Below are 64,836 nucleotides of genomic sequence, written 5' to 3'. Positions count from 1 at the left end.
CCTGAGTAGTAGGCTATCTATTAGCAAGTAGGTTAAATCAATGAAAAACTTATTATTTAATTTAAAGATTTCCATGTTTTCTGGCATATCCAGGCATAATTATTACCTTAAATTGCCATTTGGAATCATTCTAAGGATTGACTTCTTCCAGGTAACATTGAGGCTCCATTAAATTGCCACATGGTAGCATTTTAAGCATTAACTCCTTTTAGGCTCTGTAAACAGGCCTAGGTGAAGTATTACAGATAAGTTGAGGATTTATGGGCTGCCAAATCATTATTCTGAGACTGTCTTTAATCCTATTGAAGAAGTAGGCTAGGGTAGACTATTCAGAGTCTATTCCAAAGGATGGTAATTTTATCCAGTAAAATTCTAGTTGATTGACTTCTTGCTATCACTGAAATGGGTTAGGTTAGGAAAATGACACTTTCAGGGATGGGTCTACAGGCTAAAGTATGTCTTGGGAAGGTATTTCAAAGTACACATCTCTACTCATTCTTGCTCTAGAGGGCCTTGATGATTGATGACTTTGATCTTTGATGACCTTCAAAAATATTTATAGCTGAAGTTACATGTTTCCCATTGATTCTGCCAATCTATCCCTCAACCTTTAACTCCCTGTTAATTGAAGCAACTGTAAACAAAGCAAGAATGGGGGAAAAGGTAACAGGTGACAGAATACATTGGAACTACATAATTTTGGCTATATATTTGCACATTTGGCAGGTTGGAGGTAAATTATAGTATAGAGATGCATGCTTTTCCCTTGTGTATGTAGGCTAAGTAGAAGGTCACTTGTACCTGATGCTGTCCGTGTTGTTTTTAGTTGGGTGGGAAACATCCAAAGAAAGTTTCCTTTGAAAAGGAAAGGTGAGAATGCCCAAAAGTGAGATTGAATTTGTCAAAGCTTGGAGGTTTGCCCCTTCAGTCTGTTTAAAGGAAAATGGATTCATAATTGAAGCTTTGTTCATTTCAATCTTAAGGGTGACCTATATTTGTGACAATTCATTAAATGGTTGTAAAGGGGTACTTTTGTTTATTCATTTGTCTTCTTTGTTTTCTAACAGTTTTTTAATCTTTAAATTGATATCCATTTCTTACAAATTTTTATTGATACCAGAGGTTCATTTGCAAGTTTTCACCTACTTTGTAATCCCTGGTCTCACAATTACATTTAAATTTATTGAAGCTAGGAAACATAGAGCTACTATCTATTTAAAGAAAATCAATGGATATAAGTAGGTTTTATTGTATTTAAGCCCTAGGGCCATGGCAATTAAAGACAAATTAAAGAAGATTAACTTTAAAATACTGGACATTAAATAAGCATGATAGTCACAAAGAAAAACAAATAACAAAATTATACTTCTGTGTTCAGTTGCCAACCTGAGCAACAGTCATAAATTTTTTAAATCTTGCAGAACATTCACCCCAATTACATTCACAAGCTATCTCTCATGACCCACACTCTTGTCCATACATCCACATTTCAGGGAAATAGAAGGACCATCATACTGGTATTCTTCATTTTTGCTTATATTTAATGGGTTTGAAAGAAAGTTTCTATGGCTAAGTCAGTAGGCCAGTAAAGGACCTGGTGGTCCTTTAGCCAGGTAGTGCAATAGGAAGCTAGGGACCAGCCAGCCTATGCTCTTGTATGCCCTTCCTTCTTACTGTCCGTAGATTTCCATCTGTACTCATTTAAAGTTAGGCCAATTCTAGCTGAGGTTAGTCATATCACCAACCCCTATCCAAAACAAAATAAACTGACAATGCCAGGAATTAAACCTGTACCCCTTGGACAAAGCATTCCAGCCCAGAGTGCCTACCACTTAGCAAGGAACACAAATTTGACCAGAGAACAATAATTATTTTTAAAAAAGTAGAATATTGAAAAAAAACTTGCTATAGTTCTCCCACTACTATCCTGTAAATGCTATAGGCCCATTTTATTTAGACAAATCAATTTAAGACAGGTATCAACAAAACTCCATCAGGGATTGTATATGCTTAAGATACAATCAAGCTATTTGAATGCTTAGTTATGTGATATTCTAGTCTTCAAATAATAAAAAAAGAGAAAAAGTATATGATCTATTTATTTTTCACCAGCTCATTTGAGCAAAATCATTTGTAACAGCCAAATGCCCATGGTTGGCTTAGAACCTCTCTAAATGCTCTGAAACAGAAGGAATAAAAAAATTATACTAATCAGCATAAAACTGTCCCTTAAATTTAAACACGTGCATTTAATTCGAAAATGACGCTACTGCTAGTCAGCTTACTGTGCCGTTCCCACTGGCTCTACCGCAGTTAGAAATGGGTAGTTACCGCGCAGTTACTGCAGTTACTGAAAAACCGTCAGCTGGAACACACCCTTACTGTAGTAACCGAATGGTTACTATATCCGTTACTAGCGGGAAAATGGTTACTGCCCAACCCACTGGGAACGAGAATAGTTACTGCCGGCAGTAACCGCAGTAAGTGATTTTCTTACCGTGCTCAAAAGAATGGTTAGCGCAGTAAGTACATAATTCATCTTCTTCAACAAAAATCTCAATCAACAAAAAATAAATATGGACAAGAATGAAGTAATGGAATATCAAGTTATTTGCTTGGAAGAAGGTGGGACAGTGATTTTGCAAAAGAAAGAGGGATCTGAGCCAGGTTAGTAAATCACCATATTTTGGGATCAACATTAAAGGTCACCCTGAGTAGTAGGCTATCTATTGGCAAGTAGGTTAAGTCAATGAAAAACTTATTATTTAATTTAAAGATTTCCATGTTTTCTGGCATATCCAGGCATAATTATTACCTTAAATTGCCATTTGGAATCATTCTAAGGATTGACTTCTTCCAGGTAACATTGAGGCTCCATTAAATTGCCACATGGTAGCATTTTAAGCATTAACTCCTTTTAGGCTCTGTAAACAGGCCTAGGTGAAGTATTACAGATAAGTTGAGGATTTATGGGCTGCCAAATCATTATTCTGAGACTGTCTTTAATCCTATTGAAGAAGTAGGCTAGGGTAGACTATTCAGAGTCTATTCCAAAGGATGGTAATTTTATCCAGTAAAATTCTAGTTGATTGACTTCTTGCTATCACTGAAAGGGGTTAGGTTAGGGAAATGAAACTTTCAGGGATGAGTCTACAGGCTAAAGTATGTCCTGGGAAGGTATTTCAAAGTACACATCTCTACTCATTCTTGCTCTAGAGGGCCCTGATCTTTGATGACCTTCAAAAATATATATAGCTGAAGTTACATGTTTCCCATTGATTCTGCCAATCTATCCCTCAACCTTTAACTCCCTGTTAATTGAAGCAACTGTAACAAAGCAAGAATGGGGGTAAAGGTAACAGGTGACAGAATACATTGGAACTACATAATTTTTGCTATATATTTGCTCATTAGGCAGGTTGGAGGAGTATAGAGATGCATGCTTTTCCCTTTGGTATTTAGGCTAAGTAGAAGGTCACTTGTACCTGATGCTGTCCGTGTTGTTTTTAGTTGGATGGGAAACATCCAAAGATAGTTTTCTTTGAAAAGGAAAGGTGAGAATGCCCAAAAGTGAGATTGAATTTGTCAAAGCTTGGAGGTTTGCCCCTTCAGTCTGTTTAAAGGAAAATGGATTCATAATTGAAGCTTTGTTCATTTCAATCTTAAGGGTGACCTATATTTGTGACAATTCATTAAATGGTTGTAAAGGGGTACTTTTGTTTATTCATTTGTCTTCTTTGTTTTCTAACAGTTTTTTAATCTTTAAATTGATATCCATTTCTTACAAATTTTTATTGATACCAGAGGTTCATTTGCAAGTTTTCACCTACTTTGTAATCCCTGGTCTCACAATTACATTTAAATATACTGAAGCTAGGAAACATAGAGCTACTATCTATTTAAAGAAAATCAATGGATATAAGTAGGTTTTATTGTATTTAAGCCCTAGGGCCATGGCAATTAAAGACAAATTAAAGAAGATTAACTTTAAAATACTGGACATTAAATAAGCATGATAGTCACAAAGAAAAACAAATAACAAAATTATACTTCTGTGTTCAGTTGCCAACCTGAGCAACAGTCATAAATTTTTTAAATCTTGCAGAACATTCACCCCAATTACATTCACAAGCTATCTCTCATGACCCACACTCTTGTCCATACATCCACATTTCAGAGAAATAGAAGGACCATCATACTGGTATTCTTCATTTTTACTTTGGGTTTGAAAGAAAGTTTCTATGGCTAAGTCAGTAGGCCAGTAAAGGACCAGGTGGTCCTTTAGCCAGGTAGTGCAATAGGAAGCTAGGGACCAGCCAGCCTATGCTCTTGCATGCCCTACCTTCTTACTGTCCCTAGATTTCAATCTGTACTCATTTAAAGTTAGGCCACTTGTAGCTGAGGTTAGTCATATCACCAACCCCTATCCAAAACAAAATAAACCGACAATACCAGGAATTAAACCTGTACCCCTTGGACAAAGCATTCCAGCCCAGAGTGCCTACCACTTAGCAGGGAACACAAATTTGACCAGAGAACAATAATTATTTAAAAAAAGTAGAATATTGAAAAAAAAACTTGCTATAGTTGTCCCACTACTATCCTGTAAATGCTATAGGCCCATTTTATTTAGACAAATCAATTTAAGACAGGTATCAACAAAACTCCATCAGGGATTGTATATGCTGAAGATACAATCAAGCAATTTGAATGCTTAGTTTTGTGATATTCTAGTCTTGAAATAATAAAAAAAAGTATAAAATCTATTTATTTTTCACCAGCTCATTTGAGCAAAATCACTTGTGACAGCCAAATGCCCATGGTTGGCTTAGAACCTCTCTAAATGCTCTGAAACAGAAGGAATAAAAAAATTATACTAATCAGCATTAAACTGTCCCTTAAATTTAAACACATGCATTTAATTCGAAAATGACGCTACTGCTAGTCAGCTTACTGTGCCGTTCCCACTGGCTCTACTGCAGTTAGAAATGGGCAGTTACCGCGCAGTAACTGCAGTTACTAAAAAACCGTCAGCTGGAACACACCCTCAATTTCTGCAAAAGCAGAGTTGCAATGATAAAACATCATCAAGATAACAAACAGGAATAAACCATTCAGCAAAAAGTAGATCATAAACTTCAGATAATTATTCCACCAATCAGAATATAGACGTCGCCCTGCTGCCTGCAGGGCTCATGGACTAATTGTGTTGCGAGACTGACACTTTGGTTTTGTCGTGTTTTTTTTTTGCTCGCACCCCGATTTTAGCTTATTCCTAGAAAATGGTTAAGGTCTTACATCTGCGGTTTTTACAGAAAGTATGGACCTTAGGCCAGATTGATAAATATGACTTTGCATTTAGGAAAGCTTCGTAGAACTTTTGCCTGGGGCAAAAAGGATGGTTTTTGCTTGTGTTTCTACCCATTTCTGTTCGTAATTTCAGCTGACTTTATCATTTGGTTTTTCGTACTTGGGATTGCAGTAGAGAAATGTTATCACACGCACTTCTTAGAATTTAAAAGTTCTCTCATTGCTAAGGAAATTAGAGTGTATCCTTTGCTCCTTTCAAAGTTTGGACTTTTTACGGCAGTCAATAGCTCTTGATGAGCTGATCAAAGTATATGTCATCCATATTCGGTTAGGAGAAATTCCTTCATGAGATATACCATTTTGAAAATTTAAAGAGATTGACAACTTCATCAAGAAGGTACACACTGAACCCACAAATAGGCCAATACCAATTTTGAGACAAATGGGGGAGTTTAAGCACCAGTCGGCTGTTTAGCTCATAATCGTCTTCGTCAATGTGGGATTCGCAACTTTTGCTAGTTAGTGTACCTATTATTTGTTTCCGGTGTATTTGATGGTAAAACCAATTTAGTTTCAATGGTAAGACATTTAAAGGACTTATAAGTAATAATTGGCTGTTAGGCTACAATTGTCTTCAGCAATGAGGGGTTTGCAACTTTTGCTAGTTGCAATGATGAGTTTGCGACTTTTGCGATTTGGTGTACCTCTTATTTATTTTGAGATCCTTACAGACTAATAGCTCGAGCGTTTAATCGAAGCAAGAAAAACAAAACCAAAGTGTTGCTCTCAAGATACTTTACTCGGCGAAGCCGAATAGAGGTTAACGCAACACCTCACGTTGCCCATGCAACGTTTGCTTTGCTCTATATATAATGTTACTATAAACAAAATTGAACATTTGTTTTGTCCAAGCAACTGTCTAGTTTAAACTTAGTGACTGTGAACAATTTAGGATGTTCACATTAATGAATTTTTTTTATTATTATTTTTTCTTAGTGAATGTGACCTATCCTCAGTATCTTACCAAACGCTTGATCAAGTCCTGCAATAAAATCTTATTTGAACGGATCGATATCTCTGAATCTTGTTTGAAAAATGTGTTAAATATTGATAAACATTTGACTGATCATAATTGCAAAAGCTGACTGAATCTTCAAGGTAATGCCTTGTAGAAAAGAGAATTTAGGGAAACTTGTGAGCCTAAGTGAAAATATATTTGTTTATATGCTGTATACAACTTCTTTTTTGTTAGCCATCCAGGCCAGATTCTCAAAAAGACGCATGTTTTTAACCAGATTTATCTGTTTTTGTTGTTTCTTAACTTTTATTGCTTGAAGTATCCACGAAACTCAAATAAGAAAACTGGACCCTGGACACATCTTCAGCCCATTCAAAACTGAAAAAAGCAGTTTTCAAAAATATTTCTACAGTTTCCAAAGATGAAAAAAAGATTTTTATATTTTTCACAATAACAATATTTGTAGAACATACCATGAAAAACAATTATATTATTTTATGCAGCTCAAGACCATATATTTTAATGATTTTCAGCTGTTTCTCCCGCAATATATTCATTTTTATTGGTTTTCTCTATTACTAAAAGCTACATACTCGTGTCAGATCTTTCCAATTAGGAATTGAATTCAAAATATATTTTTTTTGCAATTTTTAATGATATAGATAGTTCGGAAGTTTCCACTCAACCAATAGATGTAATAGAAACATATTTTAAATGTCCTTTGCAATTATAGCCTATTTGAGATTTAAAACAAAAACAAAATTTAAATGTTTAAGAAGCCAAAGTGAGGCTGATTTTTAGCCAATGAATATTTGTTCCGATTTTTAAAGATATAGATAGTTTGGAGGCTTCCGCTCAACCAACTTAGGTAATGGAAACCTATTTGAACTGTCCTACGTACATATATCCGATTTTACATTAAAAACAAAATTAAAATGTTTAAAAAGCGATGTTAATAACTCTTCACACGTCTTAAAATAATAATCAATAGCTGACTAATCAAATTTAAATGATACAAATCACAGAAAGGGAAGCAAAAAGGAATGAATGACAGGTTTAAAAACAAGGGTAAAAAAGTTTAGGGAAAGAATTTAAAGTTGAAAAATAATTTAGTTGGATGAAATAAGGGTTCTCCACATTTTAGAAGGCTGAAACAACTTAATTGGATTAAATAAAGCCCTGTTAGGATTGAATCAAGAAAATGTATGTATATATTGCAGATCTGATTAAAGTTCGTACTCTAATGAGTAAGGGAACTCAGGAAAAAGGAAAACAGAGGAAGAAAGTAAGGAGAAGCATAAAACGGAAACTCTTAATAAACGATACCCTCTGGCATAGCCAAAATGGAATATATTTATTTTTATCCCCTATGCAAGGGTAAATTACCACAGTGGAATAAAAATAAAATATCCCTAGGTTCTCTAACTCCTTGAAACCATAACGGACGTTGGCTCCAATTAGTTCTGTAAAATTTTTATTTCTAAAACTGAAAACTGTACATTATAGGGAAGGACTTTCAAGCGACAATGAAACACTTACACTTATTCAAAAGCTTCAGACGTAAGACGTATGCTGATAATTATAAAAAAGAAATAATAACCTGAATACATCTCTTCATTACAATTACTTTCTTTTCTCCTACGTAGATTATATTAGAAATATTACGCTACCTAGCAAAACAAAATGGCAAACTATAAAACAGAAAAAATTATGTCAATTATCTTTGTATTTTTTTTTTTACTTTCGTCAAGCATAACACCTTCTGCTAAAAAACCCACTGAACGAGTTACATATTTAGTCGTTCTGCTCATAGCTTATGCCAAGTTATGTAACAATCAATTGAAAATAGTTACAAAGCAAAGAAGCAACCTTCTTAAGGAAAATTTAATATTGGGTCAAAATAAACTTGAAGTTTTAACTGAAACTCCTTTTAAACTAAAACCTCAGATTCGATCTCGATTCAACCCCGTGCAAAATCTATTCTTCTAACTTTTAGATCATGAAAATATGCTTTCACTTATATGACAGTTTTCATGGTGCCCTTTGTATGACCTGCTACTGATCCTACATATGTTCTAGTGCATTTTACAAAATTACGGCTATGGACATAATCTACTAAGTAGGGGAAGCTAAGAAAGTGAAACTTCCAAATCCGTCGTAGAAAATAGCAACCAACGCCACCTATCATAACCGTAAGGGATTTAGTTTCGTACACTACGCAGGAGTAAATTATCATGGCTGACTTTATACACCTCTATAGACTATCTAGCTCAATGATACCTTTACGAAAGTCGTCAACAATGATTTCTATGATATTCTTCATCTTAAAATACCCGAAACCGCACACTTTGTACAATATAGAAGGACTTCCATTTGAGAATGAAAGATCTACAGTACCTCAAAACCTTCAGTAATTGCTGACAGCTATAATAGAATAAACGAATCTAAATATAACATTGAACATTATAACATTGATATAATGACATTTATTTTCTCCCTTTTACTTTAAATTAAAAATATTAATTAGGATTACCAAGCAAAACAAAATGGCTATCTATAAAAAAATATATCAATTATACATATAATTCCTTTATTTTGGTCCAAAACAAAACCTTCCGCCATAAAGACACTCGACCCTGTTTCGAAGCTATTAAATTTATGACAGGCAGATCAATAGTGGAGCCTGATTAAAAAGGACATTTTTCTATGTATTACCATTTTTTCTATCAGGCCTTTTCGTATGGAAAAATTTGACATGCAAACTTCCAGCAGGCTTTATTTAACTGAAAATTGCAAATTTTACAACAGTTTTAAAAGGCAACAGAAATTTAAGGGTATCCAGCATTACGTACTTCTCAACAACGATTAAAATTGAAAAAGAAAAATGTTCGAGTGGAATTAAAAGGTTCAATAACTAAGACTTACTTACGACTTCCCTCACAGCCTTTGAGATAAGGATTGCATATGATTTAACTTCCTTCTATGTCCGCACATAGTTTCGATTATTCTAAGGGGAGGGATGTTGAGAATGAGGTATGATGTGTAAGTTCCCATATCCTCTCTACCCAAAAACAAATAAAATTATTGAGATAATTTGGGAATAGTTTCACTTTTGGTTTTATCTCTTTCTCGTATGTTTCCGTACGGGTATTCGGCTATACGGGTATTCTGATTCTACAGCTTCAAAATATTTATAACTGTCGTCAAAGTCGACATTTGATGCCAAATATTTCGTTTTAAATTTCAATATTAAAAATAATGCAGTATTTCATACTGTATAATTTCACTTAACAAATTAACTTAAATTATTCATTACAAAGGCTACACAAAGGATAAAATAGATGTATAAACAATAAATAAATTGACAGAAAATAAAACAAAAAATGATAAATCAACTTGAAAACAGCAACTTCAAGAAAGATACAGACTAATTCAGCAAGACAAGAGGAAAACCAAACGCATTAAAAACTACTATCCATTTGAATATACACTATATGTCTAACAGCAAAAACTATTTTGTCTACAACAGATAGTTGCACACATTTCAACCTCAACCGCACCCCACACCTCAAACTCAAAGTTAGTTTTTTTTTTCTTCAGTGTGTGAAATACTTGATGTGCATTGAAGCACTTAAGAGAATTCCTTCTAACAAATACCAGGTTTGAGGGGTTTCTCGCATATATATAGTTTTTTAGGCTTGTTCAAATGGTGAGTTCGCAAAAAGCATTTCTTCCACAAATTACATTTAAACAGTTTTTACCTGTGTGCACTCACTGGTGCAAATCAAATTACTTGAATGAGAAAAGCATCTGTTACATAAATCATATTTAAACAGTTTTTCACCTGTGTGTGTTTTCTGTTGTTTAATCAAATTGCCGTTTAAAGAAAAGTATTTGTTACATACATTTCATATATACAGTTTTTCACCTAAATGTAGTTTTTTATGCTTGTCTAAACTGCTTGATCGAGAAAACCATTTCTTACACACATCACATTTAAACGGTTTGTCACCAGTATGCACTTTTCAGTGCAAATTCAAACTGCTTTACACAGAAAAACATTTCTTTCATGCATCACATTTAAACAGATTTTTACCAGTATGTACTCTCTGGTGTACTATCAAACTGTTTGATCGGGAAAAACATTTGTTACATACATCACACTTAAACAGTTTTTCACCTGTGTGAACTCTCTTGTGCTTTACCAGATTGCTTGATTGAGAAAAAAAATTTGTTACATATTTCACATTAAATGGTTTTTCACCTGTATGCGCTCTGGTGCACAATCAAATTGCTTGAATAAGAAATGCGTTTCTTGCATAGATCACACCTATATAGTTTTTCTCCCGTATTTATTCTTGGATGTCTTTCTAATTTTCTACGGTTTTTACTATACAAGCGGCTATTTGACTGTTTCCTTATTGTCTAGGCCCTTTGCTATTGGTCCCGAATTTGAGGAAGTGCTAGTGGACGGATTCTGTGAAACCGCTAACAATGGATTTCCCTGTAGGTCTAGTTCTGACAGGGTCGGTGAAAAGTGACCTTTTAGTATTAGATGTTGTTTTATATCGCCAATACATTCACACAAACAAATGGGGCATCTTCTTGTTTCTCCCATTTGGTGTTTAAAAAAATGTGGAATAAAATCTGTATAATCACAAACTATTTCATGGCAGACATTACACTCGATTAGTGAAAGTTTTTCACAGCCAGTGCCAAAATGTAGATCTACCATCAAAAATGATTTCTCGGTTTCGCCACAGGAGTCAAAACATCAGATCGCAGCAGTTAATTCTTCTATAGCCTTCTCTCTCAGCCTTTTCACGACAATGGTTAGTTTTGGGCCTAAGAGTTCTGGTTGAATTGTACCATCAGAATTTCTCGGAGTAGAGCTCATTATCTCTAAAGATTAGAGAAAAATAAATTAAAGCTAGCATAACAATTATAAATAAAAAGTGAGCTTTCAAAACTAATACATGATTAAGGTCTAGATTGTCTCCCCAATATTTTTGAGTTTTTAAGCTATCTGATATAATGCAGATCAAGTTCTATCCTAAATTGAATTAGAAGGAAGGGAAATGCTTCAAACTTCCTATCCCCATTCCAATTTCTTCAAATCCCGTGCCTATCATAGGAGACAAAATCTCGCAGTTGAACGACACACTATTTCATTGGCTCTGTGTATCAAGTCATTCAGATGCATTTGAAAATGATGTCTTAGCAAATCAAAAGTATATCCTTTAAATTACCATTGTTGAAACTTTATTCATGAAAGATACAACCACCCTCATTGAACAAGAAGAAAATATAGCTTTTTTTTACATGGGCAGCAGCGATACGTTGTCTTATTTTTCTTTGTCACAATTTATACACTGGAAAATCACAGAGAGCTGTTCAAGGGCTCATAAAAATAAATCTTATATCGTATCGTTTTGTTATTTGCCAAGACTATAAAAGGGCGTCATAAAGTGCCACATGGTGCACTAAAAGCTGGGTCAGACACATGTACACCATAGAGAACTAATTCTGTGCTCATTTATAAAATAAACTATATACTTAATTGCTCTTTATAAGTTTGACTTTACAAGACAATCATAAAGTGACACAAAGTACCCAGAAAGTCCACTTTGGGTTTTCTGTTCATTCTTAAAATAAATATTAATTGGAAAAGATGTTGTCCATTGAAAAAATTCGGAGGACAGATCTCCCCCCTTCCTGCAGAAATTATCCTCTAAAATGGACAAAGAGTATGCATTAGTACTGCTTATTTGTAGTCAGAAAATTTTTGATTTGTGAGAAAAACACACGTATAATGTTTGGATTCACTTTATTATACTTGTAGCAGATACTTCGTACAGCATGTGGATGCGGAGATAATTGTCACATACGTAGCGCTAACGTTGGGTGAAAAACGACTAATAAGAATAATAATCCTCAACACATCTATGTCAATTCTTTTGTTTGGAGCTGGTTAAAAGAAATATTTGGAAAAGCAAAAGCAAGTTAAAGTAAGTTAACGTGGTATTGCTAAGAGACAGTTCTACATTAATGGGTTAGTAAATGAATCCAAAATGCAACAAATAGGACGCAATCAGCGCTCACTAGGCGTTTCAATTACAAATAAAACAATTTGGAGTTATGTTGGAGTTCTGATTCAAATATGAACGCAAAAATTAAAACAATTAAAGCATTTCTGGAGCTGATCCCTCCTCTCTACTAACTTCTATGACTAAGCTACAACCGATTTGACCTATCTAGCTACAGTACAAATATTATTATAAAAAGCATTAAGTCTTAGTATCTTTTTTATTGATTTCTTTTCATTTTTTAATGAATAAACTACTGGTTTTCAGTGATTTCATGTCTTTCAGTGATCCCATCTATGTCCTATTTGTAGATATAAAGGGTGTATTCATATCCATTTTGAATGTTATAAAACAAGGAAATTTTATATTGAACTGATAGATTATAGGAAGTAAAGGACCTTTCTTATCAAGGGAGAAAATTTAACCTTCGCGAAGGTGGCGAAACAGGAAGTATAGTACATTTTCGTAATATTTCCCATAACTAGGCTCACCTATTTACTTGACAAAATTTTTACGACGGTATATTTGTATAAATAATAATGTAGAACATATTAAGAAGTGTAGCCCCTGTTTCTTTTTTTGCATGTAAAAAAATTAAGAACAATTATGGATTAATTAACAAAAAAAATTGTTGGTGCTCAAAGTAAAGAACGAAGTTGAAACTTAAAACGAGCAACAGTTTGTCTGTTACTTAATAATTTTTTTTTCCAAATTATTGAGGGGGGATCGATTCCCCCTCCCAAAAAAGCCACTGACAAACACCATTACTCTTGAATAAAAAAATGAGGATAGTAGATACGGATCATCTCCACTACTTGAAAGAAATGATTCTGTTTGTAGTAAATTTATTAGTTTCAACTTTGAATCGATGACTCATTTTAGTTTAAGATCGTTTTAGGATTCTTCCATTCAATTTTTACTACTAACAACTCACTAAAGTACCAAGCCACTTGAGGCAAATAAAGCTTAGAATGCCCCTCCTCAATCACAATGTAATCAAAACATTAATCTTAACAACTTCGCAGGAAGTCCAAAACTTTTTATGAGAGACTAGAAGGCAACTAGCCCCGCTCTCCCTCCATGCTCCTTTTCCCCAAAATGCATCAGATAAAATTTTGTGATAGGCAATTCGTTAAAGATAGTTCAAAAGTTTGATAACAAAACTCTGGTGTCAAAACAACCCCACAGGGCCCGGGGGCAGGCATTGTAAGTTATGCCTTGGGGCATATATAGTTCATATAAAAGGGATGCTCGTATATACATCAGAGAAGTTTAATTTGCTTGGAAGGGGAAAGTCCTTGTTCACTTTTTAAGAGCAAAAACAGATCGGAGGGCAACTACATATATTGTTCTTATGGAAGGGATGCTTGTATAAGCTTCAGGAGGGCTAACTTGATTGGAAATTGAACGTTCTAGTTGGATTTTTAAGAGTCAAAATGACCGGAGGGCAGTAAGCCTCCCCCGACACATTTTTCAACAAATGAATCAGATAAGAAATTTCAAGATAGCCATTTTGTCAAAAATGGTTCGGAGGTCAGATAACAAAATTCCAAAGTGGACACAGCCCTCCAGGGCCCGGGACAGACGTAAGTTATGGCCTGGATTCATATAGGGCTCATATTGAAGGAATGCTAGGATAAACTTCAAAAAAGGCTAATTTGATTGAAAGTTGAAAATTCTAGCTTAGTTTTTAAGAGTCAAAAGTGATAGAAGGACAGCTAGTCCCCATTTTCCCCAAATGCATCAGATGAAAACCTCGAGATACACATTTCGTTAAAAATAGTTAAAAGGTCATATAACAAAAATTACGATGGGGAAAAAGCCCCCCACAGCCCAGGGGCAGCAGTTGTAAGCTATATCCTGGGGGCATATATGGTTCTTATGGAAGAAATGTTCGTATAAACTTCAGAATGCTAATTTGATTAGAAATTGAAAGTTGTAATTCACTTTTTAACAGTCAAAAGTGATCGGAGGTCAGATAGCCTCCCCCCCACGCCTTATTTCCCCCAAATGTATCGGATAAAAACATTGAGATAGCCATTTTGTTAAGAATAGTTCATAGGTCAGATAAAAAGATTTCCTGTGTCGAAACAACCCCCTAAGGCTCGGAGGTAGGCGTCGTAAGTTATGCCCTGGAGGTATATATGACTCTTATAGAAGGGAAGCTCGTATCAACTTCAGAGAAGGTTCATCTTTTTTTTAAAGTGAAAGTTCTAGTTCACTTTTTAAGAGTCAAAAGAGATCAGAGGGCAACAAGGCCCCCTCCCCTTCTCGCTCATTTCCCCCAAATGCATCAGATACAAAATTTTGAGATAGCCATTTTGTTAAAAATAGTTAAAAAGCTAGATAACAAAAACTCTGGTGTCGAAATCACCCCACAGGGCCCGGGGGGGCAGGCGTTGTAAGTTATGCACTGGGGGCATATATGGTTCCTATGGAGGGGATGCTCGTACATACGTCAGAGAGGGCTAATTTGTTTGGAAAGTAAAAGTTCTTGTTCACCTTTTAAGAGGTATAAGAAATCGGAGGGCAACAAGCCTCCCCCTCTCCCCACGCGCCCTTTTCCCCCAAATGCATCAGGTAAAAATTTTGAGATAGCCATTTTGTTAGAAATAGTTAAAAAGTCCCGCAACAAAACTCTGGTTTCAACACAACCCTCCTGGGCCAGGAGACGGTTGTTATAAGTTATGCCCTGGGGGCTGCTTTCTGGTGAAGACGGCAGATTATTGAAAAGTTGAAAAACTTTGTTGTCAAAAAAGGATTTTTTTGACTTCCTAGCCGGAACTCAGACAGGCAACATAAGAGACGCACAAGGTACCACTTACGTGAAGCCACTGCTGGTCAAATAGTGGAATCCAGTGGTTGGCTAAGAACCTCTATCAAAGTGGGGTTAAAAATTGACCAAATGGAAAATAAAAAATTAGAGGCTGTGGAAAGAAAGAAACCACGCCATCAGTAGCAATCTTATCCCTTATGCTAAGGCCGTGAGAGCTCATATAGAGTCAGTTTCTCACCCACAAGTTCAATTTATGATGAATAGGCCATGTTCAAGTTTTGAATATTTTGCAAAAAAACTGCTTCTCTATTGGTTAATTGTAAGCTCCCTTATGTCAAAAAACGAAAATTTTTATCTTCCAATGTAACCACATAATTCTTGCATAAACTCAACATAAGCACTATTTATTTCGCTTAGGTGTCCGTCTGAGTGGCACCTTAGAAAAATAAGGATGGCAAGGCAATTACAACTGTAAGGCTATTTTTGAGCTGTTTGGTTCAACATTTTTCTTTCTGCTTGTTTTCAGATTTATTCTCTTAGTTCCTATTTCCAAATTTTAAAGCATATTTTTTAAATTTGAATTCTATGCTAGATTTATGCTTATAACCTATTTTCAGCTTCAGGTTGGACATATCCCCTGAAAGTAGACAATAGCCCCTGAAAGTTTCATCTGGATCTCTAGAGCCATTCTGAATGTTTAGCAAATGATTTTGAAAATTAGTGGCAGATAATGTCTTTTGATTTACAAAGATTCACTTTTCGTTTCTAAAACATACTCTTGGCAGAAGTTGTTACTCTTAAGGCTTCGAGGTCTATCCACGTCCATATTTATAAGACTTTTTGACGTTCCTTAACAAAATGGGTTGAATAAAGCCCAGACCAGACATCATTGGGGTATGAAAAAAGGGAAATTTAGAAAAGAAACAGGATGAGGCAAGCTACCCTGAAAAAATTTTAGCCACTAAAGTGGACACTAAAAGTTTGAAGTGTACTTGACATTACTTTGAACATTTAGTCAGCTATTACAACTATGATCAGTCAAATATCTATCAATATTTATCACCGTTTTCAAACAAGATTCAGAGATATCGAGCCGTTCAAATAAGATAGTGTCTTGGACACAGTCAAGTGTTTGATAGGATACTGAGGATATGTCGTATTCGAAAAAAAAAAAATACCGATGTGTTTTTAACCAGATTTACATTGTTTTTGTTGTCTCTTAACTTTTCTTGCTTGAAGTATTCACGAAACCCAAATAAGAAAACTGTACCCTGGACACATTTTCAACCCATTCATAACTGAAACAATAGTTTTCAAAAATATTTCTGCAGTTTCCGAAGATGAAAGAAAGATTTTTTTTCACAATAACAAAATTTGTAGAATATAACATAACAAAACAATTAAGATTGTTTTAAGCAGCTCGAGACCATATGTTTTACTTATTTTCAGCTGTTTCTCTTGCAATATGTTAATTTTTTATTTGGCTTTTACTACTACTAAAAGCTACACACCCGCGTCAGATCTTTCCCGTTAGGAATTGCTTTCAATATTTTTCCGATTTTTAAAGATATAAATATTTTGGAGGCTTCCGCTCAACCAACTTAGGTAATGGAAACCTATTTTAATTATCCTATGTACTTATAGCCAATTTGACATTAAAAACAAAAACAAAATTGAAATGTTTAAGAAGCTAAAGCGAGGCTGATTTTCATCCAATGGAAAAGAAACAATTGAATAGTCAAGACGGATACTTGAAAACATTATACCTCAAACAAAGAATAACTTTTAAAGCAAACTGTACCAGAACATAAAAATTACTCTTCACATGTCTTAAAGTAATAATCAATAGCTGACTAATCAAATTTAAATGATACAAATCACAGAAAGGGAAGCAAAAAAAGGAATGAATGAAAGGTTTAAACAACAGGGTGAAAAAAGAGTCTTAGGAAAGAATTTAAAGCAGAAAAACAACTTATTTGGATTAAATAAGTCTTTTCCACATCTTAGAAAGCAAAACCAGCTTAATTGGATTAAATTAAGCCCTGTTAGGATTGAATCCAGAAAATTAATATATATATATATATATATATATATATATATATATATATATATATATATATATATATATATATGCATATATATATATATATATATATATATATATATATATATATATATATTATGAAACTGATTAAGAACGTGTCCGAAAGCTTATTTCACGGAGAATGCAGCATCCGGATGCAGGGTGAATTCTGAATACTCAGTCCGAAAGCTATTTTCGTCATTTGTTCTTTAAACCTCAAGAACAGTCGTAATTTTGTTTGTGCCTAATCAACAGCAACTCAACAGTAGCAGGGAAGAAACAGAAACCGACCTGGAGATGGAAAACAGCTTCCATCTTGCTAGTGATATGAGAGTCAGCCCTTTAAAGTCAACAGTTTCAACAATTAGTTTCCTAAAAACTCCCCCTTCTTTCTCCTGTCCTATCCCCCCTGAAATGTCTATTAATGCTACGAAATTACTGAGTGTTACCATCTCAAGCGACTTAAAATGGGATCGCCACGTTAATGATTTATTAAAACGTAAAAATACTGCTTTCTTTCTCCTCAAAATCTTTAATAAATTTCAATGTCCTAAATCGCATTGTTTGAGGATTTTTCTCTCTTTTGTACTTCCTACCCTTGAATACACTTGTCCTGTTTGTCATCCTGGCATCTCCAATAAAGTGTCAAACAGAATAGAGGCAGTTCAAAAAAGATGCCTAAGAATTATCTTCAATGAGGGTAAAGTGCCTTATATTTCCCTTCTTCGGAGAGCAAATCTAGACACCCTTAAGGAAAGGAGAGCGCAAATTTTGTTTGCGTTTTGCCCACAATGCCTTGAATAACCCTCGTAATACTTCTCTTTTCTCTAGTGATCATTTACCCCCCGAACTCGCCCCCCACGTTTTACTTCAAGAAAAATCCTCACTGAAAGATATAGAAGAACGTTCATCCCTCACATAGTTAAAATTTTAAATCAAAAACCCCCCTGTTCTCACTCTACTTTTATCTTAGAGTTTTAGTGTTTATTTTTCAATTGCGAACTTTGTAATGCTTGCTAGATAGACTTTTGTTAATTTTTGTTTTCCTTTGTTTTACTTTACAAGTTTTTATTGATTGACTTTTATTGATTGCAATTCTAAAATTTTGTACTGATACTTAGTGCGAATTCGGCCCTTTTGGGCTTGTGATAGCCGCTTTTTTGAAATAAGATCTTATCTTATCTTATACATTATAACCTGTCTCATACAGCTAGATATAAAAGTTTAACCAGATAGATTAAGGATAATAAAAGCAGCTAAAATAATAAATAGGATAAATATAAAACCAACTATTATATAGGTAGAAAAAAACAACAGTTTTTACCTTGTATGTAGTTTTTTTATGCTCAATCAAACGATGAGAACGAGAAAATTATTTCTTTAACCAGTATGCACTCTTTGGTGCGACATCAAAGTGCTTGACTGACAAAACCCTTTGTAACATCTGTCGCATTTAAACGGTTTTTCACCTGTGTGTATTCTCTGGTGTGTAATCAAAGTGCCGGATTGAGAAAAAACTTTGTTACATACGTCACATTTAAACGGTTTTTCACCTGTGTGTGTTCTCTGGTGTGTAATCAAAGTGCTGGAATGAGAAAAAACTTTGTTACATACGTCACATTTAAATGGTTTTTCACCTGTATGCACTCTCTGGTGCATGATCAAACTCTTTAACTGAGAAAAACATTTGTTACACACATCGCATTTAAACGGTTTTTCACCTGTGTGTGTTCTCTGGTGTGTGATCAAACTGTAGTTTACAGAAAAGCATTTGTTACATACGTCACATTTAAACGGTTTTTCCCCTGTGTGTGTTCTCTGGTGTGTGATCAAATTGACACTTACAGAAAAGCATTTGTTACATACGTCACATTTAAATGGTTTTTCACCTGTATGCACTCTCTGGTGCATGATCAAACTGTTGTACTGAGAAAAACCTTTGTCTTTTGTGGAAAAGCATTTGTTACACACATCACATTTAAACAGTTTTTCACCTATGTGTGTTCTCTGGTGTGTGATCAAATTGTAGTTTACAGAAAAGTACTTGTTACACACATTACATTGAAACAGTTTTTCACCAGTATGGACTCTTTGGTGTCGATTCAAACTGCTTGAATGAAAAAAACCTTTTTTACACACATTACATTGAAACAGTTTTTCACCAGTATGGACTCTTTGGTGCCGATTCAAACTGCTTGAATGAGAAAAACCTTTGTTACATACGTCACATTTAAACAGTTTTTCAACTAGAAGCACTCTCTGGCGCCCAATCAAATTGCTTGAATGAGAAAAGCGCTTCTTGCCTACATCACACTTTTCTAGTTTTTTCCTCGTCTTTGCTCTTGGATGTCTTTCTAATTTTCTACGGTGTTTACTGAGCAAGAGACTATTAGAAAATATTTCCGGATTTTCTAGGCTTTTGGCTTCTAATTCATGTGAATTTGAGCAACCGTTAGGGGACGGATTTTTTGAAACCACTATCAATGTATTTCTCAGTAGGTCTTCTTCTGACGGGGTCAGTGAAAAGTGACCTTTTATAATTAGATGTTGTTTTATATCACCAATACATTCACACAAACAAATGGGGCATCGTCTTGTTTCTCCCATTTCGTGTTCCATAAAATGTGGAACAAACTCTCTGTATTCACGCAATACTGCAGGGCAGACACCGCACTCGATTGGTGAAAGTTTTTCACAGCCAGTGTCAAAATGAAGATCCAGCATAAAAGATGATTTCTCGGTTTTCCCACAGGAGTCACAACGCCAGATCCCAGCAGTTAATTCTTCTATTGCCTTCTCTCTCAGCCTTTTCAAGACAACGATTAGTTTTGGGCCTAAGAGTTCTGGTTGCATTACACCATCAGAATTGCTCAGAGTAGAACTCATTATCTCTAAAGGAAGAGAAAAATAAATTAAAGCTAGTATAATAATTATAAATAAAAAGTGAGTGTTTCAAAAGTAACACATGATTAGGGTTTATATAAAAAAAAAATTGTAGAATACTACTAAAAGGCTTTTTAAAAAAAAGAAAAGAGAAATGTAATGAGAATGAACCAATATTTGAATTAGACTGAGATTTATATTCCCCTCTAAAATGTATAATATTTCACTAAAATTACATTCGGTAATGAAATTATTAATTCATTAAATCTACAAAATTTCTTGTCATATATTTGACACTTGAAGATATCCGGAATCACTTCCAGTTTTAATGCACGCTGCAACTTGTTTCATCACCCTCTTGAACAGCTGTTTATAAAATTCCCTTCATAAATTTCGTCAAAAGAGTCTAGCCTTTTCTACCTGAAAATATGTTCTAAAATTAGAGATAAGGGTTTTACAATCTGGATAGGTAGTTGTGTAAAGTGAAGGAAATATTAGGATATGGGTCAATATCATTGGTGGAGCCCCTTGCATCTATCTTCACCTTTTCCCCCTCCAAAGGGGACTGCGTTTTATTGAACTTAGACTGTAAAGCCTAATCAATCAAGCCTCAATCAATCTCAGGAGGAGCTTCTTCCACCCTCCGTGCACATAAACTTAGCAGCATAGAAATAGAAATAGCAACCCAATGGCAGCATAGAAATAGCAGCCCACCTAAAAGCTGAATATACTCGGCACAAATAGAAAACCGAATTAAAGAAAGTTTTAAACTTGGAAGTATGTAATGTATATGCTAAATAACGTCGAACAAACACGATTTACTACGATATTTGTGTCAGAACATCAATTAATCATACACAATCGAAACATGTCAATTCCTCAATTGTAATTGAAGAATTACGAATTACACCATACAAATCATCAATGACTAGATCATTTGAACATGAACCATTTGGCAAAGCTGCTACATGTTGGCCGGCTCATAGGCAAAGAGATACCCTTCAGGCCCATATTCTTCTCCCCCTAACAAAAAATTCTGACACCTTCACAGTGTTTCCAAGAATTTCTGTATAATATCCTAATTTTAGAGATTTTTAGTGTGTACGGGGAGGGGGGGCAAAACTGGCTTTTGAATAAAAATTATCTTTTCCACCTTTTTTTTACTATCTGGGTTAGACACCTTCTACATATCTTTACATGGGTTTATAAATTTACATAGGTTAGCCTACTTACTTGCTTTATATAATTGTCTAATGTATTCAAATTAAATTATCCAATTAATAGCCTTTTCTTTTCCACCTGCACAAGCGTTGGGCATAATACTGAAGACGTAGACATGTATCTTTTGCTCGTCGTTAGAGCCAGAGAATTTATTTTCCAGCAGCTGGAAACAAGAGATTAGAAACCAAAACTAATAAGACTAATTCGAGAATATTGAAGCTAATTTATATGCCAGCCTAAAATCAACAGATGCGTTTTACATTCTTAAATGAATGGTAAGGATCAGTCTTAAGCGAATAGACGTGGAACATTGACAAAAGCTTTATTTTATCCGATGCACTGATATAATCTACACAATTCTAATCTACTCTGACGAGAGTCTTCTCCAAATTGACTGCTACAATCAAAGCTACTCTTCACTTTTACCTGATGGAAAAATATCTATACTGAATGGCATAAATTCACATCAAGTTGTAGTAAAGCTCTTTCTATTTGCATTTCTTGTCAACTAAAACCAAAGCGTTCGATTTGACAAGCTGGTTGTTAGTCAACTGAAAAATCATCTTTCGAACTCCTGGGAAAACTCATATTTCCATCCCAAGTAAACAGCGAAAGGAAAACCCAAGTATCCAGCAGAAAACCTCAGCCTGATTGATTTTTTTCGCTCCTCTTAAAATATTTTCAGAAAGACAGGCATTGTTAAAAAATGTTCCGTTCCTAAAAAAATTCCAACTCAGTGCCGATTTATTGGTGGCACTTCGCCATGGGAAGACGCAACCGAGTAGGCAGTGGCGTATTTAAGAGATTTATTTCTTAACGAGCTTAATCTCTTACATGCAGTAGTTCTCTTGATTTCTTGCAGCGTAGTTTGATAATTAATAGGAAGTGCTCACAACAAGGAAAATTTTCTCCTTTACAGGTGTTATTTTACTTTTATATGTATATTAATGCTATTCACTTTTAAGATTTATTTCACGCCATGATTCCTAATTTATCATTCCCTCGGTAATTCCATCCCTGGGTGTACGGAAAAGTGTCATTTTCCGTAAAAATCTTCTTCCTTCATATAGCAGCCTGTTAATGTTTGCATTAACGAAAGATTTGAACTGCTTGAATCTATGATACTATTAAATAAAAAAAGAGTTTTTCAACTGTAAGTAAGGGGCAACATTAAAACTTAAAACGAATAGAAATTATTACTTATGTGAGGGGGGTTCAACCCATCGTCAATACCTCGCTCTTTACAGAAAGTATTTTTAGTTCTTTCAAAAGAACTATTTATTCTAATAAAACGATCTCCGTGATTCAGGGGTCATTCTTAACGAATTAGAACAAAATTCGAACTTTAGCTTAAAAAGCGAGGTATTGACTAGGGGACGAACCCCCTCATATACGAAATAATTTCTGTTCGTTTAAGTTTTAATGTTGCTTCTTACTTTCAGTTGAAAAACTTGTTTATTTTTATTTCCAGTCGTTTTTTAAATAAAACTGGGAAAACCGACGCCTTCCTGGAAAATTCTCTTCCCCCATGAAAAAATCCCTCCTTGAAAAGATCCTCCCACGTAACCCCTCCCCCCACACCACCAGAGAAAATTCCCTCTGAAAAGTTTTGGTTACTATTGAGCCGGGTCGCTCCTTACTACAGTTCGTTACCACGAACTGTTTGACAAAACTTCTCGTGCAAAGCAGACGTTCCAAAAATGAAAAACTATTCAATTCAAATTAGACATTTTTATCCCGTTTTCTAGAGCTATAATGAGAGCACGGTTAACATGGCTAGAGCACATTCCAAAGATGAAGGATTACAAACTGCCAAAAATCGTTCTTGTTGGCCCACCATCTAGGACCAAAAGAAAAAGAAAATCGTCCCGGGTGGGTGGGAAGATACGGCAAGGAAAGATTTAAGTGAAATAGGAACTTTTCGGGGGGGGGATGGGAGTGTAAACAGAGAGGTTTTGAACAGATTGGGACGTAGTAGGAGGGTATGAAGCTCTGTTTGCCTCAGGGGGGCTTGGTGCTTCAATGAGTGGTTAGGAGCAGAATTATTAGTTAAAGGGCAAATGGCAACATTTAAGATTTTGAATTCAGCAAGAAAACTTTTTTTTTAAGTAGACACAGTTTTCAATAGCTCAGTTGAATTGTTTTAATATACCCGAAAATGCAAATGCAGTAAAAACCAGAAATACATGATAGAAAAATGCAAAAATGGCGATTTTTGCATGAGAGTGCAGCAAAGTAAACCTAGGATAATTGGTGTTTTTAATCATATTATACACTAAATTAGAGATATTTTCATAGAAAATGAAATTGATAAACTTAATCAAGTTATTGTATTGCACTGAATAGAAGTGTTACACAGAAACAGGCTTTGTTATGCATCTCATAATTTCACAATATTTTCACGGTCTTTAACTCACACAAAATGACCTAGTACACAGTATCCTTACTGTTTAGTAATTACCATCATAAGTAACATTTTCGATTTCTTCTTTATATTGTTGTAAAGATTTGTCCGACAAATTCAGAGCAAAAATTTTACAAATATTTCTAATAAGTAGTTAAAGGACTATAGAAAAAGAACCAGACTGCTACTTTTAATTGCATTATTTTTCTCTAACTCTCAGCCTGCGGCGATTTTAATTTTGTAAGCAGGTTAATGCTGCATCCTAATCAGTTTCAAAATGAACAATATATGCAATTTTTGCACTTGCAACAATATGGCACTATCCCTGTGAAATTTTATAGAAACTATTGTAATTATTTTTTTACTTCGATTGCAGTCAGATTCAAATATAGGAAAATATCAGTCCCTTAATATCATGTTACATTGAAATCAACAATGAGAAGAGCAGAAGAGACACGATCCCAGTCAAAAATTGCAATTATACTACAAAATTGGCAGTCAAAATATGTTGTTTGCATTAAGCTACAAAATGTCCTCATCGCTATCAGATTTTACTGTAAACCCTTGCACATTCCAAGTTTCATTTAGGCTAAAGAAGACAAATGTATCAGAATTTTTATTACTGGTGATTTCCAAAGTTAGCAACTTTGATGATTCAGCCTGATCTTTTCCATTTTGGCAAATTGCCATTAGGCAAATTGCCAAAATGAAATCTGTCTGCCATTTTAGAAGCTCATAAATTTGAGTCTTCATCTAAAATATCAAATGACTATATTGTAATTAAAAACATATCTTTCATTTTGTGAAACCAGCTTCTAAGCCTAAATATACTAAACACATTAAACAGTTTGTCACTAATATACACTCTTCGGAGCAGATTCAAACTGCTTGATACAGAAAAACCTTTCTTATATTCATCCCATTTAAACGGTCTTTTTTTTACCTGTATGCACTCTTTGGTGCTGTATCAAACTGTTTGATTGAAAAAAAGCATTTGTTACATACATTACATTTATATGGTTTTTCACATGTATATGCTCTCTGGTCAAAATCAAATTACTTGATCGAGAAAAGTATTTTTTATACACATCACACTTAAACAGTTTTTCACCAGTATGGACTCTTCGGTGATAATTCAAACGGCTTGATGCAGAAAAACCTTTCTTACATCCATCACATTTAAAAGGTTTTCACTTGTATGCACTCACTGGTGAAAAATCAAATTAATAATAATAATAATAATAATAATTTATTTTTAACCCACATCATAACAAGTTATGGCACTTGTGGAGTAACAAAAAGAAAAAAAAAATGAAATACACTACAAGTAAAATACACTAAAAATAGAAAAAACATTATGCTACAATGAGATTAACCGAACAGACGGACCAAAGGATGATGAGGCGATAAACGATAAAAAGCTGATTCCGACAACCTTCCATACATGAGGGCCAACTTTGCACTTATATCAGGGACATCAAACTTACGAATTATCTTCCTATTGCTATACCAAGGGGGGAGATAAAGTAAAAATTTACAATATCTGAAATAAAAAATCCGAATCTGATTAATATCTTTTTTCTTTAGAAGGGGATAAAGACCAGAAAGGTAAAGGACAGAATGATCACAAAATGTAGCATATAGTCTACCGAGTGCACGTCTATTATACTTCCCTCGATTAGCAACTATCTTAGAATAGCCCGTTTGAATTTTCTTTTGAACATCACGAACAGTGCACTGCCGTAGGCAAGAAATTGAATTCGTAACAGTAATACCCAACCACCGAAAGGTGGAAACAAAGGGTATTGAAAAACCGCGACAAGCTAAGGGAGCATTAGAGGAAGTCGGACCATTAAAAACTAGAAATTCACATTTCTCAACATTAAGAGAAAGACCAATATTAGAAAATAGACGTGAAACTTTTGAGACCATAAACGAGAGACCTTGCTTATTTTTACACAAAAGTAAAAGGTCATCTGCATAAGCAAGATAAGAAACATCTGAGAGTCCAATAAAATAATTTGATCTAATTTCATCTAAAATACCAGAAATGCACATTTTGAATATACTAGGTGATAAAACCCCTCCCTGCTTGACACCTCGACATAAACGGACAAACGGAGATCCAGATTTATTAATTCGGAGAAAAGAATTCTCATACCAAAAACGAAGAAGAAAAATGACTGAAAGATTTACACCATGATTAAAAAGGGAAAAAAAAGCTTGACTGTGAACTACATTGTCAAAAGCTTTAGAAAGGTCCAAAGTACACATATAAAGTGGCGACCCCTCAGCCATGCTATTCTTAAGGGCGGAAGAAAGAACACGGTGTGCATGTTGACAACCAATACCAGCTTGAAACCCGAATTGATTCGATCCGAAATTTATATTTTCATTTAAATGAGGAATTAAAATATATTCAAGGATTTTACTCAAGTTACACGTAGTTGTTATAGGGCGATAAGATGAACATTGAGAAGGGAGTTTTCCCCGCTTTAGAATTGAGGTGACATTTCCACAAAGAAAGCTATCCGGAACCAGAGAAGATGTTACACATTTGGAACAACAACTGCAAATGAAATAAAAGAACAACACACTTTGGATTTATATTATTTACACTAATACCATCAATATCAATGGATGAAGATTTCAGTTGCTTAATTGCATTTTCAACAGCAGTTATTGATACTGGAATAATATGGCCCTGATGAAGCGAAGGCGGTAGAATTTTAGAAAGTATACCGAGAATAATGTGACTGCACAAAAAAATTAATTTTGGAAAAAATTCCCGAATAGTAAACATACCAAGTTGAACTAGAAATCGAATCACTATTATAAAGATCACTTTTATCCAGCTTCTCAGAATTGATCAATTTAGACCAATCCTTTTTAGAGGCTGGAAATTCCATACCCTTATAACGAATAGATTTAAGGTACTTTTTATAATCATTCTTTGTTTTCTGCTTTATATCCGCAACAGACCCCGTTATAGGTCTACCACAATCAACCCAAATTCGAAGCCAAAGTTTTGCCTTATTTTTAAAATTCTTTAATTCAGGATCGGCAGCCCATATAGATTTCCGCGTTTTTATACGAATACGTTCCTGGGGAACCGCAATTTTTTCAGCTTCTTTCATACATCTAATTATATCATCATAATATCTATCAAGATCACGCTTACTACCCTTTACTTGCAATTGGAGTAGATGATAAGGCACACGAATACAATTAAGCAGTGTAGATAAAGACAATATATATAAAGCAATATCAGCTCTTTTCCAATTACTACATTTAAACCATTTAGAATTCCCAATAGGGGCAACATTGCAAAGGTTACGTTTCAGTTCAGTAGTAAATGAAAGCGATAGATGGTCAATGTCATCAGACTCAATATCAACATGAATAATCGAGCATTTTAGCAGTGATGAACTGATTATATGATCAATATTAGAAACACTACCAGATTGATGGATATAGGAGTATGATAAATCTTTCTTCAGAATCACGTAAGGGGGCATGCACTCCAATATTTCTCGGGATCGATAACTTTGTTCATCCAAATCCGTGTTAAAGTCACCAAGAACTACAAAATCAAGTTTATTTTCCTTGACACGATTCATTACGGACTTTAAAGACTTGCATGTAATAGCAAATTTATTTATTGACTCCACTGTATTATTTTTATATGGAAGATAAACATTAGCAAACACAGTACTATTTACTCTAACAGCAAGAATGTGCTTATCCGAATAAAAAAGGGATGGGTTCGAAAGATCAATACTTTTTTTTAAAATACAGGCCAGGCCTCCAGAAGGGCGGCCACGCGTGGTAACAGCATCAGAAGTAAAAACCGAATGAACAGAGCTTCGATGAAGGAAATTTCTGCTAGAGGCAGTTAACAAAGTTTCTTGCAGGCAGATAACGTCGAAGTTCTCGTACAGATCGTCAATATAAGCATCTTTATTTTTTGTGCCATTGATATTGTGCGATATGATTGAAATTTGTAAAGTCATTTAGAGGTTTGTTGACTAGCAAAACCACGGAGAACGGAGCATGACATGCTAAAGGACACGTGTTCACCATTGCAATTGGCACATTTTGGTGAGGCAGTGCATGGATTTTCTTTTGAACTAATATGAGGGCCGGCACAACGAGCACATTTGGGCGCAGGACTGGGACAAGAAGACTGGAAGTGATTGGGCGATCGGCACTTAAAACAACACTTTGGAATTTCCTTAAGCTCACTCAGTCTAAAGAATTCATAACCAATTCTTACACCGTCTTTGAAATAAGCTGCTTTAGCAAAAGAATCCACAAAATCAAGCTTAACTGTTTTCGAAGAGCCAAGCCTTTTGGCAGCAACAATACCGCTACAATTTGTGAAAGACTGAATCACATAATCCTCTGGAACACCTTTTATAATGGCCGAATATTTCTTAGAAATTTCTTTGGTTGACGTACCGGCGAGAATGACGGGAACAGATGCACGGAAGTCTTCGGCAGCAGATTTATCAATATTTACATACCACTTATCGTGAACCGGGCGAATACTGGATACAAGTTCATGGCCACTGATTTTATCAATAGCGTCTTTCCTTTTAATTGGATCCGATAGATGAGACGGCACTTGAGAGACGACAATAGTGGTTGACTGGCGATTAGAGCCTATAGGTTTTGGTAACTGAGGGTAATTGAGGCTATAATTGTCCAACTTTGCTGACACAATTTGAACAAGTTGATGAACTTTAGAAACTTTAGAGGCCAATTGTGAATAGGCCACAGCCGGCAACACTGGAACTTCAGTTGGAAGTTTAATAACATAAGTTGGCATAGAGATACTAGCTTCATCACACTTCTTCAAAAGATCGAGCATGTCTTTAATATTACTGGTTGCAGACTTTGCACCACTGCGGCGAGGGGGAATTTCATCAGGCGCAAGTTTCGACCATAAATCAGCCTTAGCTTCAACTATTTTTAGTGAAGCAAAAAAATCCACTCCATATTCAATAATTTCCTTCTCAGAAATCGAATTCTGCCAATTACTTTGGACAAAATTTAACACAGGCGAATATATAAGTTCAAAGTCATTCAGATCATCCGATTGTTCGCTAATACTTGGCATCTTTTCAAGGCACCTGTTTTCAACCACCACACAATTTAAACCGTTCAATTTATAAATATAGGTCACTGATATATGACATTACAAATTCCAAGCCAATTGTTGCGAAATAACAAGGTTACTGAAGTAATTATGAAACATAGGTCAGGATTAAAAGTCTCTATAATTCCAAGGCAATTGTTGCGAAATAACAAGGTCACTGAATTAATTATGAAGCTTAGGTCAGGATTAAAAAACTCTGTGATCCCAAACCAAATATTGTGAAATGTTAAATTAATTCACTTGACAAGAAACTCACTGATTTAGCAGTGTTCATAAAATATCCAATTTTAGCTGTTAACGCATTGAACTCTGAAACAAGACTGAAACAATTGCCTGATTGAGAAAAACATTTGTTATTTTTTTCACATTTAAAGGGTTTTTCATCTGTGTTTTCTGGTGATTATACAAATCGATAGATTGAGAAAAGCATTTGTTATATACGTCAGATTTAAACCGTTTTTCACCCGTATGCGCTCTAGTGCACAATCAAATTGATTGGATAAGAAAAGTGTTTCTTGCATACATCACACTTATAGAGTCCCCCCCCCCGCATTTATTCTAGCATGTCTTTCTAATTTTCTACGGTTTTTACTATGCAAGTGACTATTTGATTGTTTCGTGATTGTCTAGGCCCTTTGCTTCTTGTTCCAAATTTGAGCAAGTGCCAGTGGCTGAATTCTGTGAAACTGGCAGCAATGTATTTCCCTGTAGGTCTAGTTCAGACAGGGTCGGTGAAAAAAGTGACCTTTTAGTGTTAGATGTTGTTTTATATCGCCAATACATTCTCACAAACAAATAAGGCATCTTCTTGTTTCTCTAATTTGGTGTTCAAAAAATGTGGAACAATGTCTTTAAGACGCCTGAGGCATATACAGATTAGAACACCCCTCCTGAATCACTATGCGTTCAAAACCCTTCTCTTAACAACCTCAAGGGAAGTTCAAAATTCCGTTAAAGCTTTTCTTAAGGGAGAAGGGGGAGGGCATGTGCCCCCCACTCCCTTCTTCCCCCAAGGGCATCAGATACAAATTTTGAGATAGCCATTTTGTTAAAAATTGTTCAGAGGTCAGATAAAAAAAACTCCAATGTCGGCACAACCCCCAGGGCAAGGGGGCAGGCGTTGTAAGTTATTCCCTTGGGGCATAAAGGGCCCATATGGAAGGGATGCTCGTATAAACTTCAGAAAAGGCTCTTTTGGTAGGAAATTTGAAGTTTTAGTTCACTCGATAAGAACCAAAAGTGATCGGAATGCAGTTAGCCCCCCCCCCGCCCTTTTCCCCCCAAATGCATCAAATAAAAACCTTGAGATAGAGATTTTGTAAAAAATAATTCAAAGGTCAGATAACAAAGCTAAGATGTCATTAAAGCCCCCAAGGCCCGGGGAAAGGTGCTGTAAGTTATGCCCTAGGGTAATATGGTTTTTATGGAAGGGATACTCGTATGAACTTAAGTGGGTTCATTTGATTGGAAAATTGAAAGTTATAGTTCACTTTTTAAGAATCAAAAGTAATCTGAGGGCAGCTAGCCCCCCTCCCCCTCAAGCCCTATTTAACCCAAATGTTTCGGATAAAAATTTTGAGATAACCATTTTGCTAAAAAATAGTTCAAAGGTCAGATAACAAAATTTCCTGTGTCGATACAACCCCTAGGGCCCGGACGCAGGCGTTTTAAGTTATGCCCTGGGGGTATATATAGTTCTTATGGAAGGGAGCTCGTATAAACTTCAGATAGGGCTCATTTGTTTTGAAAGTGAAAGTTCCCTTTTTAAGAGTCAAAAGAAATCGGAGGGCAACTAGCCCCCCCCCCTCCAAGCCCCCTCTCCCTAAAATACATCAGATAAAAATTGTGAGATAGCTAATTTGTTAAAAACAGTTAAAAAGTTAGGTTACAAAACTCTGGTGTCGAATCAACCCAGGAGGGCCCGGAGGCAGGCGTTGTAGGTTATGCCCTAGAGCATCCAGAGAGGTCTGGAAAGGAAAATTTTTCTTCACTTTTTAAGAGTAAAAGGGTATTGGAGGGCAACTAGCTCCCCCCCGCAAACGCCTTTTTTCCCAAATGCATCAGATGACAAAATTGAAATAGCCATTTTGTTAAAAATAGTTAAAAGGTCATTTAATAAAAACTCTGGTTTCAGCACAACCCCCCAAGGCCTTGGAGTGGTCGTTTTAATTTATTCCCTGGGGACTCAGATAACAAAAACTCTGGTGTCAAAACGATCCCCCAGGGCCCAATTTTGAGGTAGTATTTTTTTTTAATAGTTCAAAACTCAGATAATACAAACTCCGGTGTCAACACAACCCCCTAAGGCCCAGGAGTAGGCGCTGTAATTTAAGCCCTGGGGACATATATAGTTCTTATAGAAGGGATGCTCATATAAACTTCAGAGATGGCTCACTTCATTGGAAATTGAAAATTCTAGTTCACTTTATAAGATTCAAAAGTGATTGGAGGGCAGTAAGCCTCCCCCACGCCCTTTTTCCCCAATTGCATCACATAAAAATTTGAGATAGCTATTTTGTCAAAAATAGTTCAAAGATCAGTTAAAGAAAAATCCGGTGTCGAAACATCCCCCCAGGGCTCAGGGGCAAAACGTTGTATATTATGCCCTGGGGGCATTTATAGTTCTTATGGAACGAATACTCGTCTATACTTCAGAGAGGGCTATTTTGTTTGGAAAGTGAAAGTTCTTGTTTACTTTTTAAAAGTCAAATGAGATCAGAAGGCAACTACCCCCCCCCCATGCCCCTTTCCCCCAAATACAACAGATCAATATTTTAAGATAGCCATTTTTCAAAAATAGTTAAAAGGTTAGCCAACAGAAACTCTGGTCTCGATACAACCCTTCGGGCTCAGGGCAGTCGTTGTAAGCCAAGCCCTGGGGGCATATATGGTTCTTATGGAAGAGATACTCGTGTAAACTTTAGAGAGGGATCATTTGATTGGAAATTGAAAGATCTAGTTCACTTTTTAAGAGTCATAAGATATCCAAGGCCAACTACCCCCACCCCCACCCTTTTTCCCCAGACCCATCTGAAAAAGTATTTAAGATAGCGATTTCCTTAAAATGGTTCTAAAATCAGATTACAAGGATCTAGTGTCGAAACAAACCCACAGGGACGGGGGGGGGCAGGCGTTATAAGTTATGATGTGGGGGCATATATGGCTCTAATAGAAGAATGCGCGTACATACTTAAGAGAGGGCTCATTTGTTTGGAAACTGAAAGTTCTATTTCACTTTTTAAGAGTCAAAAGTGATCGGAAGGCAGCTAGACCCCCCCCCTTTCCCCCAAAATCATCACATATTGAGTCAACCTTTTAAAGTCAACAGTTTTGACAATTAGTTTCCTATAAATTCCTCCTTCTTTCTCCTGTCCTATCCCCCCTCAAATGTCTATTAATACTACGAAATTACTGGTTGTTACCATCTCAAGCGACTTAAAATGGGATTGCCCCGTTAATGAATTATTAAAACGTACAAGTACTGCATTTTCTCTCCTCGAACTCAGTAATAAATTTAAACGTCATAAATTTCATTATTTGAGAATTTTTCTCTCTTTTGTAGGTCCTACCCTCGAATATGCTTGTCCTGTTGGGCATTCTGGCATCTCCAATAAAGTGTCAAACAGAATATAGGCAGTTCAAAAAAGGTGCCTAAGAATTATCTTAAATGAGGGTACAGTGCCTTACATTTCCCTTCTTTGGAGAGTAAATTAAGTCACCCTTAAGAAAAGGAGAGCCCAATTTTCCTTGCGTTTTGCCCACAATGCCGTGCACAACCCACGTCCTACTTCTCTTTTCCCTAGTGATCAATTATCACCCCCCGACCCCTCACGTTTTGCTTCAAGAAAAATTCCCCTTCTTACCTGAATAAGAGTTTCCACAGAAAGATATAGAAGACCGTTCAGCTCTAACATAATTGAAATTTTAGATCAATAGCCCTCTCTTCTCACTCAACTTTTATCTTAGAGTTTTAGTGTTTATTTTTCAATTGCGTGCTTTATAGTGCTTGCTAGATAGACTTTTGTTTATTTTGTTTTTCCCTGTTTTAACTTTACAGGTTTTTATCGATTGGCTTTTATTGATTGCAATTCTATAATTTTGTATTGACATTAAAGTGCGAATTAGGCCCTTTTCGGCTTGTGATAGCCGCTTTTTTTGAAATAAAACCTTATCTTATACATTATAACCTGTCTCATACAGCTAAATATAAAAATTTAACCGGATAGATTAAGTATAATAAAAGCAGCTAAAATATTAAATAGGATTACTCTAAAATCAACTATTATATATGAAGAAAAACACTAACTTATAGGGAATGAACTAAACCAGTAGTCTTAACAAATCGACCTAAAAGTTTGTGCTTAGTCGTTTAGCCCCGGGATGGACGTTGGCAAAAATTATTTCAGTGATATTTTTCATTTCAAAAATTCGAAACCCATTACTTTGCATCATAGATAAGGAATTGAGGATGAAACACTTTACTTCCTCAAAAGGGCACACGTGGGCTTGAAATTATAAAAAAGAAATACAAAACTTAAACAGATCTCTTGATTACATTTATTTAATTTTCTCCTGTTTACATTACATTGGAAATATTACTTCACGTGACCTAGGGAAACAATATGGCAAACTATAAAAACAAAACGAAAATATCAATTATACCTATAATTCCTTTACTTTCGTCCAGCATAAGACCTTCTGCCGAAATAAAACAACGAATGGAGCACATTATTAAACGTTTGGCATGTAACTTACGCCAAGTTAGGTTACAAACAATTGACAGGGAAACATATGTGCATAATACCGAAGGATTTTCAACTGAGAATGAAAGATTTACAGAAGTGAAAACCTTCAGTCATTTGCTGATAACTATAATGGAATATACAGAACCTAAATACAACCAATATTAACATTTATTTTCTTCTCTTTACCTTAAATCGGAAATATTGCTTAGCGATACCAAGCCAAAAAAAACCAGCTAACTGTAAAGCAAAAAAAACTATATAATTCTATGTATGATTCCTTCATTTTGGTCCAAAACTAAACCTTCTGCCAAAAAACTGAATGAATTGTGAAGACTATTTGTTATTTTAACTAGCCGGTGTTCTTTTTTACACCAGCTTAATCATAATAATGTTGGAATCTATTAAAAACAGTTTCATTTCACAGTAAAGAATCGATTTAATTTAGGATTTTTTTTTTAGCTAGGGTCAAAATAAACTTAAAAATTTAGCTGAGACCCTTACTCAATGAGTCAAAATCGACTTTGTTTCGAATCTGTCCAATTTATGGGAGCCAGAACAATAGTGATTTTAACCATTTTTTCAATAAAATTTTTTGAATCGAAAGATTTGGCATAGAAACTTCTAAAAGGGTTCATTGAACGTGAAATTGTAGAATTCCGTTAAAAGTAAAGAGAATTTCGAGGACAACCAGCACTAATTACCTCTAAACAATGATTAAAAAAAAATTGCTCAAGTATAATTAAAACGTTCAATAGCTACGATTTTGGAGACGAAACCCCCCCCCCCCACAGCCTCAGAGACAAGGGTTGTAAAACGTTTAATCCCCTCTACCCAAATTCAAATAAAAAGGATAATTTGGGAATAGTTTCACTTTTGGTTCTGTCTCTTTCTTGTATATTTTTGTAGCTTTTACAGATATTTAGATTCTGTTGCTTAAAATATTGGTAATTATAGTCCAAGTCCACATTTAACAGGAAATATTTCGTTTTAAGTTGAGGTGTTAAAAATAATCTACTATTAAATGTTGTATTATTTCACTTTTCAGGTACTAGATGCTATAGGATCCAGGGCCCATCAAGTAAATGATTAATCAGGTTCAAAATGTAATTGATTAACATATTTATTTCTAAATGTCTCTTAATATATAATGAATAAATTTGACGATAAATATAGTCATAATGTTTAAGTTGACGACCTAAGTTCATTTTGTATAGTAAGAACCATCTCCAGATAGGCTACCACTTTCCCGAGTCAAAGCCCTGCTATAACTATAAATATGTTCCAAATTAAGTTTTACATACTTATTTCACAGATGACAACCATACAAAACCAAAATCTTCTTTTTTAATGACAGAGTAACAAACTAACTTAAACTTTTCATTGCAAAGGCTACAAAAAGGATAAAATATATAAACAAAAAATAGATTTAACAAAACCACAAGAAATATGTAGTCTAATTGAGTGGGACAAGAAGAAAACCGGGACAAGGATTAAAAGCTACTGTCCTGTTGAATATCCACACTATGAACGAAATAAAAAACTATATTGAAAACAGTAGAACTGTATGAACAACACACACCTACAAATTTACTTTTTCTTCTCATGTGCATGAAACACTTGTTTGGAATTCAAGCACTTTAGAGAATTCCTTCTAACAAATATCACGTTTGAAGGATTTCTCGCCTGAATGTAGTTTAAATACACGTTCAAATGGACCGCTTAATAAAAGCATTCGTTACATACCTAAGATTTAAACGGTTTTTCACCAGTATGTGTTCTCTGGTGTTTAATCAAATTGCTGTTTACAGAAAAGGATTTGTTACACACACCACATTTAAACGGTTTTTCACCTGTGTGTGTTCTCTGGTGTGTAATCAAATCACAGGATTGAGCAAAGCCTTTGCTACATAGGTCACATTTAAACGGTTTTTCACCTGAGTGTGTTCTCTGGTGTTTAATCAAATCACTGGATTGAACAAAGCCTTTGTTACATAGGTCACATTTAAACGGTTTTTCACCTGTGTGTGTTCTCTGGTGTTTAATCAAATCGCCGTTTGCAGAAAAACATTTCTTACAAATATCACATTTAAACGGTTTTTCACCAGTATGGACTCTTTGGTGCATATTCAAACTGCTTGAATGAGAAAAGTATTTGTTACAAACATAGCATTTAAACGGTTTTTCACCTGTGTGTGTTCTCTGGTGTCTAATCATATTGCCTTTTTCAGAAAAGTATTTGTTACACACATAGCATTTAAACAGTTTTTCACCTGTGTGTGTTCTCTGGTGTCTAATCATATTGCCTTTTTCAGAAAAACATTTGTTACACACATAGCATTTAAACAGTTTTTCACCTGTGTGTGTTCTCTGGTGTTTAATCAAATCGCCGGATTGAGCAAAGCCTTTGTTACATAGGTCACATTTAAACGGTTTTTCACCTGTGTGTGTTCTCTGGTGTGTGATCAAATCGCCGGATTGAGCAAAGCCTTTGTTACATAGGTCACATTTAAACAGTTTTTCACCTGTGTGTGTTCTCTGGTGTTTAATCAAATCGCCGGATTGAGCAAAGCCTTTGTTACATAGGTCACATTTAAACGGTTTTTCACCTGTGTGTGTTCTCTGGTGTCTAATCATACTGCCTTTTGCAGAAAAGCATTTGTTACACACATCACATTTAAACAGTTTTTCACCTGTGTGTGTTCTCTGGTGTCTAATCATATTGTCTTTTGCAGAAAAGCATTTGTTACACACATCACATTTAAACAGTTTTTCAACTGTAAGCACTCTCTGGTGCCCAATCAAATTGCTTGAATGAGAAAAGCGCTTCTTGCCTACATCACACTTATCTAGTTTTTCCCTCGTATTTTTTTTGGATGTCTTTCTAATTTTCTATGGTTTTTACTGAGCAATTGACTATTGGAAAATATTTCCCGATTTTCTAAGCTTTTCGCTTCTGATTCATGTGAATTTGAGCAACTGTTAGGAGACAAATTCTTTGAAACCACTAGCAATGTATTTCTCTGTATGTCTACTTCTGACAGGGTCGATGAAAAATGACCTTTTATAATTAGATGTTGTTTTATATCACCAATACATTCACACAAACAAATGGGGCATCGTCTCGTTTCTCCCATTTGGTGTTCCATAAAATGTGGAACAAACTCTCTGTAATCACGCAATACTGCAGGGCAGACATCACACTCGATTGGTGAAAGTTTTTCACAGCCAGTGTCAAAATGAAGATCCAGCATCAAAAATGATTTTTCTGTTTTCCCACAGGAGTCACAACGCCAGATCCCAGCAGTTAATTCTTCTATTGCCTTCTCTCTGAGCCTTTTCACGACAACGATTAGTTTTGGGCCTAAGAGTTCTGGTTGAATTACACCATCAGATTTGCTCAGAGTAGAACTCATTATCTCTAAAGTAAGAGAAAAATAAATTGAAGTATAACAATTATAAATAAAAAATGAGCGTTTCAAAAGTAACACATGACTAGGGTTTAAATAAAAAAAATTGTAGAATACTACTAAAAGGTTAAAAAAAAAGAAGAGAAAAGTAATGAGAATGAACCAATATTTGAATTAGACTGAAATTTATATTCCCCTCTAAAATCTATAATACTTTACTAAAATTACATTCGGTAATAAAATAGTTAATTCATTAAATCAACATAATTTCTAGTCATATATTTGACACATGAATATATCCAGAATCACTTCCAGTTTTAATGCACACTGCAACTGGTCCCATCACCCTATTGAACATCTGTTTATAATATTCCCTTCAAAAATTTCGTCAAAAGAGTCTAACCTTTTCTACCTGAAAATATGTAGTAAAATTAGAGATCAGGTTTCGCAATCTGGAAAGGTAGTTGTGTTAAGTGAATAAAATATTTGGATAGGTATTTTTTTTAAATAATGCTAGAAAATCTTGCGCCCCTTCATGGGAATTTTTCCCTTCATGGAAATTTTTCCCCGTGACAAATTCCTCCATGGAATGTTCCCCCCCCCAGATAGCCCCCCCCAACCAAAAACACCTCCTAAAAATATGTGCATTTCTCAATAACCATTACTATATATAAGCACTGGTCAATGTTTGTAACTTGTAGCCCCTCCCATGGGGACTGTGGGGGAGCAAATCGTCCCCAAAGACATAGTTACAAGGATTTTTGACTATGCTGAATAAAATGACTATCTCAGAATTTTGATCCAGTGACTTTGGAAAAAAAAACTAGCGTGGGAGGGGTCCTAGGTACCCTCCAGTTTTGTTGGTCACTTAAAAAGGGCACTAGAACTTTTCATTTCCGTTAGAATGAGCCCTCTCGCACTTTTCTAGGACCATTGGGTCGATACGATCACCCCTGAAAAAAACAACAACAAATAAACACGCATCCGTGATCTGTCTTCTGGCAAAAAAAAGTACAAAATCCCACGTTTTTGTTGATAGGAGTTTGAAACTTCAACAATAAGGTTCTCTGATACGCTGAATCTTATGGTTTTTCCCCTGAAAATCTTACATACTTAATATACTTAACTTATATACTTAAAATCAGCATTAAAATCCGATTCTTTTGATATAACTATTGGCATCAAAATTCCGTTTTTTAGAGATTTGGTTACTATTGAGCCGGGTCGCTCCTTATTACAGTTCGTTACCACGAACTGTTAGACAAAACTTCTCGTGCAAAGCAGATGTCCCAGAAACGAAAAACTATTCAATTCAAATTAGTCATTTTTATCCCATTTTCTAGAGCTATAATGAGAACACGGTTAACATGGCTAGAGTACATTCCAAAGACGAAGGATTACAAACTGCCAAAGATCGTCCTTGTCGGCCAACCATCTAGGGCCAAAACGAAAAGAAAATCGTCCCCAGGTGGGTGGGAGGATACCGCAAGGAAGGATTTAAGTGAAATATGAACTTTTTGGGGGGTGGGGGTGTAAACAGATAGGTTTTGGACAGATTGGGACGTCGTAGGAGGGTATGAAGCTGTGTTGGCCTCGGGGGGCTTGATGCTTCGATGAGCTGTTAGGAGCAGAATTATTAGTTAAAGGGCTAATGGCAACATTTAAGATTTTGAATTCAGCAAGAAAACTTTTTTTTTAAGTAGAAACAGTTTTCAATAGCTCAGTTGAATTGTTTTAATGGACCCGCAAATGCGAATGCAGTAAAAACCAGAAATATGTTGTAGAAAATGCAAAAATGGCGATTTTTGCATGAGAGCACAGCAAAGTAAACCTAGGATAATTAGTGTTTTTAATCATATTATGCACTAAATCTAAACTAAACTAGAAATATTTTCATAGAAAATTAATTTGATAAACTTAATCAAGTTATTATATTTCACTGAATGGAGGTGTTACACAGGAACAGACATTGTTATGCATTTCATAATTTCACAATATTTTTACAGTCTTTAATTCACAAAAATGACCTAGTACAGTCTCCTTACTGTTTAGTAATTACCATCATAAGTAAAATTTTCGATTTCTTCTTTATATTGTTGTACAGATTTGTCCGACAAATACAGAGCAGAAATTTTACAAATATTTCCAATAAGTAGTTAAAGGACTAAAGAAAAAGAACCAGACTGCTACTTTTAATTGCATTATTTTTCTCTAACTCTCAGCCTGCGGCGATTTTAATTTTGTAAGCAGGTTAATGCTGCATCCTAATCCGTTTCAAAATGAACAATATATGCAATTTTTGCACTTACAACAATATGGCACTATCCCTGTGAAATTTTATAGAAACTATTGTAGTTATTTTTTTACTTTGATTGCAGTCAGATTCAAATATACGAAAATGTCAGTCCCTTAATATCATGTTACACTGAAATCAACAATGAGAAGAGCAGAAGAGACACGATCCCAGTCAAAAATACCATTATACTACAAAATTGGCAGTCAAAATATGTTGTTTGCATGAAGCTGCAAAATGTCCTCATCGCTATCAGATTTTACTGTAAAATCTGGTGATTTCCAAAGTTAGCAACTTTGATGATTCAGCCTGATCTTTTCCATTTTGGCAAATTGCCAAAATGAAATCTGTCTGCCATTTTAGAAGCTCATAAATTTGAGTCTTCATCTAAAATATCAAATGACTATATTGTAATTAAAAACATATCTTTCATTTTGTGAAACCAGCTTCTAAGCCTACTAGGGATTGTAATAGTAACTTCGAACCTCCTGTAACTTTAAAATAGGAGGGGCAGAACCTCAGCAAATTCAACGTATCACTCAAGAATTTGGAGGAATAGTGACAATGCATTTGAAGAGCCAAGTACCATCGGTAAATGACTATGCGCAGGGCCACAGTCATGGGTAAATGTAACTACAAATTAAATAGAAGCCAAAATTGATCAGTGAATGTACTGCTTATGTCACTTGTTTGCCTGTGAGTCTAAGCAAATTCACTTCCCTCTTTTTGCCTACAAGTCTAGTTGACATTCTCCATCATGAGTCAAACAAAAAATCTTGATCATTCCTTAGTTCCATGGCTATCCATCTTAGTTATAGCGTAGGATGGATGATAGACAAAATCTAACAACAAGTGAAAATGACATCAGTTTTTATACAATCCTGAAAAAGGCTTATGCCAGCTTTGCCTCTCACTCAGACTACCTGTCTTGGCTGTCCAATTGGTCAATGACTTGATGGCAACTTAATTTTAATTCAGTTCATTTTCTCTAAAACACGAAAGTTGGCAAAATGGGTCTTGACCAATTTGGCGATTATATGTGCTCTTTTAGAGGAAGGAGATCCAATGTTGAACGTAATAGAAAAACTCGGAAAAATGAGGTGTTTTCTTCTAATATATATTGTAAGGGACAGATCGTATTATTTGTGAAACTTTATACTAAGAAGATGCTAAGCACAAAGCCTATTCTAAATTTTCCATATAAGAGTAAAGGGCTGGACACATCGGTTCAAAGACCCGATTTCAGCAGCTCAGTGGGCAAACGATAGCTGTAAAAAAAATGCCCGTTAGGTGAGGCTTTCAAACTAAACCTCATGGAAAAATAGGGTAAAATACCCAGGAGTCTGTCAGTTAATACACTCTTTAACAGCTAAATCATTTTAAAATATCTATCATACCTTCTAGAAATGGGATTGTTTCACCATCACAAGTTTCAAAATCTTTTTAACAAGCATGTGATTAGCTTGAATATTTTAACCATGCACAATAGTCACACTTTCAAATTTGCTGATAAAAAACAGTGGAGCCTAATATTGGCCACATATTTGAAGCTTGAGCATAGTCTTAGAAATTGATATGTAATCTTTGGCACAGGATCTTAAAGCTTGGATAATCAAACAGTTCATGGTAACAAACTGTAGTAAGGAGTAGCCTATGTCAGAGAGGAGTATTTGACGTTGTGTAGCCAAGCTTTAGTTTCATCAAACCATGTTCTGCTTTCAAGTGGAAGGCTTCGTTCTAGCAGGCAAGCAGGCTGGAACCACTTTCAAATTGAAGATGGACTAAAATCTAGTTACCCGGCCCCAAAGCCAATATATCTTCTTTGAGCGATAAATAGAAAAATTTACAGAAGCAAAAATGTGGCATTTTCCCACGGGTCCAAAAGTGCTGCCATCTATTGTTTCTACCCATTTCTGTTCATGATTTCAGCTGAGTTTATCTTTCGGTTTTTCAGACTTGGAATTGCGGTAGAGAAATGGTATCAGATGTGCCTAATAAACTTTAAAAGTTCTCTCATTACTAAAGAAATTGGAGCTTATCCTTTGCTCCTTTCTAAGTGGTGATGTTAGAAAGTTGGCCTATGGCAAAAAAAAAAAAATCAACTTTTGAACTAAGACAGATAGAATTTTTTTATCGACGGCAATCGATAGCTCTTGATGAACTGATCAAAGTATATGACATCCATTTTTTGTTACAAAAATTCCTTCATGAGGTATACCAGTTTGAAAGTTTCAAGGGGTTGACAACTTCAGTAGTACAGTACACACTGAAACGAAATCTAGGCTGATACAAATTGTGAGACATATAGAGGACTTGTAAGCAACAGTCGGCTGTTAAGTAATAATCACCTTCAGCAATGAGGAGTTAGCAACTTTTGCTAGTTGGTGTATCTACTATTTGTTCCCAGTGTATTTGATGGTAAAGCCAAATTGGTTCCAGTGGTAAGGCATGGAGGGGACTTGTAAGTATTAATCCGCTATTAGGCTACAGTCAACTTCAGCGATGAGGGGTTTGCAACTATGCTAGTTGGTGTACCCATTTATTTGTTTCCAGTGAACTTGATGCCTATCACGGGAGACGGACCTATAAGTAAGAATCGGTTCACTGTGGGCGAGAAACGGCTGTTAGCTCATAATCATCTTCGGCAATGAGGGGTTTACCACTTTTGCTATTTGGTGTATCTATTAATTGTTTCTGGTGTATTTGATGGTTAAACCAATTTGGTTCCAGTGGTAAGACATGTAGGGGACTTGTAAGTAATAATCGGCTGTTGGGCTACAATCATCTTCAGTGATGAGGGATTTGTAACTTTTGCTAGTTGGTGCACCCATTTATTTGTTTCTGGTGAACTTGATGTCTATCACGGGAGAAGGACTTGTAAGTAAGATGCTGTTTACTTTAGGCTAAAAATTTGTGCAAAATGGTGCAAATGATATTTTTCTTTAAATCTTACAGAATTAAGTATTTACACAATGGGTACAAACAATAACGTAAAACAATGAGGTAGTTTTGCAATAATTAGTGTCGCCTATGGTATTTTAATCCTGAAAAGTTACAGATAGCTTTATAATACCAACTAGATTATATAAGATATTGTTCGAAGTTTTCATCCATCATGATGTCTATGATTAAAAAGGATAAAGTTCAACTGGCTGCAAAGTCAATAAGTCCCTTGAGTAAAGTCCCAGGCCATAAAGTTCTTGCCTCCAGTTGAGTGAATTTGGGCAGGGAAAGAGGCATCACACCCCCAAGTCCCCCCCCCCATGATTCAAAATATTCTTATGTTATTTCTATTTTTGAAAAATAAAGATTTTTTGGCATTATCATTGAAAAAAATGAAAAACAACCAAATTACCCCCTCCCCAGATTTAGGGAATAAGCCCCCCTCCTATATTCCTGTGAATTGATATTACTGGTTGCCTCCAAGACATTCTGGACACACAAAACTTATGGACATAGTGGGCTCTTCTGGAAGTGGGCTCTTCAAGCTTCTGTCCTGGTTCTTACAACCAATTTTAAGAATTATTCTCCTCTCCTGTCCATGATGAGCAAGAAAGACTGACAGAAGATACAGAATATTGCTAGTGGCAGCATGGGAAATCAACAAACTCTCTTTGGAAAGCCAAAATATATGTAATTATAAACAAAACAGTCAGATGTTCAAAAATTACTAAATGAGAGGGTAAAAAAAGGAATGCTAGTTGTTTACATAAGAGATTTTAGGGCATGTATTTGCTAGTTTTGAGTGTCAAGAATTTCTGGGAGGCAACCAGGGGGCTTATTCTCTTAACCTATAGAGGAGTAGTTTGGTTGTTTTGTTTTTGTTTTTTTCATTTTGATGTTTTTACTTGGAGGCATTTAATACTTTAGAAGATGGTTGTAGAGGGTGAAATTTTTTTTTAATAAAAGCAAGTTTGGATATATCTGAAGTTGCCCAACTGAACAAAAAATTGTAGCCCTCTTGCATAAAATTAAAGATTCACTGAATAATGGTTATCATTATCATAAATATTTTAAAATAATATGAAAAAAACATTAAATGCTCTAAATCATTCTATTTTGTTTGAAAAAAAATTGAGGCATTTGTGGAAAAGCAATTGATTTAATAAATCATACTTGAAAATCATAAAAAAAAAAAAAAAAAAAATCAAAGTTGAAGTCTAAATGTCTTAGCCTTATTCTCTACATGATATTAATATACTCAAGAGATCTATATAAGAACTATTAATATTCTTAATTTTTACAAATGATCTTTCTAATTATTTCTAGAAGTAGGATCAAAAGGGTTAAGACATATTGTTATTTGGTAATTTTAATAGTTTATAAAACTAGCCCCAAATTTAGGTGTCTAAACCAATGAAGAAACTTTTTCTCTTCAAATTCTTAATGTTCTTTACCTTTTACACCCCTCTTGGTAACACAAACTAAAGCTGCAGAAATTCTTGGCCCTTTCTTTCATCACCCTGTAGGACTTCAAAACATATCAGAAAAGAAACTCTTTTGTTGTTTATTAATGAATCAAACCAGAGTCAACTTAAATATTTGCAAGTATCACTTTGGCAGTACAATATTCAGTCACTAAAGAATTACTTTCATGATTTACATATTCATAGGGTCCTATCTTACCTGCTCCTACTTTGGCTCACCTTAAAATACTAGGTCTTTGATAAATTGCAAAAAAGTCAGATTTTAATTGAGAGTTCAAATACCTTCCAGAGCAAATAGGCTCAAATTAAATAATGGATTTAAAAATATAAATAACCAAACTCTTTTAAAGAAAAAGTTAAAATAATAAATTATATATCCTTGATGACATTACCTTACCTTAAAATTACCTTAAATTGTATTTGCCAGCAAGATAAGGTGGTAGATCCTCCTGTAGTTCTTGCTGGTGGTGAGTGATGTAATTAATGTAGGCCTAGGCAACTTCTCATTCTATAATTTGTATTATATATTGTAAATTTGCTGCACTGGAGTAACCCCCCTTGTCTCTCTCCTGCTCAATGTTTCTAAGTTTTTTTTATATTTTGTTTTCTCCCTCTTCTTTGTTTTATTTTATGTCTTTCTCTTCTCTCTCTAAAGAGACCTGACCTTCAAAAATGTGTGTTTTGTAAAAGTAAAACCTTGCAAAATAGATCCTTTTAAATATAGTACGCTATAAAAAAGATGTTTGAGCTTTGTGACTTTGCCTAATCCCAATTTTTGAGGTTTGAATAGAAAAAAAACTATTGATAGGCTATGGCTTAAAATTCTACTCAAATAACAAGATTTCTAATTTCAAAACCAGTATTTGAGAAACTGAAAATTAAGATGTAATACTGTTGCCAAAATTCTAATGGTCAATGTTGGTATTACCAAAACATTTTTTCTGGGTCATGAAACTATTGTTAATAGATGCTTTTTGACTTTTTTGAACATATTTTCACTCTTGCAAAACTACTGCAAACCTAACCTACCCTAACAAAAAATTGTCTCTAAAAGCCACAGAGTAATTTTCAGTGCTAAATGTTAGCAGTTTCAAATTTCTGATCAATGAGAACAGAAATGATTGCAACTCTATATGCATAAATACAAAAATATTTGGGCCAGAATAACTCCATAACAGTGAGTTTGCAGTAGTTTTAAAAGAGAGAAAAGATAGTCCAAAAGCCAAAATGCATCTATTAACAATAGTTTCATGACCCCAAAAAATTATTCCAAGTAATGACAACATTGACCAATATCTTTCCAGAGTGTGATTTTGGGCCTGGTTTCATTTATTTTCCTAACTCAATCACTTTCGAAGATAGTAAAAAGTAGCTTGAAGCCTATAGAATTTTATTTACCTAATTCCGGCAATTCTTTAGTTTCATCCAAAGCTGTCTGAAATGCCTGTTACTGCATATAGCATGTGTTACGGCATAGATTCTAATAGAACATCCTGCCCTGCCTTTAAACCTTTTCACCACAGATTCTTCCCTTGACTACCCGCAATTTCCGGAAAAGCATTGCAGGGTTGCAATGAAACAATATAATAAAGATAACAAACAAGGCTAAGCCATTCAGCGAAAGGTAGGTCATAAACATCAGATAATAATTCCACCAATCAGAATACAGACGTCACCCTGCTGCCTGCAGGGCTCATGGATAAGTTGCGAGACCAACACTTTGGTTTTGTCATGTTTTTTTTCCTCGCACCCCGGATTCAGCTTATTCCTAGAAAATGGTAAGGGTCATACCTTTGCGGTTTTTACGGAAGATATGGACCTTAGGTCGGATTGATGAATATGACTTTGCATTTTGGAAAGCTTCATAGAAATTTTGCCTGGGTTGAAAAAAATGGTTTTTGCTTCTGTTTCTACCTATTTGTGTTCATGATTTCAGCTGAGTTTATCATTCGGTTTTTCGCATTTGGGATTGCAGTAGAGAAACGCTATCAGATATGCTTCTTAAACTTTAAAGTTCTCTCACTGCTAAATAAATTAGAGCGTATCCTTTGCTTCTTTCTACGTAATGACGTTAGAAACTTGACCTACGGCAAAAAAGTAAATTTTTGATAATTTTGACAATTTTTATTTTTTTTTACGGCAGTTGATAGCTCTTGATAAGCTGATCAAAGTATATATCATCCATTTTTGGGTAGAAACATTCCTATATGAGATTTACCTGTTGGAAAGTTTAAAGAGGTTGAGAACTTCAGTAGTTAGGTACACACTGAAACCAAAAATAGGCGATACCAATTTTGAAACATATGAGGGAGTTTTAAGCAACAGTCGGCTGTTTAGCTCATAATCATTTCTGGCAATTAGGGATTCGCAACTTTGACTTGTTGGTATACCTCCTATTTGTTTCCAGTGTATTTGATGGAAAGATCAATTTGGTTTCAGCGGTAAGACATGTAGCGAACTAGTAAATAATAATCGGTTGCTAGGCTACAATCATCTTCAGCGATGAGGGGCTTATAACTTTTGTGATTTGGTGTACCTAGTATTTATTTTAGGATGCTTACGGATTAACAGCTTCGGCGTTTAATCGAAGCAAGGGAACAAAACCAAAATTATCGTCTCGCAACACTTTACTCGGTGAAGCCGAACAAAGGTTGACGCAACACCTCGCGTTGTCCATGCAACGTAGATCTAGTTTCCTTTACTCTGTATGTAAGGTTACTATAAGGAAAATTGAAAGTTTATATGTTCAAAACAGCTAACTAGTTTAAACTTAAAGTGAACAATTTAGGATGTTCACATTAACTGATTTTTTTGTTAATTGTTATTGTTTTTTCTTTGTGAATGTGACACATCCTCAGTATCTTACCAAACGCTTGATCGTGTCTAGCAACAAACTCTTATTTGAACGGCTCAATATCTCTGAATCTTGTCTGAAAATTGTGGTAAATATTGATAAATATTTGACTGACATAATTGCAAAAGCTGACTGAATCTTTAAAGTAAGGCCTCACAGAAAAAAGAATTTAGGGAAACTGGTGAGCCTAAGTGAAAATATTTTTGTTGATATGCTTTGTATAACTTCTTATTTATTAGCTATCCAGGCCAGATTCTCAAAAAGGCAAATATTTTTAACCTGATTTACATTGTTTTGTTGTTTCTTAACTTTTATTGCTTGAATTATCCCCGAAACTCAAATAAGAAAACTGGACCATAGACACATCTTCAGCCCGTTCATAACTGAAAAAAGTAGTTTAAAAAATATTTCTGCAGTTTTTGATGATGAAAGAAAGATTTTTTTTTTTGTTCCCAATACCAATATTTGTAGAAAATATTATATAAAAAATATTTAAATTATTTTAAGCAGGTCAAGACCATATGTTTTAATTATTTTCAGCCATTTCTCCCGCAATATATCCATTTTTATTGGGTTTCTTCTAGTACTAGAAAGATATTTTTTCAAGTACTGTCAGATCTTTCCAATTAGGAATTGAATGCAATATTTTCCAATTTTTAAAGATATAGATAGTTAAAAAGTCTCCGCTCAACCAAAAGAAGCAAGAGAAACCTATTTAAACTGTCCTATGTACTTATAGCCGATTTGAGATTTAAAACAAAAACAAAATTAAAATGTTTAAGATGCCAGGGTGAGGCTGATTTTCAGCCAATGGAAAAAAACAACAAATGATCAAGACGTATATTTTAAAACAGTGTACTTCAAACCAAAAATAACTTTTAAAGCTAACTGTACAAGAACATAGAAATAACTCTTCACATGTCTTAAAGTAAAATCAATAGCTGACCAATCAAATTTAAATGATGCAAATCACAGATAGGGAAGCAAAAAGGAATGAAGGAAAGGTTTAAACAACAAGGTCAAAAAGGAGTTTTGGTAAAGAATTAAAAGCAGAAAAATAATTTAGTTAATTCTTAATAATTTAGTTAATTAAATTTAGTTAATTTAGCAATAAAGCATTCTTAGATTTTATAATTCCATGATACCGTAACGGACGTTGGCAACAATTACTTGTGTAAAATTGTTCATTTCGAAAATTCAAAACTGAATACTGTACATCATAGACAAGGATTTTCAAACGATGATGAAACACTTATTCTTATTTAAAAGCTTCATACATATGCTGGTAATTGTAAAAAAGAAATACAAAACCTGAATACATCTTTTAATTACAATTATTTTCTTTTCTCCCGTGTACATTACATTACATTAGAAATATTACCTTACCTAGTCAAACAAAATGGCAAACTATAAAACAACAAAATTATATCAATTCATTTGTATTTTCTTTACTCTCGTCAAGTATAAAACCTTCTGCTAAAAAATACACTGAACGAAGTACACATTTAAACGTTCTGCATAAAGATTATGCCAAGTTATGTAACAGTCGATTGAAAATCGTTTCAAAGCAAAGAAGTGACCTTCTTAAGGGACATTTTATTTTGGGTCAAAATAAACTTAAAATTTTAAATGTAACTCCTTTTCAACTAAAACCTCTGATTCCAACTCGATTCAGGCCCGTGCAAAATCTATTATTCTAACTTTTAAATCGTAAAAATATGCTTTCACTTATATGACAATTTTAATTGTGCCCTTTGCATTACCTCCTACTGATCCTAAATGTGTTTTAGCGCATTTCAAAAAATTACGGATATGAGCATAATCTACTAGATGGGGGAAGCTAAGAAACTGAAACTTTAAAATCCGTCTTTGAAAATAGCAACGAACCCCACCTATCATAACCTTAAGGGATTTAGTTTTATATCCTACGCAGGAGTAAATTATCTTGGCTGACTTTATTTACCTACCTCTGTAGACTGTCTAGCTCAATGATACCCTTACAAAAGTGTCAAAAGTGATTTCTACGATATTCTTCACCTTAAAATACCCAAAACCACATACTCGGCATAATAAAGAAAAACTTTCAACTGAGCAATGAAAATCTACAGTAGCTCAAAACGCTTTAGTCATTTGCTTGACAGCCATAATAGAGTATACTGAATCTAAATACAACCATTATTGACATTTATTTTCTCCCCTTTACTTTAAATTGGAAGTATTACTTAGTATCACCAAGCAAAACAAAATGGCTAATTATAAATATATATATATATCAATTATACGTAAAATTCCTCTATTTCAGTCCAAAACAAACCCTTCCACCATAAAGACAGAACGAATTGAGAAGACTATTTGTTATTTTAATTAGCCGGTAATATTTATATTAGCTTAGTCATAGTAATGTTGGAATCTTTCAAAGAAAGTTTCATTTTACAGTCAGGAAGCGACTTAATTTTGGAACGTTTTAGCTTAGGTCAAAATGAACTTAAGAATTTAACTGAGACACTTAATCAATGAATCACAATCGACCCTATTTCAAATTTGTCAAATTTATGACAGGCAGATCAATAGCGGAGGCTAATTAAAGAGGAAATTTAACTTTGTATTACCCTTTTTCTATCAGGCCACTTCGTAGGGATGGATTTGACATAGAAACTTCCAGCAGGGCTTATTTAACTAAAAATTGCAAGTTTTGCAACATTTTCAAAAGTGAACACAAACTTGAGGCGAACTAGGCCTACTTACTTCTCAACAATGACAAAAATTGAAAAAAATTGTACAGGTGTAGTTATAAGGTTCAATTACTACGATTTCACACACGACAACACCCACAGCCTCTGAGAAAAAGGTTGTATATAATTTAACTTCTTTTAGTGTCCGCATATCGCTTTAATTATTCTAAGGGGGGAGATGTAGGTAAAGAGGTATGATACATAAGTTTTCATATTCCCTCTGTACAAAATGAATTAAAATTTCTTAGGGATATCTTGGGAATAGTTGCACGTTGGGTTTTATCTCTTATAAAAGATAAGACAGAGATAAGGTCATTCTTATTTTCAAAAAGTTAGCCGGCCATGTGCTAACAGAATTTTTAAACTGATCAAACCATTTTGCATACAAAAACTCATTTAACGATTTACGGTTAATATGAAAGGGCTCAAATACACCAAGGTCATTAAAATAAAGACCCAAAAAATTTGCAATAATTTGGTCAGTATAATGGCCATGATGTGCCGAATAACTAATTCCATTCAAGGTAGGACTCAAAACCCTCGGCCAATTTTGAGGTCGACCATTTTTTCCGTATCTTAATATACTCAATTCCAATGCTCTTAAATCCATTAGAAGCATCCTGCGAGAGCGGTTACTACATGCTTTTGAGCTGTATTGAAAGATTTAGAAATTATGATCATAGAAGATCTTTGCGCCGACCGTAGCATTCTCTGAATATTCTTTTTTGTCAGTGCAGAGATCCAAATAGGACACGCATATAAAATATGGCTTTCGATTACTGATTTATATAGCATCCTCAATGCATGTGGTATCAGGTTCCAAGTACTCTTGGCAACCGTTAAAAGACGAGCAGAATATTGTTTTGCAGAGTTAATTTTTTGTCTAACATGGTCAGTCCATAATAACTTTCTTTCAAGATGACACCCAAATATTTAACCTTATTTTTAACAGGTATCTCAATTCCATCGTACATTAACTTTACAGTTGGAAGCTGATGCTTCCTTGAAAATAAAATTGATTCTGTCTTGGATTTGTCAAACACGAGCTTGTTATCTACTGACCAAATTCGGAAATACGAAAATACCCTTGATGCCAAGGATCCTAAGTTGATATTTTACTTGATGTGATGATTGCACAAACATCATCAGCATATGCCTGAATTTTTACATTAGGAATATCTATTGCTAGAAGATCATTTATATTAACCGACCATAGCAGGGGGGATAATATTCCACCTTGAGGACATGATCGCTCTAAAATGCACGAATATTCACCCTTATACGTAACAACTCTATCAGAAAAGTAACTATAAATTAAATTTAAAAGCCCATCAGGGCACGATTTAGCCTTTAAATTTTTCAGTATTCCAGGGTGCCACGCGGAGTCAAATGCGCTTTTTATATAAAAAAATATGCATAAAGTAAAGATTTTTTTCTGTATATTCTCCTCCGCCGTGGTAACAATACCATCAATTGCATCAATAGTACTTTTCCCATTGCGGAAGCCAAATTACAGGGGCGAAAGCCAACTATATTCATTGCTAATCGCAAACATTCTATTCGCAATGGCACGCTCATATATTTTACCAATATTTGAGAGTAGGCTAATCGGACGATACGAATCTGTATTGCCATCATTCTTTTTACCATTTTTTTTAAAAAACCATTATATTTGCATTTTTCCAACTTTTCGGGAAATATGAAATTTTTAAGCAACTATTCACTAACTTTACCAAACTAGGAGCAAGGACATTGATGTTTTTAATTAGGGTTAAATTTAGACTTCCATCTGGGCCTAGGGCTTTTGATGGCTTTGAACCTTTAATTATTTCTTTTAATTCATCCAAGGAGACTTCGGTAACACCTGATGTGCTATTAATAAAAAATCTGTAAGTTCTGCTCCAACTTCACCATGGTAATTACTATCAGTTGAATGATCTTCCTTCAAAAACCACTTATTTAGCAATACCTCCCCGGCCTCCGTTACAGAGTTAGTCTTACTGCCGTCATCTTTTGTTACATGTAGTGGCTGAACAATGGCATTACTATTTTTACAAATTTTGTGGATTGTATTCCATGGATCCAAATTCGGTTTTATCTGCACAGAATTTATTCCAGTCACTCTTTTTAGCATTTAAAATACCCAATTTATAATTCTATTTTGCATTCCTTAAATTTTGTCCCGGTTCTTTAAGAATGACCCTAGAATCACCAAGTCCGTAGAATATATAGTTGAAATTACTTTAGTGGAAAGAGCGAGGTATTTAGGAGGAGATGAACCCCTCATATGCGTAATAATTTCTGTTCGTTTTAAGTTTTAATGCTGCTCCTTACTTTCAGTTGAAAAACTTCTTCATTATTATTTTTTCAGTGTTTTTTTTTAATAATGCTAGAAAATCCTATGCCCCTTCATTGCATTTCTTTTCCCCTGTGACAAATTCCTCTAAGTAAAGATCCTTCAACGTAGCTCCCTCCCCTCTACCCCCCCCCCTCAACCTAAACCCCTCAACCGTTGACTTTTAATTAAAAGGAATAGTTGTGGGAAAAGTCAAGTCATGGCAAATTGTAGAAAAAGCCAAGACAGATTGTCCAACTAAGTGGGCATCAGGTCAAGGTAAACACTGGTCAAAGTTTATAACTTGTAGCCCCTCCCCCGGGAACTATGGGGAAGTAAGTCGTCCCCAAAGACATCTTGTTATGTTTTTTGACTATGCTTAAGAAAATGGCTATCTCAAAATTTTGATCTGTTGACTTTGAGAAAAAAATGAAAGTGGGAGGGGGTGAAGGTGCCCTCCAATTTTTTGGTCACTTAAAAAGGGCACTGGAACTTTTCATTTTCATTAAAATGAGCCCTCTTGCGACACCCTAGGACCAATGGGTCGATACGATCACCCCTGGGAAAAAGAAAACAAAAAACAAATAAACACGCACCCTTGATCAGTCTTCTGGCAAAACAATTCTTTGACTTTTAGGGCGTGTTTCCCCCTTTTTTCCAAAATAAGACAAATTTTCTCAGGCTCTTATCTTTTGATGGGTAGGACTAAATTTAATTAAAATCCGATTCTTTTGACGTATTTATTAGTATCAAAATTCCGTTTTTTAGACTTTCGTTTACTATTGAGCAGGGTCGCTGTTTTTTTTTTTCTATGGTTCTTTTTTTTATTTTTTTTTAGAAAGGTGCTCCTTGGAGAACAAGATAAAGATAATTTGTCAAATGGATCAAAAATTTCAGAAAAATTTTCAGCGAATCCTCTCATAGACGATTCAAATAAATTGGGAAACGGTGGTGGTTCTTACGGTGTTGATTGCCCCGATACGAATACTGAGATAGACTTATCTGGAATTCCAGATGGAAACTGCATTGTGAAACTAAGGTATTTCCTTGCTGAAGTAATTTCAGCATTCAGACACAAAATCAGTTGCGATCACGGAAAATTGATTATAAAGCAATTAGAAAAGAAAGGCATGAAAACTGAACTGAAAGTTAAGTGTAATAAGTGTAACTGGGAAAAGAGGATTAAAGGTGAACCAGAATGTCCAGCAACAAGTGTAAAAGAATATCTTTCAAGTTTTACGGACCAGAAACAGGTTGCTTTTTCCGAAAAAAAAAATAAAGTCTTAAAGGCTGCTTGAATTCGATGGCTGTTTGGGGAGCCATGGGTAGTGGAGGAGGGTATTCTACACTGTGTGAATTCTTCGGGGTGCTTGGAGTGAAACCAATGTCACGAATAGTTTATTCCCGTATTGAAAGGCAGCTTGGTAATGCTTGGATGAATAGTTTATCGGAAATTTTGCTAGAAAATGGACGAGAGGCCTTAAAATCAGCCATTCATGATGATAGGTATAAGGAGGACTCATACTGGTCAAAAGTGATATGTGATGGAGGCTGGAATAAGCGTAGCAAAGGACACGATTATTCGGCCAAAGGATGTGTTGCAGTTATCATAGATGCATTTACGAAAAAACTGTTATATGTTGGCATAAAAAATAAATACAGTTATATATGTTTTTCTTCTGCAAACACCAAAGTAATTCCCAAAGATCATTTCTGATTTCTGAATTATAACAGGAATTCAAGGAGCATGAAAACAGATATTCTAGTTGAAGGCTTTCGTTCCAGTGAGGAGATGCACGGATTACAGTTTTTAGAGTTTATCGGTGACGGTGATTCTAGTGTTTTTTATAAGCTAAAACAAAGTGTTTCCTACGGTTCCAACATACGGAAACATGAATGTGCAAATCACGTCACAAAAAACTATACAGCCCATCTATATAATTTGTGCAAAAATAAAAAAGGTTTGTACACAAAATGTCTTCCCCGAGGAATTATCCAGCAACTGACAAAAAATTTAAGGGTTGCGATAAAAATAAATTCTGAAAATAATGGAACAGCAGAAGAATTGAAAATCTTATTAAAAAGAGGTCCGTACCATGTTTTTGGAAACCACACAAAATGTGATTCTGGCTGTCCTAAGATTGCTGAATTGACCGTGAATAGTAAAATAGAAGATCGGTGGAATAATTTTCCCCTGCACGTGTTTGAAGATGTTATGACAGAGGTCGATATTGTGTGTCGAAAAGCAGAGCAGCTTCGAAATGACGCAACTACAAACTTAGCTGAAAGCTACATGTCAGTTGCTGCTAAATTCATCGGAGGAAAGCAAATAAGCCGGTCTAAACGAGGTACATATCATGCAAGAGTTCATGGAGCAAGTCTTGCTTATAATTCAGGTCCAAAATGGCATCAATTAGCTTGGAAAAATATTTTTGGGCTTAGTCCTTCTAGCGTAACAAAAAAATATTGTAATAAAACGGCTAAACTCCGTGTAATATCTAAACGTAATTTGACCAGTTATTATAGTGCTCTTGGAGGAAAACACGTTGCTAAGTTAAAAAATAGAAACTATAACTTTGGTAATCGTGACTATGGACCAAATTGCAATAAGCCAGACATGACTTCTGATGAAATGAATTTGGCAATACAGAAATATACTGACGAGTATTTAAAATTGGATTTTGCCAGTATAAGCTGTTTGTTCAACAATACCAAGGGCCAATCCAAAAATGACACTTGGGTTGAAGAAAGATCTAAGAGAATAACTATCAGTTACTTCCACAGAATTGCAACCAGAAAAAACAGCACCAGAGTTGCCCCAATTGTTAAGCAAATTCGAAACTTGGGACCTAGATTCTGCTCTGCCCTAATGAGAAAGGGCTTAGATTTAGAAGTAGTGGCACTAGAAGCATATGAAAACAAATTCAACTTAAAAGTTGTAAAGGGATATCAAATAGGACTCAGTGTGCATCCACAGTATCAGTATCATGCTGCATCTGCAGATGGACTGCTCCCTAATGGCACACCTATAGAGATAAAAACGGTGCATAATATACCAGAGTTCAAAACCATTTATGATGTGGCCTTGTCAAAAAATTTAGTTAAAGCATTTTTTCTTGAATTATCCAGTGAAGGTCTTCAGCTAAAAAAAAATCACAGGTATTTCACCCAGATACAAGGCCAACTCGAGATACTGGATAAAATGGTATGCCACTTAATAGTTTATAACTATATTGAGGATTGGGAAATAATTACAGTTCACCCATCGAAAGAATACTGGGAAAAAATATTTCCGAAGCTTGAAGCCTTCTGGAATGAATCCTTACTTCCTGAAATTTTAGACTCAAGGGTTGCAAGGAATATGGAAATCAGAGAACCTGTGTCTGTAAAATGTACAACAGCCCACCAACCGAAGGACTCAAGCTTGTCTCAAGAAATAAAAAGAGGAAAAAAAAGAAGGTTGAGTCGAGTTGAAGTGAACAGCAAGAAAAAAAACGCACAGAAGGGATCGGGGGAGAACAGTGAATTTACCAGGAACTCAATGCATGAAAACAGTGATTTTGAAAATTAATTTGGTCTGATTTGGAATAGATAAATCTTCGTGTTTGATAAAAAAAAATGTGTTAAAAAATATTGGCAAGGAAAATTCTTTTTTCCTCCATAAATTTCTGTCTCATTCTTCGTCAATGTCCAAAAATAATGAAGTTTCTTATCTGGTCTGAAGTATATTAAATACATTTAATACAAACAATTTTAGTTTTTTATAAATTTCTTGTATGTTACTTGGGCTTAATATTTGTGATTTTTATAGTTTTTCCTACAATTATTACGTTTTCTGTACAATTCGTTCATTTTGGTATTTAATTAAAGCGTCAATAAGTTTCTTTCCGAAATTTTGTGCATCTCGCCCTAACACAAAATAACGTTAATGCCCTAATCTTATTACAAGGAAAATAGCTTTCATCTTATTAATTCCAAAATACTGACAAAAAAAAAATTCCTATAAAAATCAAGGTGACTGGAAAGATATTGAAAATGAACTGAATGTGTAATGTATAATTATTTATGTTTAATATACTAATTACAGGAAGCATCAACAATTAAGGTTTACAGATTCTATTTAGCGACAATTTTTTATTTTGGTTTACGGTTAGAAGGGGAACTCTAGCCCAACTCCTATGGGCAGTAATTTGTGTCCTTTTTGGTTTAACTTTAGCACTCATTTTAATTTTCAATCGTTTAGGATTTAATTATTTGTATATAACAGTACCCATTTCTTTTATGTTTGGTATAATTATTTATTTTTATTTCTGTTCATTTTCAGTCAATTATGTATAGACAGTAATGTTTGACCGTTTCACATTTAGATCATTGAAGGATTTTATTTTCTGTCCGTCTGCTTCAAATGGCTCTTTAATTTTCGATTACTTAACTCACTAGCCTAATTGTATAATGTACATTCCCAGATTGCTATGAAATCACGATCTTGTACCAGGCTTAGCACACATCTGCCATGCTTGGGATACTTATGTCATGCTTGGCACAGATCATTCACTCTTAGTACTGTTCTCACAGTTTCGCTATGCTTGGCACACTTCTGCCATGCTTGGTACTAGCCACCTGAGGTATATGATTTCTGAGAGTGAAAAACCCCTCAAACATTCATCCTTTTTCTTTGGGTAGTTTACTTTTGCATGTGCGGACTGTTTGTTTTCGTTGTTGTATTTTAATGGCGACAGATACGATGGACGAGGGTTTTTAAATTCCTTTTGGGAAATCCCGAACTTTTTACTGTTATCACTTTTCTTCTATTTCAATAAAAATTCTTTTTTATGTGCTTTAACCCGTATGCGCCTGAGAGGCTATATTTCTTCCAAAATAAGTTCATTTGTACGGGTATGCATTGAGTTTTTCGTTTTACACAAACTTTTCCTCTTGTTATCTTCCCAATAAATTAGTTTTATTTCCATCAATTCTGTTTATATGCTACTTTTTCATAGTAAATTTATGATGGAATGGCGGATTAGTCTTCTTAGTTATTTAGCAGGATGAGATTGAGGAGCACAAAAACACAAACGTACGCAAACACAGGAACAAGTCTACACACACACATCAAATTACCAATTACGCACTTATTGTTTGATGCAAGCTGTGCTAGAGTTTTGTTCGCAGGAATTCTTCAATTCAATTCAATTCAATCATATATATTTAAATAAAAACACATAATTACATGTACATAATCTGCCAGGAAAGCACAAAAGTGCTTGACTAGGGCAGAAACTTAACTAAAGAATAATTAAACAATCAACTAACAGAAACAACAAATCAACTGGATTTATCAAAAAAGAAAAAAAAAGAGAAAAAAGGGGGGTGACGAAGAGAAAGAAAAGAAAAAAAAGAAAAGAAAAGAAAAGACCGAAAAGAGGAGGACCGCATGATATTCAAATCTAAACAGTATTTCTGTAACGACCCTTCACTGCTCGCTTGAAGGTAGTAAGGTTATTTGAGTTCTGGATTTCCAAGGGGATTGAATTCCAGATAGCTGGTGCATATCCGTAAAAAGTCCTTTGCGAAAGCCAAGTTAGGTATCGCACAGAACATTCTACTCCTGGACGTAATCATACATTCTTTCATGGACTACTTTCTCATAAATCTTCGAAAAAAAAGGTAAAATAGAAATTGATCGGTAATTACTCGGTTCATTTTTTGACTTCCCTTTGTGAAGGGGTAGCACTCGGGCTAATTTAAGTCTTTCTGGAAAAGTTCCCTCTTCAAGTGATAAATTAATCAGATGAGTCAAAATAGAAATAACAATTGTTTTTGTTGTTTTAACAACTTTTAACGATACTTCATCTACTCCACAGGATTGTTATTTCATACTCATAATTATTTCATTTATTTCATTTTCATCACAATTTGTAAAAAGGAATTCAGAAGTAACATGACGAGGTTTAAGTTTGGGGACTGGTGGACTTCGAGAACTGAAGATTAAAAGAAAATAGCCAGGTGGGTGTTTCACCCACCTGGCTAACTGCTTGCAATTCTCAATACCCAAGGGTTCTCCCAATAGCCAAACAATTTTCATTTCCAAACAGACTCGGTCTCGGTTGAAGTTTGGGAGGGTTCACGCTTTACATTTCAAAGCAGACACCCATCTCGAAAATAAAAGATTTGTCTACTTTTCGTACAAGTTCTACCATTTGCATTCAATGCACATCGAATCAAAATCTCTGAGCGAAAAAATATAGGATTACCCTTTAAATTGATGTGCAAAAGAAAACACTATTTTTAGCTCAGCAGTGGGTATATTTTCTTTTACATAACCTGTTCATCTAAATTAATCTTCGTAGAATCTAACGTGCTTTTACTAAATAAACATCTTTTGTTTTTTTCTCCCACTGGTTTAACATTATGTAAAAACATACAGACTAATTATGTTTTTGTCAAGTCTCATAAACGAGTTTGCTATCGAATAGATACTAGCAGTGGCGTTATTAAGATTCTTAGAATCTGTTTCAGAAATTGGGCGGGAACAAAAAAGACCATTAGCCTTAAGGGACATTTTATTTTGGGTCAAAATAAACTTAAAATTTTAAATGAAACTCTTTTTCAACTAAAACCTCCAACTCGATTCAGCCCCACGCAAAATCTATTATTCTAACTTTTAAATCGTAAAAATATGCTTTCACTTATATGACAGTTTTAATGTTGCCCTTTGTATTACCTCCTACTGATTCTACATGTGTTCTAGTGCATTTCACGAAATTACGGCTATGAGCATAATCTACTAGGTAGAGGAAGCTAAGAAACTGAAACTTTAAAATCCGTCTTTGAAAATAGCAAAGAACCCCACCTATCATAACCGTAAGGGATTTAGTTTTATACCCTATGCAGGAGTAAATTATCTTGGCTGACTTTATTTACCTACCTCTGTAGACTGTCTAGCTCAATGATACCCTTACAAAAGTTTCAAAAGTGATTTCTACGATATTCTTCACCTTAAAATACCCAAAACCACATACTCTGCATAATAGAGAAGGACTTTCAACTGAGAAATGAAAATCTACAGTAGCTCAAAACGCTTTAGTCATTTGCTGACAGCCATAATAGAATATACTGAAACTAAATATAACTAAATATTGACATTTATTTTCTCCCCTGTACTTTAAATTAGAGGTATTACTTAGTATTACAAAGCAAAACAAAATGGCTAATTATAAAAATATATATACCAATTATGTGTAAAATTCCTCTATTTCAGTCCAAAACAAACCCTTCCACCATAAAGACACAATGAATTGAGAAAACTATTTGTTATTTTAAGTAGCCGGCAATATTTATATTAGCTTAGTCATAGTAATGTTGGAATCTTTCAAAGAAAGTTTCGTTTCACAGTCAGGAAGCGACTTAATTTAGGAACGTTTTAGCTTTGGTCAAAATAAACTTGAGAATTTAACTGAGACACTTACTCAATGAATCACAAACGACCCTATTTCAAATTTATGACAGGCAGATCAATAGCTGAGAATGCTTAGCTTTGTAATATCCTAGTCTTGAAATAATAAAAAAAATAGAAAATTTATATGTTCTATTTATTTTTCAGCAGCTCATTTGAGCAAAATCATTTGTGACAGCCAAATGCCCATGGTTGGCTTAGAACCTCTCTAAATGCTCTGAAACAGAAGGAATTAAAAAAATTATACTAATCAGCATTAAACTGTCCCTTAAATTTAAACACGTGTATTTAATTTGAAAACGACGCTACTGCTAGTCAGCTTACTGTGCCGTTCCCACTGGCTCTACTGCAGTTAAAAATGGGCAGTTACCGCGCAGCAACTGCAGCTACTGAAAAACCATCAGCTGAAACACACCCAATATAATCAAGATAACAAACAAGGCTAAGCCATTCAGCGAAAAGTAGGTCATAAGCATCAGATAATAATTCCACCAATCAGAATACAGACGTCACCCTGCTGCCTCCAGGGCTCATGTATGTGTTGCGAGACCAACACTTTGGTTTTTTCATGTTTTTTTTTCCTCGCACCCCGGATTCAGCTTATTCCTAGAAAATGGTAAAGATCTTACCTCTGCAGTTTTTACGGAAGATATGGACCTTAGGTCAGATTGATGAATATGACTTTGCATTTTAGAAAGCTTCATAGAAATTTTGCCTGGGGCGAAAAAGATGGTTTTTGCTTCTGTTTCTACCCATTTGTGTTCATGATTTCAACTGAGTTTATCATTCGGTTTTTCGCATTTGGGATTGCAGTAGAGGAACGCTATCAGATATGCTTCTTAAACTTTGAAGTTCTCTCACTGCTAAAGAAATTAAGAGTGTATACTTTGCTTCTTTCTACGTAATGACGTTAGAAACTTGGCCTACGGCAAAACAGTCAATTTTTGATAGTTTTGACAATTTGTTTTTTTTTCTACGACAGTTGATAGCTCTTGATAAGCTGATCAAAGTCTATATCATCCGTTTTTGGGTAGAACAATTCCTACATGAGATTTACCTGTTGGAAAGTTTAAACAGGTTGACAACTTCAGTAGTTAGGTACACACTGAAACCAAAAATAGGCCGATACCAATTTTGAAACATATAGGGGAGTTTTAAGCAACAGTCGGCTGTTTAGCTCATAATCATTTCGGCAATGAGGGATTCACAACTTTCGCTGGTTGGTGTACCTATTATTTGTTTCCGGTGTATTTGATGGTAAGATCAATTTGGTTTCAGTGGTAAGACATGTAGGGAACTAGTAAATAATAACCGGCTGTTAGGCTACAATCATCTTCAGCGATGAGGGGCTTATAACTTTTGTGATTTGGTGTACCTAGTATTTATCTTAGGATGCTTACAGATTAACAGCTTCAGCGTTTAATCGAAGCAAGGGAATAAAACCAAAATTTTCCTCTTGCAACACTTTACTCGGTGAAGCCGAACAAAGGTTGACGCAACACCTCGCGTTGTCCATGCAACGTAGATCTAGTTTCCTTTGCTCTGTATGTAAGGTTACTATAAGGAAAAACAAAAGTTTATTTGTTCAAAACAGATAACTAGTTTAAACTTAAAGTGAACAATTTAGGATGTTCACATTAACAGATTTTTTGTTAATTGTTATTGTTTTTTCTTTGTGAATGTGACACATCCTCAGTATCTTACCAAACGCTTGATCGTGTCCAGCAACAAAATTTTATTTGAACGGCTCAAAATCTCTGAATCTTGTTTGAAAATGATGGTAAATATTGATAAATATTTGACTGACATAATTGCAAAAGCTGACTGAATCTTTAAAGTAATGCCTCACAGAAAAAAGCATTTAGGGAAACTGGTGAGCCTAAGTGAAAATATACTTGTTGATATGCTTTGTATAGCTTCTTATTTATTAGCTATCCAGGTCAGATTCTCAAAAAGGCAAATGTTTTTAACCTGATTTACATTGTTTTGTTGTTTCTTAACTTTTATTGCTTGAATTATCCACGAAACCCAAATAAGAAAACTGGACCATGGACACATCTTCAGCCCGTTCATAACTGAAAAAAGTAGTTTTAAAAAATATTTCTGCAGTTTTCGGAGATGAAAGAGAATTTTTTTATTTTTTCACAATAACAATATTTGTAGAACATAATATAAAAAATAATTAAATTATTTTAAGCAGGTCAAGACCATATGTTTTAATTATTTTCAGCTGTTTCTCCCGCAATATATCCATTCTTTATTGGGTTTTTTCTAGTACTAGAAAGATGTTTTTTCAAGTACTGTCAGATCTTTCCAATTAGGAATTGAATGCAATATTTTCCAATTATTAAAGATATAGATAGTTGGGAAGTCTCCGCTCAACCAAAAGAAGTAAGAGAAACCTATTTAAACTGTCCTATGTACTTATAGCCGATTTGAGAATTAAAACAAAAACAAAATTAAAATGTTTAAGATGCCCGGGTGAGGCCGATTTTCAGCCAATGGAAAAAAAAACAAATAATCAAGACGTATATTTAAAAACAGTGCACTTCAAACAAAAAATAACTTTTAAAGTAAACTGTACAAGAACACAGAAATGACTCTTCACATGTCTTAAAGTAAAATCAATAGCTGACCAATCAAATTTAAATGATGCAAATCAGAGAAAAGGAAGCAAAAAGGAATGAAGGACAGGTTTAAACAACAAGGTCAAAAAAGAGTTTTGGTAAAGAACTAAAAGCAGAAAAATAATTTAGTTGGATGAAATAAGTCTTTTCTACATCTTAGAAAGCTGAACCAACTTAATTGGATTAAATTAAGCCCTGTTAGGATTGAATCCTGAAAATTTATGTGTATTGCAAATCTGATTAAAGCTCTGTCTCTAATCAGTAAGGAAACTCAGGAAAAGGAAAAACAGAAGAAGAGAGTAAGGAGAAGTAATAAATGGAATGTCTTAAACATAAGAGAAAATGGCAGCGCCCTCTGGCATAACCAAAATAGAATGTATTTGTTTTTATTCCCTATGCAGGGGTAAATCACCGTGGTGGAATAAAAAATAAAACATTCTTAGATTTTATAATTCCATGATACCGTAACGGACGTTGGCAACAGTTACTTGTGTAAAATTGTTCATTTCGAAAATTCAAAACTGAATACTGTACATCATAGACAAGGATTTTCAAACGATGATGAAACACTTACTCTTATTTAAAAGCTTCATACATATGCTGGTAATAGTAAAAAAGAAATATAAAACCTGAATACATCTTTTAATTACAATTATTTTCTTTTCTCCCGTGTACATTACATTACATTAAAAATATTACCTTACCTAGTCAAACAAAATGGTAAACTATAAAACAACAAAAATATATCAATTATATTTGTATTTTCTTTACTCTCGTCAAGTATAAAACCTTCTGCTAAAAAATACACTGAACGAAGTACACATTTAAACGTTCTGCATAAAGATTATGCCAAGTTATGTAACAATCGATTGAAAATAGTTTCAAAGCAAAGAAGTGACCTTCTTAAGGGACATTTTATTTTGGGTCAAAATAAACTTAAAATTTTAAAAGAAACCCTTTTTCAACTAAAACCTCCAACTCGATTCAGCCCCGTGCAAAATCTATTATTCTAACTTTTAAATCGTAAAAATATGCTTTCACTTATATGACAGTTTTAATGTTGCCCTTTGTATTACCTCCCACTGATCCTACATGTGTTCTAGTGCATTTCACAAAATTACGGCTATGAACATAATCTACTAGGTAGAGGAAGCTAAGAAACTGAAACTTTAAAATCCGTCTTTGAAAATAGCAACCAACGCCACCTATCATAACCGTAAAGGATTTAGTTTCGTACACTACGCAGGAGTAAATTATCATGGCTGACTTTATACACCTCTGTAGACTATCTAGCTCAATGATACCTTTACGAAAGTCGTCAACAATGATTTCTATGATATTCTTCATCTTAAAATACCCGAAACCGCACACTTTGTACAATAGAGAAGGACTTCCAACTGAGAATGAAAGATGTACAGTACCTCAAAACCTTCAGTAATTGCTGACAGCTATAATAGAATAAAACGAATCTAAATATAACATTGAACATTATAACATTGAAATATTGACATTTATTTTCTCCCTTTTACTTTAAATTTGAAATATTAATTAGGATTACCAAGCAAAACAAAATGGGTATCTATAAAAAATATATCAATTATACATATAATTCCTTTATTTTGGTCCAAAACAAAACCTTCCGCCATAAAGACACTCGACCCTGTTTCGAAGCTATTAAATTTATGACAGGCAGATCAATAGTGGAGCCTGATTAAAAAGGACATTTTTCTATGTATTACCATTTTTTCTATCAGGCCACTTCGTATGGAAAAATTTGACATGCAAACTTCCAGCAGGCTTTATTTAACTGACAATTGCAAATTTTACAACAGTTTAAAAGGGAACAGAAATTTAAGGGTAACCAGCATTACGTACTTCTCAACAACGATTAAAATTGAAAAAAAAAATATTCAAGTGGAATTAAAAGGTTCAATAACTAAGACTTACTTACGACTTCCCTCACAGCCTTTGAGATAAGGGTTGCATATGATTTAACTTCTTTCTATGTCCGCACATAGTTTCGATTATTCTAAGGGGAGGGATGTTGAGAAAGAGGTATGATGTGTAAGTTCCCATATCCTCTCTACCCAAAAACAAATAAAATTATTGAGATAATTTGGGAATAGTTTCACTTTTGGTTTTATCTCTTTCTCGTATGTTTCCGTACGGGTATTCGGCTAAACGGCTATTCTGATTCTGCAGCTTCAAAATATTTATAACTGTCGTCAAAGTCGACATTTGATGCCAAATATTTCGTTTTAAATTTCGATATTAAAAATAATGCAGTATTTCATACTGTATAATTTCACTTAACAAATTAACCTAATTATTCATTACAAAGGCTACACAAAGGATAAAATAGATGTATAAACAATAAATAAATTGACAGAAAATAAAACGAAAAGTGATAAATCAACTTGAAAACAACAACTTCAAGAAAGATACAGACTAGTTCAGCAAGACAAGAGGAAAACCAAACGCCTTAAAAACTACTATCCATTTGAATATACACTATATGTCTAACAGCAAAAACTATTTTGTCTACAACAGATAGTTGCACACATTTCAACATCAGCCGCACCCCACACCTCAAACTCAAAGTTAGTTTTTTTTCTTCAGTGTGTGAAATACTTGATGTGCATTGAAGCACTTACGAGAATTCCTTCTAACAAATACCAGGTTTGAGGGGTTTCTCGCATATATATAGTTTTTTAGGCTTGTTCAAATGGTGAGTTTGCAAAAAGCATTTCTTTCACAAATTACATTTAAACAGTTTTTACCTGTATGTACTCACTGGTGCAAATCAAATTACTTGAATGAGAAAAGCATCTGTTACATAAATCATATTTAAACGGTTTTTCACCTGTGTGTGTTTTCTGTTGTTTAATCAAATTGCCGTTTAAAGAAAAGTATTTGTTACATACATTTCATATATACAGTTTTTCACCTAAATGTAGTTTTTTATGCTTGTCTAAACTGCTTGATCGAGAAAACCATTTTTTACACACATCACATTAA

The 64,836-nt window shown here is 34.6% G+C and overlaps 2 protein-coding genes across 2 annotated transcripts; both read right to left on the bottom strand.

Moving 5' to 3' along the window:
* Positions 1-7,801: 7,801 nt before the first annotated feature.
* Positions 7,802-22,915, bottom strand: LOC136037050 (zinc finger protein OZF-like). Its single transcript, XM_065719479.1, has 3 exons — positions 21,390-22,915; positions 18,598-20,164; positions 7,802-11,230 (listed from the first exon to the last, which is right to left on the bottom strand). The coding sequence occupies exon 2, from the start codon at positions 20,157-20,159 to the stop codon at positions 18,654-18,656; it is 1,506 nt and encodes a 501-aa protein (XP_065575551.1). The 5' UTR covers positions 20,160-20,164; positions 21,390-22,915; the 3' UTR covers positions 7,802-11,230; positions 18,598-18,653.
* A 10,570-nt stretch (positions 22,916-33,485) lies between these two features.
* LOC136037051 (zinc finger protein 271-like) lies at positions 33,486-45,351 on the bottom strand. The gene is made up of 2 exons (XM_065719481.1): positions 45,213-45,351; positions 33,486-37,105 (listed from the first exon to the last, which is right to left on the bottom strand). Exon 2 carries the CDS (start codon positions 36,403-36,405, stop codon positions 35,431-35,433), a length of 975 nt encoding a protein of 324 aa, XP_065575553.1. The 5' UTR covers positions 36,406-37,105; positions 45,213-45,351; the 3' UTR covers positions 33,486-35,430.
* Between the last annotated feature and the right edge of the window lie 19,485 nt (positions 45,352-64,836).

Source organism: Artemia franciscana, chromosome 16 (assembly GCF_032884065.1).
Source record: "Artemia franciscana chromosome 16, ASM3288406v1, whole genome shotgun sequence".
Taxonomy (NCBI): Eukaryota; Metazoa; Arthropoda; class Branchiopoda; order Anostraca; family Artemiidae; genus Artemia; species Artemia franciscana.
This window is presented reverse-complemented; position numbering and strand designations above follow the sequence as displayed.

Coding starts and splice junctions, on each gene's coding strand:
- LOC136037050 (XM_065719479.1), bottom strand. CDS start 20,159: ATGAGTTCTACTCTGAGCAATTCTGATGGTGTAATGCAACCAGAACTC.
- LOC136037051 (XM_065719481.1), bottom strand. CDS start 36,405: ATGATTAGACACCAGAGAACACACACAGGTGAAAAACTGTTTAAATGT.